The following is a 72,089-nucleotide window of genomic DNA, read 5'->3' on the forward strand; positions in this document are numbered from 1 at the left end:
TTTTGTTTGCATATGAAGAATACGTCAAAAGTAAAATTTTAAAAGTATCAAATCAATACGAAATATTTATTCTTAATAAAATTAAACTAAGGTTAAACCCAAAATATCTAACTGTATTTTCAGGAAAAAAAAAAAAAAGATCACGAAAGATCAAAGGAATAACATTTAGAATATGAGTACTATTAATAGAGGTCAAGTGGCCCCATGTAAGTATGCTCAGTTTGGCTTTTCCTTTGATCATCCCCTTCTTTCGCATAGAAAAAAAAAAAAAAAGAATTTTGCTTCTTTTCATAATGTATTAGCATTGTCTATTAATGGGTTCATTCCAAAAAATATTAGAAATTTAACACTTTTCTAAGAAGTATTGGGTTTAAATAATTTAGAAGGTAAGGTATGAATTTGCCTTTAAAATGCATGCAAATTCAAGGAGTGGGGAACAAAACAGCTGTCATTACATGTACAGATCAAGACTTTAATGGTTAGAATTGCATAATTATTTGCAATAAACTGATGGTGAAATGAATAGAAAGGAATATTTTAATTTCGATTAAGAAAATGAATACAAAAATGGGTTTTCAATCTCCATCATGAGGACTTATAAGGTCAAGCAACGGAGAGGAAACTTGTGAAACTAACGGAAAATCTTACTAGAATTACTTTGCAATTGCAATGGGAACAACAAACGTGGTCTACCTTATTTAAGCAAGGTTTATGGGGTCTTCCTTGTTCGTCCTAGCTATCATTTTATCAATTTAGGTTCCTCTCTTTCGAACTCTTTTCTTGATACGCATCCCAAAATCATGAACAATACCTATTTCCTTTTTCTTTCATTTTTGTTTATGCAATGTTTCATGGCTAGCTTAGCTATGACTGTGAGGAATCTCGCCACCGATCAATTTGCACTTCTCCAGTTTAAAGACCATATCCTTGATCCTTACAATGTCTTAGCAGACAATTGGACAGCCTCCAGCTCTGTTTGTAACTGGCTTGGTGTTTCTTGTGGTGTCAGACATGGAAGGGTCACATCCTTGACTCTCCCAAACATGAATTTTACAGGAACCATCCCTCCACATCTTGGAAATCTCTCATTTCTACTCTATCTCAACTTGAGTAGGAACAATTTCTATGGCAATCTACCCCAAGAAATGGGGCAACTGCATCGTTTGAGGCTCATTCATTTAAGCTTCAACGGCCTTAATGGGGTGATTCCATCATGGCTTGGGAAATTACATAGGATTGAAGAGTTGAGAATGAGAAATAATAATTTTACAGGCACAATTCCTCGAACACTTGTTAACATGTCCAACCTAGAGATCTTGGACTTGGGAAACAATCAACTATCGGGTCAGATTCCATCTTCTATCTTCAAGATTTCCCCTTTGAAAGAGATTTATCTCCCATATAATAATCTTTCTGGTAGTTTGCCAGATGATTTATGTGTCCATCTTCCTAAACTTGAAGTGCTTTACTTGTTCATAAATGAATTATCCGGTTATATTCCATCAAGTATAGGCACATGCAACAAGCTTCAAAAATTAGCATTGTCTTTTAATCAATTCAATGGGTTCATTCCAAGAAATATTGGAAATTTAACACAACTCAAAGCAGTATATTTGGGTTTAAATAACTTAGAAGGTAAGCTTTAATTTGATTTCTTTAGTCTAAACACATTTTCATTTCTTTTTCATTTTTTCAATAGAAAAATTTTTAATTTTCTAAACTAATATACTGAAATAATTAAACAAAAATAGGTAGTCAAGCTAACACTTTGATTGTTTACCTTGTTTGCAGGTGAAATTCCTGAGGAAATTGGTAAACTTCTTAGTTTGGAATTACTATCTATTGAAGGAATTATGGGCCTTACTGGTCAGATTCCAGCTTCCATCTTCAACGTTTCTTCTCTGACCATTATTGCTTTACAAAACAATACTTTATCTGGTAGATTGCCTGATTTTATGTATCATCATCTTCCTAAGCTTGAGGAGCTTTACTTGTATGAGAATCAATTATCTGGTAACATTCCATCAAGTATAGGCAAATGCTGCAATTTGCAGATTTTGAAATTATCTACAAATCAATTCACGGGGCTCATTCCAAAAAGTATTGAAAATTTAACTGTGCTCAAAGAAGTATATCTAGGTGGAAACAGATTGGAAGGTATGCTTTTGCCTTTGATTTTTTTTCTATGTTAAAAGCATTTTATTTATTAAATTTTTTTTATTTTAGTTCATAATCTTTTTAGAATTATTTGGTTCCACATAGATTTTTTCGTTAGAATTTTTTAGTGCCAAAGTTAACCTAATAAGACTCGGTGCTAAAATATTTTTTATTTGTATAATTGCAACGTATCATCAGCCTCTCTTCGCTACCATACACTAGCTAAATTTTCTTTTTTTGAGGTATAAAAATTGAATTAATCTAGCCCAAAATAAATATAGTTCAAGACTAGTGCTATAAAATGTATTTTGAATTTAAACATACTCGAAGAAGTACATATAACTAAAAGTAATTTAGAAAGTATGCTTTTGGCTTTGATTTTTTCCCAAGTCGAAAAACATTCTATTAAATGTGCTTTTCACTTTTGGTTCACATTTTTTGTAATTAGAGTTAGCAAATTTTTAGTGCCAATTTATTGCCAAAGTATATATGATCACAACCTATTTCAAAATTTGAATTAAATAATGTTTATTTTTAAAATTTAGCACTGCATTTGACTGTAAATTTTCGTAATATTTTATTACAAATTAAATACTAAATAAATGTTTTGATTATTTTAAAGTATTTTACATTAATAAAAGTTTAAAAATTAGTTAAAATAAACATAATATAAGTTCAACGTAAATGATGCATTTTTTCTTAAATAAGAATGATTGAAATTAAATCTCGTTGACCTCACTATCTTTGGCTTAAACCCCCTGAAGATAGCCTTCAATAACTTATCTTCTACACTATACATAGATTGTGGAGAGGAGAAGGAAAGGAAAGAAAAGGAAAATAAAGAAAAGTAATAAAAATAGAAAAATATATTTATATATCATATGTTATTTTATTAAAAAAAATACTATAATAAAATTTTTTTACTATTTATTTAAACAATAATATTAAAATTTTATTTATTAATTTTAATTATTCAAATAAAAAATACATGTGCTCTTTTATCTCCTTTAATTTTTTTTTCTTTCCTTTATTAATATTTTTCCAAACGATTAGAGCCCTATCACCTATCCCATTGGCTAGGCAATAAACCCACTCAAAAATCTTACAAGGCCATAATCTCCTAAGATCACAGGTAACCGATTTCTGAGTACCTTTTCACCATTTTGAGTTGTAATTAATTTCCTCACTGTTTTGAGGTATAAAAATTGAATTAATCTAGTCCAATATATATATATATAGTGCTCAAGACTAGTGCTATAAAATGTATTTTAAATTTAAACATACTCAAAGAAGTACATACAGTTGAAAATAATTTAGAAGGTATGCCTTTGGCTTCGATTTTTTCTCAAGTCAAAAAATATTTTATTATTAAATGTGTTTTTCTTTTTTAGGTCACAATTTTAGCAATTAGAGTTAGAAAATTTTTAGTGCCAATTTATTACTATATATTTTTTTATTTGCATATACTCGAGTATGTATAATCACAACCTATTTCAAAATTTGAATTAAATAATGTTTATTTTTAAAAATTTAGCACTGCATTTGACTGTAAAATTTTATGATATTTTATTAAAAATTAAATACTAAATAACTGTTTTGAATATTTTAAAGTATTTTACATTAAAAAAAGTTTAAAAATTATCATGTTATATTTTAAATTATCAGATTTAATTATTATTCTTGCAAAGTACCAAGATCTTTTAAATGAATCTTGAAGTAAAATGTAGGCTTTCAAAAGGCTTGATTTTTGTACTTTTATCTTTTTTTAATATAGGACATTGTTGTCCTAGAATAAAAAAATATATATTATAAGTATTGGAGTTCAAATTTCAGATTTACTGGATGTTTGGTTTTAAAGATATTTCATGAGTCAATTAAATTAAACTCTAAATTCACTTTTTCTTGATGAACTAGTATTTAGGATTATCAATTATGCATATTGTCATATGAGTTGATAATATAATTGAATGAATAATTAAGCTATAATTAACCCATAAAGAGTTAGTTCAATTGGTAAAGAAAGGAGTTTCAATTTTACACTATCCTAAGTTCAATTCTTGTGGGGAACATTTCAAAAATAAAGTCTTGAATGTAACAAATCAACAAGGAAAATGCACCATTATGATGTTTAAAAAAGAAATTAAATCTGAACAAAATTTGAAAATACCTTATACTGTAATTCTAAACAAAAAAATTATTGTTAAAATATGAAATTAATCTTTTATATATGACAAAAATATGTGTTATAATGTACAAGTTCGTAAACTTGATCACTAAACAAAATATAAAAATCACTACCAATTTTTTTTATATAGATGTGTTGGTTACCTAATTAATCTTATTCTTTTTAAAAAGATATCTAATCTTAACTCAAGTTTTTAAAAGCGTAGATTTTAATTTATGAAACCAAAGTCATTTCGGAAGTATGGTTATATGCAATAAATGTTATAGATCCCTATAACTCCTATACAATACTAGTTGATTTTATTTTATCTATTAGGCTTTTAAAATTATCTTTAAAAAAATCCTTAAATTGAAAATTATAATTTTCAAAAAATTTCCTTACTTCAATTGTTTAGTAGCAATTTAAAAATATTTTCTAACATCATGAGCATCCAAGGAGATTACTGTCACCTTTAAAAAGGTTCCATTGTCGGATTTTATTCTCAAAATTTTATTTTTTCAATAAATAAAATCCTTCAAATATATTAGTAGGATTTTATTTCCCAAATAAAATTCTCAAATAGTTTGATAAAGTTTAGTTTCTTTTTTTTTTTTAATTCATGAAATCCTCAAATAATTTTGTAAAATTTTATTTTTCAAATAAAATCCTTTAATAGTTTAGTAAGATTTTTTAAATATATTTTAAAATTTTTCCTTAAATCTATGAAAATTCTTTAATAGTTTGACAATTTTAATAATTTAAATTATATAAATTTAAAAAATGATAATTTTAATCAATAAACAAAATTATTCAAGTTTAACTCTTGCATAAATCAAATATAAGATAGAATGACTAGTTTAACCAATAAATGACATTATTCTAGTTTGCATACGAAGAATACATCAAAAGTAAAATTTTAAACGTATCAAATCAATACAAAATATTTATTCTTAATAAAATTAACCTAAGATTAAACCCAAAATATCTAACTGTATTTTCAAAAAAAAAAAAAAAAAGATCACGAAAGATCAAAGGAATAACTTTAGGATTTGAGTACTATTAATAGAGGTCAAGTGGCCCTGTGTAAGTATCCTCAGTTTGGCTTTTCCTTTGATCATCCCCTTCTTTCGCATAGAAAAAAAAAAAAAAAGAATTTTGCTTCTTTTCATAATTAAGTGTTAGCGTTGTCTATTAGTGGGTTCATTCAAAGAAATATTAGAAATTTAACACTTTTCAAAGAAGCATTGGGTTTAAATAATTTAGAAGGTAAGTTATGAATTTGCCTTTAAAATGGATGCAAATTCAAGGAGTGGGGAACAAAACAGCTGTCATTACATGTACAGATCAATACTTTAATGGTTAGAATTGCATAATTATTTGTAATAAACTGATGATGAAATGAATAGAAAGGAATATTTTAATTTCGATTAAGAAAATGAATACAAAAATGGGTTTTCAATCTCCATCATGAAGACTTATAAGGTCAAGCAACGGAGAGGAAACTTGTGAAACTAACGGAAAATCTTACTAGAATTACTTTCCAATTGCAATGGGAACAACGAACGTGGTCTACCCTATTTAAGCAAGGTTTATGGGGTCTTCCTTGTTCATCCTAGCTATCATTTTATCAATTTAGGTTCCTCTCTTTCGGACTCTTTTCTTGATACGCATCCCACAATCATGAACAATACCTATTTTCCTTTTTCTTTCATTTTTGTTCACGCAATGTTTCATGGCTAGCTTAGCTATGACTGTGAGGAATCTCGCCACCGATCAATTTGCACTTCTCCAGATTAAAGACCATATCCTTGATCCTCACAATGTCTTGGCAGACGATTGGACGGCCTCTAACTCTGTTTGTACCTGGCTTGGTGTTTCTTGTGGTGTCAAACATGGAAGGGTGACATCCTTGACTCTCCCAAAGATGAATCTTACAGGAACAATCCCTCCTCATCTTGGAAATCTCTCATTTCTACTTTCTCTCGATTTGAGCAGCAACAATTTCTATGGCAATCTACCCCAAGAATTGCGGCAATTTCATCGTTTGAGGCTCATTCATTTAAGCTTCAATGGCCTTAATGGGGTGATTCCATCATGGCTTGGGAGATTACATAGAGTTGAACAGTTGCGAATGAGAAATAATAATTTTACAGGCACAATTCCTCAAACACTTGTTAACATGTCCAACCTAGAGATCTTGAACTTGGGAAACAATCAACTATCGGGTCAGATTCCATCTCTATCTTCAAGATTTCCCCTCTGAAAGAGATTTATCTCCCATATAATGATCTTTCTGGTAGTTTGCCAGATGATTTATGTGTCCATCTTCCTAAACTTGAAGTGCTTTACTTGTTCATAAACGAATTATCCGGTTATATTCCATCAAGTATAGGCACATGCAACAAGCTTCAAAAATTATCATTGTCTATTAATCAATTCGATGGGTTCATTCCAAGAAATATTGTAAATTTAACACAACTCAAAGAAGTATATTTGAGTGCAAATAACTTAGAAGGTAAGCTTTAATTTGATTTCTTTAATCTAAACACATTTTCATTTCTTTTTCATTTTTTCCATGCAAAATTTTTAATTTTCTAAACTAATATACTGAAATAATTAAACAAAAATAGGTAGTCGAGCTAGCACTTTGATTATTTACCTTGTTTGCAGGTGAAATTCCTAAGGAAATTGGTAATCTTTATAGTTTAGAGATATTAAGTGCATCAACTATGGGCCTTACTGGTAAGATTCCAGCTTCCATCTTCAACATTTCTTTTCTGACCATTGTTGCTTTACAAAACAATAGTTTATCAGGTAAATTGCCTGATTATATGTATCATCATCTTCCTAAGCTTAAAAGGCTTTGCTTAGCTAAGAATCAATTATCTGGTAATATTCCATCATATAGGCAAATGCTACAATCTGCAAAGTTTAATATTATCTATAAATCAATTCACAGGGCTCATTCCAAAAAGTATTGGGAATTTAACTGTGCTCAAAGAAGTATATCTAGCTGAAAACAAATTGGAAGGTATGCTTATGCCTTTAAGTTTTTTTTCTATGTTAAAAGCATTCTATTTAATTTTTTTTCTTTATTTTAGTTCATCATCTTTTCAGAGTTATTTAGTTCCACATAATTTTTTTCCTTAGAATTTTTTAGTGTCAAATTTAACCAGATAAGACTCAGTGCTAGAATATATTTTATTTATATGATCGCAACCTATCATCATCTTCTCTTCGCTATCATACACTAGCTAAATTTTCTTTTTTTGAGGTATAAAAATTGAATTAATCTAGTCCAAAAAATATATATAGTTCAGGACTAGTGCTATATAATGTATTTTGAATTTAAACATGCTCAAAGAAGTACATGTAGCTGAAAATAGTTTAGAGGTACGCCTTTGGCTTCAATATTTTTTCCAAATCGAAAAACATTCAATTAAATGTCTTTTTTTTTTTTAGTTCACAGCTTTTATAATTAGAGTTAGAAAATTTTTATTGTCAATTTATTACTATATATTTTTTATTTGTATATACTCAAATATATATGTTCACAACCTATTTAAAACTTTGAATTAAATAATGTTTATTATTAAAATTTTAGCATTTGCATTTGACTGTAAAATTTTATGATAATTTATTAAAAATTAAAAATTAAATAAATGTTTTGATTATTTTAAAGTATTTTACATTAATAAAAGTTTAAAAATAAACATAATATAAGTACAACGTAAATAATTGATTTTTTCTTAAATAAGAATGATTGAAAATCTCGTTGACCTTTCTATCTTAAGCTTAAAGCCCCTGAAGATAACCTTGAATAACTTACCTTTCAGTGCCCTATCACTATGCCCATCATCCAGGCAATAAACCCACTGAAAAATCCCACAAGTAACCAACCACCCCAGTAACCAATTTTTCGCAGCAGCTCAATAAATTAAACCACCAAACATCGAATACAACAAAAAGATTTGGATAGAATAGTATCTCGACCAAGACCTTCTCTTCTAATGCTGATCAACCAATCTACTTGCCCTCCCTCCTTGTGTCCTCCATTTTCTTTTATAAATTAGTTTCCTCATCCCGTGTACAGATTATTCGTGTCTTCCAGCTCGTAGGTCTTTAGAATTACCTCGTAGATTTCGAACCGTTTGCAATCTTATCAGATTCTTTGGTTACTGCAGAGATTTGTACCTCCCTTCTATTCTTTTTAACTCTTCTTTTTTCCTTTTGTTCACCCTCCCCATTAATTTCTCCTCTATATCCTCGTAGAATTTCCACTTTTTTCCCTTTCTCTGAATACCGGAGTTCCTTTCCCAGCCCTCAATTCTTCTGTTTCTTCAACTATTAATGGGCTACTTCCTCTTCATCATTAAAGCGGTCACTCTCTTTCACGACTAGGCCCAGGCCCACTTGCTTCACTCTATCCAATGCAGCCTTCCAATGGGCCTAGCTGATCCACTCCTTGCAAGGTTCCAGTTATAATATCCTTAATACTGTCTTCACCTTCGTCTTTTGCACCTGATTCTTCTCTCCTTCTACCATTCATTTGACCATTCAAGCCTATATTGTTGTTTCCTATGCTAGATCCCTGGGAATCGCTTTGACTCACTGACACCTCTCTAATTCCATCTTGTTTTTTCCATGGCCCATATCATTACTTTCTCTCCTTCTAAGCAACATTTCCGAATTCAAGGTGGTCATTGTAGCTTGTCCACTTTCTGCTTGCACGGCCCGTCTTTCCAAAATATTTGGCGGCTCTCTCTAAAGCAGAAAATTTCAATATAAAAAAAATGTAAATGAAGAAACGTAACCCAAAGGCCAAAACTGAGAAACAGTGAATATGGGGAAAAAATAAATTATCGTAGAGTTAATAATTCGTGAATGTTAAAATATTAATAATTTAGATATTCGAATTATGCTTTACTTAAAAATAATGTATCATAATTTATGTAAATATGAAAGTATTAAATTTATTTTTTTTGGTTTTGTTAAATCTTTTTATAATTTTTATTAAAATTTTAAATTGTATTATTTTTATATTTTATATTTATATCATATTATTGTATTATTTTTTAAATTATTAAATTTAATTTATTATTTTTACAAGTACCGAGATCTATTAAGCGAATCTTAAAGTAAAATGCAGCTCTCATTTGTTTTTTTTTTCTACAATATAGGACATTGCAATCCAAGAATAAGAAAAAATATTATGAGAGTTGGGTTCAAATCTCAAACTTACTAAATATTTGGTTTTAAGGATATTACATGAGCTAATTGAACTAAATTTCAAATTCACTTTTTCTTGATGAAATAGTATTTAGGATTATCAATTATGTATATTGTCTTGTGAGTTGATGATATAATTGAAGGAATAATTAAGCTATAATTAACCCACAAAGAGTTAGTTCAATTGGTAAAGAAAGGACTTTCAATTTAACACTATCCTAAGTCCAATTCTTGTTGGGAACATTTCAAAAATAAAGTCTTGAATGCAACAAATCAATAAGGAAAATGCACCATTAAATGGTCTAAAAAAGAAATTAAATCTAAACAAAACTTGAAAATATCTCATATTGTATTTAAAAAAAAATTATGATTAAAATATGAAATTAATCTCTTATATATGACAAAAATATGTATCATAATATACAAGTCCATAAACTTAATCACTAAACACAAATAAAAATGTTCATTAATCTTTTTTATTTAGATATGATTAGTCACCTAATTAATGTTATTTCTTTTAAAGAGATATCCTAAGCTTAACTTAAGTTTTTAAAAAAGTGGATTTTAATCTATGAAATCATAGTAGGTTTCAAAATATGGTTATGTGCAGAAAAAAAATTATAAGTCCTTACAACATCTATCCAAATGATGATACCAATTGAATTCTTGTTATCCATTAATCCTTAAAGTCATCTTTAAAACAAATCCTCAAATTGAAAATTATAGTTTAAGAAATTTTCCTTCAATTGTTTAGTAGTAATTTAGAAATATTTTCTAATATCAAGAGTATTAAAAAAGATTGGTATCACCCCCGAAATGGTTTCGTCGTCGGATTTTATTCTCCAAAATTTATTTTTTAAATCAATAAAATCTTTTAAATATATTGGTAGGATTTTATTTCCTAAATGAGATTCTCAAATAGTTTGGTAATGTTTAATTTCAATTTTTTCTTTAAATTCATGAAATCCTTAAATACTTTTGTAGAATTTTATGTCTCAAATAAGATCCTTTAATAGTTTAGTAAGATTTTTTAAATGTATTTAAATTTTTTAAAATCTATGAAAATCATATGATAGTTTGATAAAATTTTATTTCTCAAAATAAGATTCTCCAATAGTTTGATAGAAATTTTTAAATTTATTAAAATTTTTTTCTTTAAATCCATGAAAATCTTGCAATAGTTTCATAGATTTTCATAAATTTAAGTTTGAAAAAACATTTTTTAAAATTCATAAAATCTTTCAATAATTAAGTAAGATTTCATTTTTCAATAAGATCCTCTAGGGTGATAAGATTTTCTTAAATTTATTTTAAAATTTTTTTAATCAATAAAAATCCTTCAATAATTTAATAGATTTTTGTAAGTTTAATTTTTTTAATCCTTAAAACACAATTTTTTTAATTTTAAACAAATAAAATAAATAGACAAAAAATTATCAAAACTGGTTTCGATTCAATGGCTCACAAAATGGCTTGGCTCGGCTCCACACACAAGTTTAAGTTCAATGGCTTGGGTAAGAGAAATAATAATTTTACAGGCACAATTCCTCAAAAACTTATTAACATGTCCAATGTAGAGATCTTGGGCTTAGGATACAATCAACCATCCGGTCAGATTCCATTTTTCATTTTCAAGATTTCCCCTTTGAAAGAGATTTATCTCCAACATAATAGTTTTTCTGGTAGTATGCCAGATGATTTGTGTGTCCATCTTCCCAAACTTGAAGTGCTTTACTTGTTCATGAATGAATTATCTAGTTATATTCCATCAAGTATAGGCAAATGCAGCAAGCTTCAAAAATTAACATTGTTTGGTAATCAATTCAATGGGTTCATTCCAAAAAATACTGGAAATTTAACACAACTCAAAGAAAAATATTTGAGTGTAAATAACTTAGAAGGTGAGCTTTAATTTGATTTCTTTAGTCTAAACGCATTTTCATTTCTTTTTTTTATTTTTTAAATGCAAAATATTTAATTTTCTAAACCAATATACTGAAATAATTAAACAAAATAGGTGGTCAAGCTGGCACTTTGATTGTTTACCTTGTTTGCAGGTGAAATTCCTGAGGAAATTGGTAATCTTTTTAGTTTAGAGATATTAACTGCAACAGATATGGGCCTTACTGGTCAGATTCCAGCTTCCTTCTTCAACATTTCTTCTCTGACTGCTGTTGATCTACATAATAATAGTTTATCAGGTAGATTGCCTGATGATATGTGTCATCATCTTCCTAAGCTTAATCACCTATTTTTATCCAATTAAAACTTGTTTTCATTTTTTCTGGTTTTTCATTCTGAATTTTTTCAAAAATAACAACACAAAAGATAAAAAATTGAAAACAATAAATAAAGAAAATGTAAAAATAAAAATAAATAAAGATAATAAATAAAATAAATTGTAAAAATAAAAAGATAAAGACAGATAAATAAAATAAAATGTAATAATAAATTAAAAATTAAAAAAAGGAAAATCATATTTTTTATTTTTTAAATTTTTTTAATTTTTGAAATAAAATAAAATAAAATGAAGAACGAGCAAATGAGCCTAATCTGAATCAATCAAAACCAATTCGTATAAAATCCAAAGCAATTGTTGCCCTTTAAGTAAAAATGTTGACTTAAATGGGTTACTTCGAAATTCAATTACAAACCTTGTTGGATCTAAATGAACTTTAAAATTTGAAAGATCCTAGACACACTATGGATTTAATCTCTTTTCATTTATTTTTACAATTTAAATTCTTGTGTTCTTATATGAAATATGAATTTCAATCTCTACTTTGACATCATTCAATTGGTGATGTGTGTTTATTAGCTTGATGTTAGTAATACATTTCACTTCTAAAACAAAGATAATTTTTCTCCTTTAATTTAAAAATAAAATTTATATATTGAATTGGTGGTTGATTTGTTTGCACAAATTTTTCTATGAAAATATACATAAATAGTAAATACATACATTATTTTTCTTTCAACTTTTTTTTTTTCAATTTTGTTTTTATCTTGTCAAATTTACTCTCTTTGACAAAATTGTGGTAAGCACACAGTACTAAAAGATTCAGTTTTTTAACAGGTAACTTACCACCCATGACCAGTTTTCAAAAACTTGAAACACTCATTCTGGGGGAAAATAATCTTAGCGGAAACATTCTCAATTCCATCTCCAATGCTTCCATGCTCAAGAGGCTTTCATTAGGAGATAACTCCTTCTCTGGCCTTATTTCAAATGCTTTTGCCAACTTAAGACGCCTTGAATGGCTCTCAATTGCGAACAATCATTTTACCACAGAACCTGCTACTCACAAGTGGAGCTTTCTCTCTTCTTTGGTAAATTGCAAGAATTTGAGATTTATAGAGGTTTCACAAAATCCATTGAATGGCATTCTTCCAACTTACATTGGGAATCTTTCGAGAACTCTTCAACAACTTTTAGCTTCTGATTGTGAGCTTCGAGGTAATATTCCATTGGAAGTCGCTAACTTAAGCAACATGTTTCTCTTAGACCTTAGCAATAATAAAATAAGTGGATCTATTCCAGCGACAATAGAAGGACTACGAAATGTCCAAAGTTTGACTCTTCAGACTAATGAGTTACAAGGGCCCATCCCTGAAGAAATTTGTGGTTTGGAGAGATTATATACACTGAACTTATCTTTTAATAAGCTCAGTAGACCTATGCCTACTTGTTTGGGTAATTTGACTTCTTTAAGAAATCTTTACTTGGGATCCAACAAATTGAGTTATGCAATACCTTCAACCTTGTGGAGCCTCAAAGATATCTTAAATATAGATTTGTCGTCAAACTACTTTAGCGGCTCACATCCACTTGACATCGGACATTTAAGGGCACTAATGTATTTGAATTTGTCAAAGAATCTACTAATGAGTGATATGGTGTCTACAATTGGGGGCCCTGAAACATTGGTTTCTTTAGATTTATCTAATAACAAGTTTCATGGTCATATTCCTGAATCATTTGGTGGCTTGATTAGTTTGGAATTCTTGGATTTATGCAATAACAATCTCTCTGGAGTTATTCCTAAATCACTGGAAAAGCTTCCGAATCTAAAATATTTTAATGTTTCCTACAATAGATTGGAAGGAGAAATCCCCACTGGCCGATGTTTTCAAAACTTTTCCTATAGATCATTCATGAAAAATTATGCACTTTGTGGTCCATCTAGATTGCTAGTCCCACCTTGCAAGAGTAGCATCCACAGAAATTCCAAGTTGACCATATGGCGTGTTTTAGGGTATGGTTTACTAACAATTGCTACTATTGTAGTAATAATAGTTTTTACTATTATATACAGAAAACGCCAAAGTAGGAGTATAGCTCTACCCGTTAAGGAAGATTTGTTATCTTTGAAAACATGGAGAAGAATTTCATATGCTGAACTTTCACAAGCAACTGATGGATTTAACGAATGCAACTTGCTTGGTTCAGGGAGTTTTGGATCTGTATATAAAGGGAGGCTTTTAGATGGGATGAATGTTGCAATAAAAGTTTTCAACTTGCAGATAGATGGAGCATTTAGGAGTTTCGACACTGAATGTGAAGCTTTGCGTAATATAGTCCATCGCAATCTTGTCAAGGTCATTACTTGCTGTTCCAATGTGAACTTCAAAGCCTTCGTGCTTGATTTCATGCCTAATGGAAGTCTTGAGAATTGGTTACATTCTGAACACTATTTCCTTGATATCTTACAAAGGATCAATATAATGATAGATGTTGCATCAGCTCTAGAATACCTCCATGCTGGACAACGAACTCCTATAATCCATTGCGACCTAAAGCCAAGTAATATTCTACTAGATGAAGACATGGTTGCGCATTTGGGAGATTTTGGCATTGCCAAACTATTGAAAGAAGATGATTTCATGAGACAAACCATGACGCTTGCAACTATTGGATATATGGCACCAGGTGATCTTTTGAATACTTATGGTTTTTTTCTCTCTTTTTTATATATATTTTTTTTGTGTTCAGGATTTTACATGATATGGTTCAACAATCATTTTAAAATTGGTTGATGATTAATAACGGTTTTGATTATGCTTGAAATACAGAATTTGGATCAGTAGGAATTGTTTCTGTAAAATGTGACGTATACAGCTTCGGGATTCTTTTAATGGAAACCTTCACAAAAAAGAAGCCAACAGATGAAATTTTTACTGAAGTAATGACTATGAGGCATTGGATGAAAAGGTCACTGTCTAAAGGAATGATTGATATTGCGGATGCCAATTTATTAAGAAGAGACGATAAATATTTCATTGTTAAAGCAAATTGCATATCATCCATCATGGAATTAGCTTTGAAATGTTCAGCTGAATTACCTGAGGATAGAAACAATACTGTGGATGTTGTGGCTATGCTCAAGAAAATCAAACAGAAGTTTCTAATCAGCATTGAGCATGTTTAATATGGTATGAAACATGTTTTTTTGTTGTTAATTTACTCTTCATTTGGCCTGTAGCATTTAAATAAGAACCAAAACCCAAATATATAACTATAAGACATTGTACCAATCTTTTTCAATCCCGTAATATAAATTTCTTTAAACTGTTAAAATAAATAAAAAAATACACTAAACTAATTTTCTCTCTTTCCTCTCTCAATGGCTCTCATTCACTAGGTTCTCTCTTGTACATTCACTGTTCTTTGCAATTCAAAGTTTCATTGCAAACGAAGACAGAGACTTGGAAGCAAGAACCGTGCAGCAGGCTATCCAGTGAATTCGAATTTATGTTAGCGTTGGGGGAATTTAGTTACTTTCTTATTTGTTGTGTTGATGATGTTTATTTGCTTGTTATGTCTTTTTATGTTAAGATGTTTTTATCTTTTGCTGATGATTTCAGTTATACTTTTGTTTATAGAATGATTTTTCCCTGCTTCTATTTGGTTAAGTAAAATATTTATTTATCCAAAAAAAAGCTTTGAGGTAAGCATTTCAATTTTACTTGTCTGAAAATTTAGTTGTCTTGTTTTTGGCAATTAAATATTTTGAACCATTCAGCTTTAGAAAAAGAGTTAAGCAGCTGCAGCTATCTTATGTAACATAGCCGATAAGCGAAAACACCAAGCTAAGAACAAGGTATGGATTTTTACTTATTTTGATTATTGAGGTTTAAGTAAATTTAATTTGCTTACTCTATGAAAGTTGAAATTTCCTAACATTAAACTTATTTAGGTTCCCTGAATTCCTCATACGTCGCATTCAAAAGTGATTCCTCTAAGAATTGGAGATGTTAAGGGGAAGAGTTGGAGTTTTCAAACTTGGATTCTGGTCAATTTGGAACAACAGAATCTACACAATTACGAGTAAGTGATACTATTATAGCCATTGCTATCATTTAGTTTTTCTTAACTCCATTGGTAATACACCATGCAACCCAATTTCTGAATCAGGTAAATATTTTTAGCTTAATTTTATGAAATTCTGTTCTTTCATATATTCTTGTTGTTGCCCAAAGTTGAATCAACTTCTTTTCTTTCCTTTTCCTTCATTCTCTGGAGATTATTTAAGCTTATTCTCTGTTTGTTCATCTTATTTCCTGCATTTCCCTGCTTTTATGATAGGCATATAATCAGGGTCTGCAAATCATTTAATTTGCAATGTAGTTGGAAATTGGGTGGGTAAAATTGGCTGATTAATATGCATTCTTCGGTAGCAACATCTAGCTTCAAACAAACTACAACCAATTCAAAGTAAAAAAATATAAGAACGTAAATATATCTCTTTCTCTATTTGTCCTTCGTTTTTTAGTGTATTATAATTAGAAATCCAGATTTGACATGCGACTATGACTTCTGGTTACTAAAACCACCAACAACAATAATTAATTTCTCCTTTTAATTGATCATAAATCTGTTGAAGGGGTATGGTAATTGCTTCCAATCATGTTGACCGCGTTTGTTTTGAGAAATCTGGAGAGAATATCATCAATTTTGACACTATCATTTTTACAATTATAAAGTTTTACAAGGAATAAATAATCTCAATTACATGTTTATTGCCTTCTATTTTACACTGATTAGAATCATTTCAGAAAAGAAAACCTTGTATAATCTTATATATCCCAATTTATTTTGTCAGGTCAATGGTTTGGACTTGATGACTTACGAAATGATCTTCTCTCAAATGAAGTGGCCATCAATGACCCTGTTACAGAAAATCAGAAGAATTCTTAGTCTGGTATATGCCAAACTAATATGACGACAGTGGCAAAATTTCTACTTAAAATCAAGGAGAATGTTAAAAGCAATGTGAAATTCTCAGATTTTGCACTCTTTCTCTTGGTTAAATATGTGACATTTGTCTTCCTGTTGGCTATAGAAATAATAAAGTACCCAGCTCCTGAAGATAAGTTAAAGCCATTGCAGCTGTTGTATGTAGCATAGCTGACAAGTCAAAGCCTCTTCAATTTAATATGTTTGAATTTTATTTTAAGATTGGATTTGTGAGATTTTTTTATGATATTTTCTTTTTTTTTTCGAGTCATAGGCATATGTCCCTAGAATAAGGTCCTCCGTTGAACTTAGATAAGAAAATGAATGCAATTCAAGGACTAGGTGTAGATGTCATGGACTTAAGGAAGAGTCTTGAATCCCACATCGAATATAATAGGAGGGTCATTGGGGTATAAAAGGGTTCACACCATCTCTTCCTTATAAGGTGCCTTTTGTAGGACAAAACCGTGAGGCCAAGGGGCCCAGAGCGGACAATACCTCACAAGGGTGTGAACCGTGGCAGGAAGACTGATCTAGGATGCCGGATGAGTGCATGCTCAGGTCCCGGAGCAGTGCGGGTTTGGAGCTTAAGTCTCGACCCGTGACAAGTGGTATCAAAGCTAGCCCTATACCGTTCGATCCACGCCTAGCATCTCGAGGGAGGTAGGCAGGTGGCTAGCCTCCATGACGAGGGCATCACGAGGTTGGGTGGGAGAGAATGTCACGGACCTAAGGGAGAGTCCTGAATCCTACATCGAATATAATAGGAGGGTCACTAGGGTATAAAAGGGTTCAAACCATCTCTTCCTTGTGAGGCGCCTTTTGTAGGACAAAACTGTAAGGCCAGGGGGGCCAGAGCGGATAATACCTTACAAGGGTGTGAACTGTGGCAGAAAGGCTGATCTGGGATGCCGGATGAGTGCATGCCCGGGTCCCGGAGCCGCACGAGTTTGAAGCTTAAGTCTCGACTCGTGACATAGACACCAAATTTGTTTAGATCTCGATTTAAGTTTTGAGCTTTATCGAGCTCACGAGTTAAGGCCCGATTTCTTCTTTAGGTCCAAGCTCATTGTTGTTTTTTCTTTTTTTGTTATTTATTAGATATTAATAATTTGTTAAAAAAATTAGAAAAATACAAAAAAAAGAAAAAAAAAAAAAGAAAAGCATAGTAGAAAGCAAGGGGGTTGATGCCTAGCACCAGGCATCTTGTAGCCCTCTACAGGCTACCCTGCAGTCACCTTCTACAGCCCCTAACCATACTTGCAACCACCCCCACAACCACCACCTACTTCACCCCTTATCCCAAACACCCAGCTTATAAAACGCCCCAATTTCTTCCCATACCGGGCCTGGGCAAGAAAAATGAAAACACCAATCTCGCTAACCCCTAGCACCTTGCATCTTCATGCCCAAGAGGCCCAGAAACCTTCATATTCAATGTCTGTACCTAAAGTCCCAGCACCCGAATCAGCCTTTACGCCTACGCCTAAAGCTCCAGTACCCAAACTAGCCCCAACTTGACCTTACTCCGATTCTCAACCTCCACGGACAAGGGTCTTGGCACCCTTAACCTCACGCAGTACCCATTCCCTTTCTAAACAGACAACCTAAAAAAAGGAAACCAAACAAAAATCCACAAAATGAAAACAACAATCCTCATCATAAGGAAGAACTCAACGCCGAGCTACCTGTAAAAAAAAAAATCATAAATTTCGATTTTCCCAAAAAAAAAAGAAAAAAAAGACCAAAAACTTGAAGCCCCGATTTATGTCGATCGGGGCTATTTCTTGTAAAAAGGAAGGTGGATTTGAGCTCAAAAGATCAAAGGGAATTTTTTTGGTGACATTTGGCATTTTTCGATCACAAGCGACCACCGACAACAGCCACCGACGGCGACCTCAGGTGGGGGTCGATGTGATAGCCTGGCACTGAATTCTGGCTAAGCCAAAGAGTTTTTTGGAGCTAGTGGATTTTTTTTTAAAGTAAAGATGAAATGAACCAAAAAACAGTTCACTTTTATATAGAAAACTATAAGCAAAATGACGCCGTTTTGCTCAACGGAGGATCCGCGCATGGACCCGAATCTGACCTGAGATTCGCACGACCTAACCCGATGACCCATCATTCAGCTAACCTTTAATCGGTTTAGACGAACCGCCATTGAACCCGTTCGGACCGATTTGAACCCTCGAACCCATGAGCTGACTAGATCAATCGTTGACCGATTCGGTTTAGATATTTTTTTATTTTTTTAATATTATTCTTGTAATTTTAAATATTATTATTAATATTTATGCATGTTAAAAAGTTTAAATTTGTTAGAATGAATTTTTATAAATAATTAATCAATAGATAAAAATAAGTAATGAAATATATAGTTAAATTTTATTTTTTTATAATAAATCTTGTATAATAATAACAACAACAACAACAACAACAATAATAATATATAAAATGATTATAAAAATAAAAAAATAAAATTTTGCCTAGATGTTGAAGGGAATATAATAATAATAATTTTGCTAGATATTGAGGAATTATTATAAGAAAAATTCGAAATAAATTAACAATAATAATAATAAAAATAAATTTCCTAAAAAAGAAATATATGAAAAATTTTAATTAATTTTCAAAATTCATAAAAATCAAACTTGTTCTAAAAGTTTGCCTAGATGTTGGAGATTTTTAGAGATGTTTGTGTTTTTTAAAAATTAAAAAATCTAAACCCTAAAACCATAACCCTAAAATTAAAACCGCTAAACCAAAACCTAAAATTAAAACTTAAAACTTCCAAACCCTTGATCCAAAACCCTAAAATCCAAACCCCAAAACCTTCAAAACCTAAACACAAAGTTGGAAATTCCAAAAATCAAAACTATAAACCCTAAAATCTAAAACCCCAAAACCTTAAACCCAAAAATCAAACCCTTTAAACCCAAAAATAAAACCCTAAACTCTTTAAACTCTACAAATAAAACCCTAAACCTTCTAAACCCTAAAATTAAAACTCTAAACCTTTCAAATCCTAAAATTAGAACCATAAACCCTAAAATTAGAACCCTAAACCCTCAAAATCCTAAAATCCATGCCCTAAAACCCTTTAAACCCTAAAACCCTTAGAACTTAAGCCTAAAACCTTAAAATCTAAAATCCTAAACCCTAAAATCCTAAACTCTAAATTTGGCACACAACCTCAAATCGTCACCCAAAGACACCAAACCTTAAAATTTCAACCCAAACTTTATTCGAAATTATTATGAAAACTCTAAGGATATGTGTGAAAATCTCTCATGAAATGATTTATTCTCGAATGCCGCCTAGATGATGGGATATTTAGGAAACTTTATTTCATTAAGTTTTTCATACGAATCCCTAATTCACATTAATAATGGGATTAATAAAAAAAGTATACAAATAAAATGGGATCTCAAGTATAAATAGTTGCACTTAGGCTCTGCTTAGATGTTAGAGAGTCAAAGTGGTCTCATTATATTTAAGAATCCATTTTTTCTAAAAAATTGCATTTCATCATCTTGCATAATATCCATTGGCTTACATGCATCATTATATTATTGTTGACATTTATTTCGCATTTTTCTATCTTTAATTTTTGTTTGTTGTCTAATAATACCATTGTGTCTTTCTCATATAAAATGTTTCACAAAACAAATAGTATATATCTTTTAAAATTGTGATATTATAAAATAAAATAAAAATAACATTCTAAAGAAAATAATTCTTGGTATTCTATGTACATTTTGGAGTGTCATCAATATTTATTTTCTACAAAGAGTGCTATTTTTTATTTTGAGGAATATTATGTTAAATCTTAAACAAAAAAAGTTATTCTAAATTCTGCCTAAATGTTGGAGAATTTTAAGATAATTCATTTAACTAAAAAATTTTCTCAATGTTCCTAAATAAAGAGTTTTAACAAAAATTTATTTTTTAAAAAATAAAGGGGATTAGCATTAAATTTCAAAACAAAACCATTTCATCCAACACCGAAAATAACGCATGATTAAATAATACTAATTTATGGGTGTTATGGGAGTGCTAACCTTTCTCACGCGTAACTGATTCCTAGACCTAACCTGATTTTCATAGACTAAAATTTATCTTTTTAATAAACTTTAAACCCTCTTTTATAGTTTTATTAAAAAGATAAACTTTTGAATGACCAATCACATCTTAGAAAAGATTGGTGACGACTTTTTTCATTTTTTCTCAATTTTAAAATTTTTTACGTTTAACGATCCCAAAACTATTACGACACTGGGGGACAAAACAACATGTTGTATTGTATCGATCAAGATTTTTTCTTTTTTTTTACGATGATTTTTTTCTTTTTTGCTGTTGAGATTTTAATTTTATTAACTCTATATATATGCAATATCAATTAGTATGATATTTTTGAATTTAAAAAAAAAATCCTCATTAAAAAGAATTTAACTATATATATTTGTAATGCAGTTACATCAAATATCAGACCACCAAAATAAAATTTTTGGTTACATCATTGTTCCTTTTGTGCAATCATATCAACTATCTTTCTATTACTAACATTTTATGATATAAATTATGAATTGTAATACAATTATATTACCTAGTTGCACTGCGTTCTCATTCTTGTTATGCCAAAGACAAAAAAAACACCTCTTGATTTATTTTAATTCTTTTTTAATGCATAGAAAATTATTAATGAACATATAATCTCATTGAAGAATCCTATTAATTCCATCACGGTAGATTTTCTTTTTAACTTGTAAATACTTTAAATTTAATATAAATATATTTTTAAAAATTTAAATATTGGCAAATACATATATTAGTTTTGGATCAATATTTTCGAGAGATAAAATTAATTCAATATTTTTTAATAGTTTTTTTAAGATATGTTATAAATAGTTTACGATATAGAACCACAAAAGATTGAAGCAAAAATTATATGTTATATGAATCAAGTTTTTTAAGTCACAATTAAAAATGAAAAATCACTAAAGATTAATTAATGCTAATGATGCAATTTATTTTAATTTAATCACATCAATCAATCAAAATGAAAAGATAATAGCAAACTCAAATCCAATGTGGAAACACATAAATTTATGAATAATTTACTTTAATCATGTTTAACTCACATTTCGTAGTGGATATTCAATGATAAATAAATTTAACTTTAAATTTTTAATAATTTATTAATAAATGAAAATAAGTCTCCAACATCAAATTCAAACAACACATGACGAAATGAAAGGACAAAAGAAAATGTGCATTTAAAGTCATATAAGTGAGTATGAAAGAAGTTGGGAAAAGACATTTAATTTCCCATCAATTCCATTGATAAGGGTAGCCTTTCCAATCCAATTACGAAAAGTCAGTCATCAACAAAAGTAAATTATAAACCCCAATTTAATAAAGTGTTTGCAAAAGAAAGATTTTCTCATCATGGAAGACTAATGTTATCAATGTGAAATGATTACCCTAACGAACAAACTTGCCAATCAGTTCACCCAAAAGTGCTAGATTATTTGTGTCTCCACTTCCTATACTTGAAGTGCTTATCTTGTACATCAAAGTCACATCCTTAATCTTCCATACACGAGTCTTACAGGAACTACCCTACCATCCCTTGGAAATCTCTCATTTTTACTGTATCTCGACTTGAATAACAACAATTTCTATTGCCATCGCTATGAAAAATTCGGGCAATTGCGTCGTTTCAGGCTAACGGCCTTAATGGGGGGATGAATTCCATCATGGCTTTGGAATGAGAAACAATAATTTTACTGACACAATTCCTCGAAACTTCTAAAATGTCTAACCTAGAGATCTTGGACTTAGGATACAATCAACAATCCATCACATTCCATCGTCCATGTTCAAAATTTTCTCTTCTAAAGGTATTTAACTTCCAATCAACCCCATTGACGGGATAGCTTTTCCAAACCAGTTGTGGAAAAATCAATCAATAACTAAAGTTTAAAACCCAAAGATCCGTTTAAGGAAAATTTTAATGTTTTTGTAAAAGAAAGACTTTTGTCTCATCATAGAAAATTAGTGTTATCAATATCAAATGATAACCCTAAAGAACAATTTTCCTAATCACTTCACCGAATTCCTTTGATTTCCATTATGTCCCCATTGCACTAATAATTTGCCTCTAGAGTATTTTTCTTCTTTTAATTTTTGTATAATGCACACTACTAGAACAATAGGTTGTACAAAGCTGAAAATCCATCAGTAATATTTTTACCGATGATAAAATTTTGTAGGTGCTAGCTATATCGATAATGCTATTTTGTTGGTAATGCTTAATATCCGTCAGTAATTACCGACGGATTTATTAGCAATAGTTTTACCTACAAAATTTTTTATTAGTAATTAGTTATGGAATTTTTCAGCGATAAAATTATCGGTAAGTCCATAGATAATGGGTTTTTGTTGGTAAATCCATCGGTAATTAAAAAAATCTGTTAGTAATAATTAAAACTCCTCAGGTAATAGTAAAATTTCATCCTTATAATTGCCTGTAATAACCATGAAAATGGTCACAAAAGAATTTGTTCAATAAGTAATAATAAAATTTCATTGATAATTAAAAAAATCTATCAATAATAATTTCTTTGGTAAATTCTATTAGTAAAAGTATTAATTCATAAATAATTTAAATAAAAAAATTTATAATTATTCAAAAAACTTGTAATTATTTTCAAACCTTATAAATTACAATTTAAACATGTGTAACTAGCTAAATATACTATTATTATTAATTAAAATATCAAATCCAGGTAACATTTGTCAAATGCATAATCCAACATTCATCAAACATCCATCAAATATCCATAATATCATAAAAATATCAACTCATAAAACATCTATAGCATCAATCCATCCAATACCTCATACAAATCTAACAAAAAATCTCACTGTGCTACTGCTACACCTCATAATCTAGAATCTTCAGTGCTATCATCAAATTTAGAATATTGTGATGTTGGAGTTGTTTAGACCCCATCAATAGCATCATCTACTCCATGAATGACCTAAGCTCAGCTCAATCCTCAACTCATCAATTTGTTCTTCTATTTGAGGCGATGAGCCTGAAGAGGCACAGATGGCGAACCATAAACAAAGTTAAGCAATCTTGCTACAGTAGTGGACTAAGTTGAGTGAAGAAGACGCCTTTATCTATTTGCTAATCCAAAGCCATAGACTTGAATGCGTGCAGCTTCAACCCCTTTAATAGCTTCAATCCATGCTTATGGATCAAATTCTAGATGATTAAAACAGTTTTCATCATATTTCTGAGATAATGCAATATCATAGTTTTCCTACAAAAAGTTTAAAACAATAATAATTACTATAGGATTTGTATAGTTCACTAAAATATCACAATTTCAAACAATTCACAACTTAAAACAATTAACAATTTCAAACAATTCACAACTTCAAGCACAATTTTCACATTTTACAAATTTATTGCATTTCGATATACACCAAACTATATACTTTGATACAAGATTTCTGACAATGTCTTTGCTTTCAATTACTTCATTATATACATCATCAACAATCAAAATACACAAATAGAATCACAAATGAAAATATGCAATAATTTTCACCTTTCACAAATGTGATTTCATTTAGATAATATGCAGAAACCTTTCACAAATAAGTAGTTATCGCGATATACTATTAACATATATAATTAATCAATAATCATAATAAAAAACCATCATTACAATGCAAAAAATACAATACTTGATCAACAGTCACAACACACAACCATTATCACAATATACAACTACAAGTACAAAGCGAATTATGCAATAGTTCTCATGGTTTCATAAAGTCTTTGCATCACAAAACACACAAGATATCATTTATTTCAATAAAACAAGGCAGCAATTTCATCATTATTTAGTCATTTGAAAGTCACTTACACTAACAACTCTAGACTTGTTGTCAACGAAGTCACCACGTCCTCCTAAACATCTATGAGTGTGATTGAAAAGTTCTATAAATGTGGGTTCTCGTTGCAACTCAAGTGACTACATTTGTTTAGCTACATTCAATGAAACATGTAACAATACAATTTATATAATTTATTGACATTTTATGATAAAAATAGCTAGTGAAATAAGATAGTACCATTCTTTTTTATGAATAGAAAAAGGAACCGAGCTACCAGTGTTAAACTTTTGTATTATTAAACTTTTTTATTGATTGACCGTATGAGCTATTATTGCTATACTAACAAAAGAAGAATAAATGATAATATAAGGTAATTATTGGTCTAGTTTAGATAATAATCCATCCATGGCACAAATGATCTAGCAAAAATTCATCATACATACTACAAGACAACACATTTACAAAAAAACATTATTGGTTTTAATGATATAATTTTACCTTTGATATTGGCCTTCTTAGTGCAATTCCGTTGATTTTGCAAAGAATTTCTCTGATCGAGACACTTCTACTTATAAAACTTATTCTACTTTCAAAATAGTTGAAATGAAAAAAGTAAGCAAGTTAGTATGACGAAAATGAATAAAAAATCATGTTTATTATAGAATATACATTTACCTAAACCGACTTTCATAACACACACTCATAGAAAGATTATGGAAAATAAAAATAAAATAGAACAATGTAATTTATTTATAGTAAGTTTGATCAATACAATCAAACCATAATATTTCAAAAATTAGTAATATATAAATTTCAATAAACTATTAAATATATAAGCTTTTTCAAAATAAATATGAATCTTAATAATATATAACTTACTTCAAAATGATCATTGTCTATTAGTAATATAAAAATTATAACTTCAAATCAATATAAATAATTTTTGTTTCTATAATTATTATTAAAAACTAGAAAATATTAAATATAAAACATCCATACAAATATATATAAATATTAAAATATATCGAACCCAAATTAACCAACCTTAAATATTTTACATCTAAAAGTTAATAATATGTAATTTATTTATATTAAGTTTGATCAATATAATCAAACCACAATATTTTAATAATTAATAATATATAAATTTCACTAAACTATCAAACATAGAAACTATTTCAAAATAAATATAAATCTTAACAATATATAAATTACTTCAAAAGGAGAAAGCTATTAATAATATATAAATTATAATCTCAAATCAATATAAATAATTTTAATTTCTATAATTATTATTAAAATCTAGAAAATATTAAATATACCATACAAATATATATAGATATTAATACACAACAAACCCAAATTAACCAACCATAAATCTTACATATCTAAAAGTTAATAAATATATAACAAAATCCAACAAATATCAACAAAACTTTCACAAATAAAAAATAAATAACTCAACAAATAAAAAAACCCCTAAAAGGAATACTAAAAATAAATCCAAACAAAAATTAACAATACTCAACATTAATACTCAACAAATTAAAAATTCAATAAAATATATTACCAACAAATTTTAACAAATATATGACCAAAACCTAAACAAATTTTAACAAACATAAAACCAACAAAAATTTCAACAAACATAAAACCAAAACCCAAATAAATTTCATAAAATAATTAACTAATAAAAACTCAACAAATTGGTAACCAAAACCCAAACAAATTTCACCACTTTATAACAAAAAATTAAACCCTAAACTTAACAAATAAACTCAACAAAAAACAAACATAAAATAAATTCATTAAAAAAAAAAAACTCATTGCAGCTAGCTAGGGGACAAGGTGGCGACACCGGTGCCAATGTGAAGGCAAGGAGAGAAAAAGGGGGTGTGGTGGCGGCAAGGAGAGAGAGGGAGAGTGGGAGAGGGGAGGGGAGGGGGAAGGGGATAATTAGAGATTTGGGAATTTGAGGGTAAAGGAGCTGAGGATAGGGGATTTTGAAATTTTTAATTTTAACAACGGTTTTATCCGATGGAATTTTTTGTTAATAATAAAAAAATTTTGATTTTTACTAACAACATTTTCATCAAAAATGTCCAAAATTTTATTTTCAATTTTTTAACAACAAATTTTTTCATCTATACAAACGCGTTGGTACTGTCAAAAAAATTGTTTTGAATTTTTTTTGGTTACGAATTTTTCTATCGGTAATTATTAGTGACAAATTTTTTCATTAGTAAATCTGTTGGCCAGACTTTTAGTGATGGATTATCTATGGATTTTATTCTGTCAGTAAAAGTGTTTTAGAAAATTCATCGCTATTTCATCGATAATTAGCGACGAAAAACTGTCTGTAAAAATTCATCGCTAAAAACAGTTTTTTTGGTAGTGACATAGTATGAATCACTAAAAACCATCCATAGGCTAATTATGCTACTAAAGATGGAGCTTCATTTTCCAACTAATTCCACCAACGTAGATTTTCTTTCTAAATTGTAAACACTTCAGATTTAATATAAATATATTTTAAAATTTTAAATAATGGCAAATATTTATTAGCTTTGTATCAATATTTTTGAGAGATAAAATTGATTATTTTTTTCTAATAGTTTTTTTGAGGATATGTTTTCTTTTAGTTTAAAAGAGAATATTATTAAAAAAAATCACAAAACTATAGCCGAACCACTCAATCAAAATTTCTAGTTGCTCCTAATTTAGCAAGGGGGTCGGCAAAATGATTAGTTTCCCTAAGAACATGCACAAAAGAAATTTTCCTCAAATAAAGAACCAATTAGTTTCCCTAATATCTTTGTATTTCCATGGGCTATCAACAACTTTGTTTAACCATGAGCTGTCCACTTTGGAGTCACTCTATATTCTAATCTCTGGTAAAGGATTTAACTTGGCTTCAACCATAATGGAGAGTGCTTCAAGTACTGCCAGTAGTTCAGCCATGTTTGAATCTTTAATTCAAATATTCTTAGTGAAAATCAATAAACTTAACCTTCACAATCTCGAATGACTCCCCCAATACCAGTAAGCCCGAGCTTTCCAAAAACGTAGTTATCAACATTGATTTTCCACGCCCCATGAGGAGGAGTCCGACATTGATTTTAAGGATAGCAATAGATAGATCTTGACTGTTGGACACATAATTCATCAAACGGGCATCCTTCATGCTTCTTATCCAAATTAGAAATCTCCTTATCAAGTGAGTCAATAGTTGCTCCCATTCCACCTTCTTTTTCAAGGATATGTTATAAATGGCTAAAGGTATGGGATCACGAAATTGATTGAAGGAAAAGTGATATGTATATGTAATATATATATATATATAATGGCATAAATTTTATCAATGGTTACCAAAAGTATATCATAAATTACTAAAATTATATGAAAGGTTACCAAAATTACATTGAGAGATTACCAAAATTTTATAAAAAATTATCGAAATTGTATCAATGGTTAAAAAATTATATAATAAATTATCAAATTACTATTAAATGTTACCAAAATTGTATAAAAAATTATTAAAATTTTATCAAATGTTATAAAACTTTTAACAGAAGTCACTAAAACATATCAAACATTATCAAAATCAAAATTATAAAAAAAATTACTTATACACACCAAAATAAAAATTAAACTATTATTATTATTATTATTATTATTATTTTATAAAAAATCATTTATTGAATTGAATTTTTAGAGATAAAAATTACACATGCTTCACACATGTGTCAAAAACTAATATATATTATAAGTGGATGTCATGAGAAAAAAATCCTAAATCTGCTACTAATAAAAGAAAAAGGTAACATGATGCCAATACTGATAAATGAAAAGTCCTCTTCAAAACTCGAATGAAGAACAAAAAAAAAAAAAAATTAAAACAACAAGAAACCAAGATTTGACTAATATCATTTGATTACTAAAACCACCAACAACAACAATTAATTTCTCCTTGTAATTGATCATAAATCTGTCGGAGCGGTATGGTAATTGCTTTTAATCATGTTGACTGCATTTGTTTTGAGAAATCTGGAAAGACGATCATCAATTATGAGATTATCATTTTTACAATTATAAAGTTTTACTAGGAATAAATAATCTCAATTACATGCTTATTGGCTTCTATTTTACACTGATTAGAATCATTTCAGAAATGAAAACCTTGCATTATCTTATATATCCCAACTTATTCTGTCAGGTTGATGGTTTGGACTTGGTGACTTAATTACAAAATTATCTTCTCTCAAATGAAGTGCCTATCAATGAACCTGTTACTGAAAATCAGAAGAATTCTCAGCCTGGTATATGCCAAACTAATATGACAACAATGAAATAATTTCTACTTAAATTCAAGGAGAATGTTATCAGCAATGTGAAATTCTCAGATTTTGCCCTCTTTCTCTTGATTAAATATGTGGCATTTGTCTTGCTGTTGGCTATAGAAATAATGAAGTACCCAACTCCAGAAGATGAGTTAAAGCCATTCCAGTCGTTGTTTGTAACATAGCTGACAAATCAAAGCCTTTTCAATTTTATATGTTCGAATTTTATCTTAAGATTCGATTTGTGAGATTTTTTTTTATGATGTTTTTCATTGTTTTTTCAAGGCAAAGACATATGTAATCGACAAATCAAGGACTGGGGAGCAAAACAGCATGTCGTTATTGTATAGATCAAGATTTTTGTCTTTTTTTTTTTACTGTGATTTTTTTTTTCTTTTTTGATGTTGAGATTTTAATTTTATTAACTCCGTTATATATATGCAATATGAATTAGTATGATATTTTCGAAATTTTAAAAAAATCCTCATTAAAAAGAATTTAACTATATATAATTGTAATACAGTTACATCATATATCAAACCGCCAAAATATAATTTCTGGTTACATCAATGTTCCTTTTGTGCAATCATATCAACTATCTTTCTATTACTACCATTTTATGATATAGATTATGAATTGTAATACAATTATATTACTTAGTTGCACTACGTTCTCAACCTTGTTATGCCAAAAAAAAAAAAAAAACTCTTGATTTACTTTAATTCTTTTTGAATGCATAGAAAATTATTAACGAACATATACTCTCATTGAAGAATCCAATTAATTCCATCATGGTAGATTTTCTTTATAACTTGTAAATACTTTAAATTTAATATAAATATATTTTAAAAAATTTAAATATTGTCAAATACATATATTAATTTTAGATCAATATTTTCGAGAGATAAAATTAATTCAATATTTTTAATATTTTTTTAAAGATGTATTATAAATAGTTTACTATATAAAACCACAAAAGATTGAAGCAAAAATGATATGCTACATAAATCAAGTTTTTTAGGTCATAGATGAAAATTGAACATTCCAAAAGATTAATTAATACTAATGATGCAATTTATTTTAATTTAATCCCATCATTCAAACAAAATGAAAAGACAATGGCAAACTCATATCCAATGTGGAAACACATGAATTTATGAATAATTTACTTTAATCTTGTTTCACTCGCATTTCGTAGTGGATATTCAATGATGAATAAGTTTAACTTTAAATTTTCAATAATTAATTAATAAATAAAAATAGTCTCCAACTACAACACATGATGAAAATGAAAGAAAAAAAGAAAATGTGCATTTAAAGTCAAATAAGTGGGCATGAAAGAAGTGGGAAAAATACATTTAACAAGGTGTTTGCAAAGACCCGTCTAAAAAAACAAATTAATAAAGTGTTCGAAAGAAAGACTTTCTCATCATGGAAGACTGATGTTATCAATGTCAAATGATTACCTAAAGAACAAACTTGCCAATCAATTCACCTAGAAGTGCCAGATTATTTGTATCTCCATTTTCCTATGCTTGAAGTGCTTGACTTGTACATCAAAGTCACATCCTTGAATCTTCCAAACACATGAGTCTTACAAGAACTACCCTTCCATCCCCAGAAAATCTCTCTCGACTTGAACAACAATTTCTATGACCATCTACATGAAGAATTAGGGCAATTGCGTCATTTCGCTAACGGCCTTAATGGGGGGAGGAATTCCATCATGACTTTGGAAATTACGTAGAGTTCAAAACTTGGGAATGAAAAATAATAATTTTACAGGCATAATTCCTCGAACAGCTCTAAAACGTCCAGTCTGGAGATCTTAGATTCGGGATACAATCAATTATCCGTCAGATTCCATCTTCCATGTATAGAGATTTCTTCTTTGAAAGAGATTTAATTTCCAATCAACCCCATTTACGGGATAGCTTTTCCAAACCATTGCAGAAAAATCAGTCAATAACCAAAGTTTAAACCCCAAAGACCTGCTAAGGAAAATTTAAAGTTTTTGTCTCATTATGGAAGACTAGTTTTATCAATGTCAAATGATAACCCTTTGATTTCCAATATGTCCCCATCGCACTAATAATCTGTTTCTAAAATATTTTTCTCTTTTCATTTTTTTTTATAATGCATAGTATAGATCACTAAAAACCATCCACAGGTTAATTATGCTAGTAAAGGTGGAGCCTCATTTTCTAGTTAACCAAAATTTGATTCTTGTAAAGAGTATGTCAAAAGTAAAATTTTAAACACATCTAATCAGTAAAGAATGCACTTTTAAAATAATTGGAAGAAGAAATTAAACTAAGCAAAACCTGAAATATCTAACCGCATTAGCAGAAAAAATAGATCACCAAAAACCAAAGGAATAATATCTAAGTACTATGTATCGAGGCCTGCATGGAAATGAGTTTTCCTGATATTAAATTTCTCTTACAACAAATTGGCGTGTGAAGTTTTATTTATTTATATTAGTTGGTGGGGACAAAGTGCATGGATTTTCGAAGCGTCAGTTGAAAAGATGAAAACATTAACCCTCATCTGAAATGCTAATTTTATGAAGCTCATTTGGCTTTTCCTTTGATTGCCCCCTTCCTTCTCCTAAAAAAAGAATTTTGCTTCTTTTCCAAATGTTTTTTAAACTTTAATATAAAATATATTTAAAAAATATTTAAATATTAGCCACTAAACAAGTGTTTCACATTGTTTTGTGTTTTGTGTTTTGTGATTGTTTCCACTTTTCTGAATATGGCAATGTGATGAAACACATGAATTTAATTATTTGAAGAATTAGACTCGCAACCATATTTAAGCAAGGTTTATAGGCTCTTCCTTGATCATCATAGCTACCATTTTATCACTTTAGGTTCCTCTCTTTCAAACTCTTTTCTTGATACACATCACATCCCATAATCAAGAACGATACCTACTTCCATTTTTTTATTTTTGTTTGCAACAAAAACTAATATATTTTTATATTAGAGGGATTAAAATATTTTTAAAATTTAATTTTTAAAAAACTAAAAAAATTAAAATATTTTATATTAGAAGGTCTAAATTTCAAATTTCGTGCAAGGGATTAAATATTAAATTTCATGTGAATATAAAGACCATTCACATAATTTAACAAATGATTTTATCTATTCAAGTTGCCACATCAGCATATCAATGTCATGTCAGTGAAGTCAACGCACACGCCATCAAGTAAATGACCACATCAATATTTTTAACGACAAAAAATTAGTGGAGTTATTGATTAAACTAAAATTATCAAATTGAAATGATACAACGATTAAATTTGTATAAATTATAATATGAAGATTAAATTTTAAATTTTCACAAAGTATAAGAACCTCCCCCAAAAAATACACTTTTTTTTATTCCAATTTGGGGTGTGGAGTGTTTGATAAATTGATGTAATGAGCCAGAGGGTAAAATTGTGGGTGAAAAATGGAAGCAGAAAATGGGGTTATAGGAAGGGAAAATGATAGAAAGAAAGGAAAGTGAGGGGAATTTTTTCAGTTTTTCATTTTTCCTTTTCGTATTTTGTATTTTTGATTTTTTGTATTTTTGATTTTTGATTTTTGATTTTTGATTTTTATTAATTTTTAATTAATTAAATCTTAATTTAAAAAATGAAGTTGGGCTTTATTATTAATTTGGATTTTCATTGAACTTTCAAACTCAAATGACTTAAATTTAAATTGACCAAAAATTGAATTAGATGTCTTAATTTATGCAAAATAATCCAATAACAGTCAACCTCAAAACAATGTTCAAATGAAATTAATTAGATAAATTAGTTTAAAATGTTTAAAAAGACTCAAATTGAAGTGTTAAAAGTTGATGTAAACATTTAACAAATTCAAATAGATTAAGATAAATTGAGATATCTTACCTTATTGTTTAGGTTGATGGTATTGGACTTGATAAATTACTAAATGACCTTCTCTCAAATGAACCGGCTATCAATGTACCATGTTACAGAAAATCTAAAGAATTATCAGCCTGGTATATGTGTCACGGGTCGAGACTTAAGCGCTGAACCCGTGCGGCTCCAGGACCCGGGAATTCACCCTTCTGGCATCCCAAATCAGCCTTCCTGCCACGGTTCACACCCTTGTGAGGTATTGTCCGCTCTGGCTCCCTCTGGCCTCACGGTTTTGTCCTACAAAAGGTATCTCATAAGGCAGAAAATGGTGTGAACCCTTTTATACCCCAGTGGCCTTCCTATTATGTTCAATGTGGGATTCAGAACTCTTCCTTAGGTCCGTGACATTCTCCCACACTCAACCTCGTGACGCCCTCGTCACGGAGGCTGGCCACCCTACCTACCTCTCTCGAGGTGCTTGGCGTGGATCGAACGGTTTAGGGTTGGCTCTGATACCACTTGTCATAGGTTGAGACTTAAGCTCCAAACCCACGCAGCTCTGGGACCCGGGAATTCACCCTTCCGGCATCCCAGATCAACCTTCTTGCTACGGTTTACACCTTTGTGAGGTATTGTCCACTCTGACCCCCTCTGGCCTCACGGTTTTATCCTACAAAAGGTGCCTCACAAGGCAGAGATGGTGTGAACCCTTTTATACCCCAGTGACCTTCCTATTATGTTCAATGTGGGATTCATGACTCTTCCTTAGGTCTATGACATATGCACTGACATGAGGACAATGGCAGAATTAAGATAGCGTTTATTAGCAAAATATTATCTATACATTTTCTATTAGCGAAATATTATCTCATTTTCTATTTTTTAAAATTTAAAACTCTACTAGTGAATTAAGATAGCGTTTATTACAAGTTTATAATTGTTACTATTATTATATATACATACCTATCACCTAGTTGCACTAGGTTCCATTCTTGCTTTGCTAAAAAAGTGGGGAGGGGAGAAAGCCGGTGTAAATCCCTTACTAAAAATACATTTAATTTTTAATCAATCCCATTGATTGCAGAAAAGTGAATCGATAATCAAAGTAAATTATAAAACTCCAAGATCCATCTTATGAAAAATTTAATAAAGTATTTGTAAAAGAAATATTTTGGTCTCATCTTAAAAGACTTAGTGTTATCAATGTTATATATGATAACCGTAAAAAGCAAGCTTGCCAATCACTTCACCTAATTCCTTTTATATCCGATATGTTCCTATCACACTAATAATCTGCTTCCTATCACACTAATTCTTAAAAAACAAAACATTAAAAGTAAAATTTTAAATGCATTAAACTAATATGAAAAATTTTAAATGTGTTAAACTAATATGAAAAAATATACTCTTAGAATCATCTAAAAAAATTTAGCATCTAACCATAAATTATTATTCTTACAGGCTGAAATTGTAACTTTTGCATTATCATTATTGATATCATAATAAAAGTTAGGATAGAGAAACACACTTAACAAGAAGGCAGAGAAAAAGAGCTATCAAATTGTGTATTTTGATCGCGTATCAATATCAGATAAGGATAAACTTATGAAGCCTGAAATTGACCAGATTCACTGCTAAAATACACACTTTTGTTTACTGAAATTCCAATCAGAGACTTGGTACCATTAACAGCTCTGGAGGCATCAGTTTCTGCCATATTGCAAATGAGATGAAACCCAACTGTACAAGGAAACAAAATAGAAGCTTATCATTACAAGAATTTGTTTTGGAAACTTTTCATGTGAAAGGATTTATATTAGATGTATTGTTAGTATTTAAATACTATATATCATCAGTGCATCATAAATCATCACATCACTATTTTATTTTAATTTATGCACCTTGTGGTCCATCTAAATTGTTAGTCCCATGTTGCAAGAGTAGTATCACGGAAATTCCAAGATCAGCATATTATGTGTTTTAAGGTACGGCTTACCAACGATTGAATTGTATTGAGGAAAGATTTGAAATGAAGTTTTTTAAGTAAAGTTCATGAAATGTTTTATTAGAAATGATTAAATAAAAACTAAAATCAAAAAGCAAAATTGATAGATTAAAAAGTCTCATTATATAGATCAAATGTACAAAATTTGAAAAAAATTTACTAAAATTTGATATATTTTTTAGATAGATATTTCTAATAAAAATATTGATAGAATTTTTACTGCTAAATAAGTATCAATCAAATTTAAATTATAAGTAATATTTTTAATAATTTTTTACATATTATTAATTTTCAAATTAAACTCTATCAATCTATCAATTTGGATTTTTTATTAAAATTTTTATTAAATCATTTTTAAGAAAGAATTCCACAAATTTCACTAAAAAAGTTCATGTAAGTTTTTTTTATTATGATAGTAATAATAGTCTTATAAAATTTTTTAAAAAATCATGATAAAAATTTGGGATTTATGATTTAACAAAAAAAAAAATCAATGAATGAATAAGAATGTAGCTGGATAAATACAAAATAGAAGTGCATAATTTTGTAATTAGAAATAATAGTATTTTACTTTAGGCATGTTTCACTCCAATTTCATAGTCAAAATTTCGTTATGAATAAATTTAACTTTAAATTTTCAATAATTAATAAACAAATAAATTCTCCAACATCAACTTCAAGCGACAAAAGGTGAAAAGGACAAAAGAAAATTCATTGAAATTCAATTATGTGGTATGAAAGAAGTGGGAAGAAACCCTCTGTAAAATCCCTTACTTAAAGTACATTTAATTTTCAATCAATCCAATTGATGGGGTAGCCTTTCCAAATCAATTGTGGAAAAGTGAGTCTATAATCAAAATAAAGTATAAACCCCAAAGACCCGTCTAAGAAAAAATTTAAAGTGTTTGAAAAAAAAAAAGACTTTGTATCGTCGTTATAAAAGACTAGTGTTATCAATATCATATGATAATTGTCCAATTTTTTTTTAGATAATATTTGGTGCATAGGATAATAAATAGAATAAAATGATAATTATCTTATCTTATATTTGATTTAGGATGATTCAATTCTCTCAAAATGAAAAAGATCATTTTTATTCCAATGAATTAAAGTTACATTTTCTATTATATTCTTAAAAATTACTTCAATAATTTAAATTATATAAACTTTGAAAAAATATAAAATTGACCAATAAATAAAAATATTTTATTTTAATCCTTGCATAAATCAAATATAAAGTAAGATGATATTATTTAATCTAATTCTATTCATAATATCATTTTATCTTATCCTATTCATAATCTTGTATACCAAACATGCTATTAATTTTCAAAATATCCTCATCACACTAATAATATGTTTCTAGATTTTTTTTTTTTAATTTGACTTAGTGTAGATGACTAAAAACCATCCACATAAGTTAATTCCACTACTGAAGATGGAGTCTCATTTTCTTGTTAATATTTTGATTTCATACGAAAAATATGTTAAAAATAAAATTTTAAACACATAAAGTCAATATAAAAAAAGTATACAATCTTATTACTAAAGCCATCAACAACAATAATTCATTTCTCCTTTTAAGTAATCACAAATATGTTTTTAATTAATTTGCAGGTTCCCCGAGACTATCACTCTGATGTAGAAGAAACTGTTAAGGGGTATGATAATTGTTTCTAATATTCTTGAATGCATTTGTTTTCAAAAAATCATGGATTAATCACTGAAACAAGGGATTAACTTTTTTTAAAATTATGAAATGTGAGCTCTATGCTCATAAGTAGAACATCCAAATTAACCACGGTTGAGATGGAAATGGATTAAAGAGTAAAAACTCAATAGTTAAACTAAAATAACGAGGTGGGGCTTGTTGCACGATGTACCATCCAATGGTTGAAATTGAAATGATTTTTTATGAGTCTTAATCCGACGGTTCAGCAGCAAACCAATTCTAACAATAAATAATTAAGTTCCATATATGTTTTGGCACTATTATTAATCTTTACTAATTTGGTCGCCGAATGAAAGTCCATTTAACTTGGTTCATTTCATTTCAAACATTAATTTCCAGGTTTTAAAAATTTTCTTTTTTATATAAAGGAGACTATAAATAAAAAAAAAATTATAAATACTGAGATTTGAATTATAAAATTTTTAAATACTACTTTTTAAAGTTGATTGTATAAAATAATTAAGCAAACTTTAAATTCAAGAATTGAACTCTACAAGTGAAATATTATCTCATTTACTATTTTTCAAAATTTAAAACATTGCGTGTTTTAAGGTATGGTTTACTAACAATTGCAACTATTGTAGTAATAATAGTTTTTACTATTATATACAGAAAACGCCAAAGTAGGAGTATGACTATACCTGTTAAGGAAGATTTGTTATCTTTGAAAACATGGAGAAGAATTTCATATGCTGAACTTTCACAAGCAACTGATGGATTTGGAGAATGCAACTTTCTTGGTTCAGGGAGTTTTGGATCTGTATATAAAGGGAGGCTTTCAGAAGGGATGAATGTTGCAATAAAAGTTTTCAATTTGCAGATAGAGGGAGCATTTAGGAGTTTCGACACTGAATGTGAAGTTATGCGTAATCTAGTCCATGCAATCTTGTCAAGGTCATTACTTGCTGCTCCAATGTGGACTTCAAAGCCTTGGTGTTTGATTTCATGCCTAATGGAAGTCTTGAAAAATGGTTACATTCTGAACACTATTTTCTTGATATCTTACAAAGGATCAATATAATGATAGATGTTGCATCAGCTCTAGAATACCATCATGCTGGACAACCAACTCCTATAATCCATTGTGACCTAAAGCCAAGTAATATTCTACTACATGAAGACATCGTGGCGCATATGGGAGATTTTGGCATTGCCAAACTATTGGAAGAAGATGATTTCATGAGACAAACTGACACTTGCAACTATTGGCTATATGGCACCAGGTGATCTTTAGAATACTTATGGTTATTTTCTCTATTTTTTTTCTTTACAATTTTTTCATATTCAGGATTTTATATGATATAGTTTGATATAGTTAGACAATCATCTTAGAATTAATTAATGATCAATAATAATTTCGATTATGCTTGAAATGCAGAATTTGGATCAGCCGGAATTGTTTTCATAAAATGTGACATCTATAGTTACGGGATTCTTTTAATAGAAACTTTCACAAATAAGAAGCCAACGGATGAAATTTTTTGTGAAACAATGACTATGAGGCATTGGATGAAAAGATCCTTATCTAAAGGAATGATTGATATTGCAGATGCCAATTTATTAAAAAGAGAGGACAAATATTTCATTATTAAAGCAAATTGTATATTATCTATCATGGAGTTAGCTTTGAAATGTTCAGCTGAGTTACCTGAGGATAGAAACAATATGGCGGATGTCGTGGCTATGCTCAAGAAAATCAAACATAAGTTTCTAATCAGCATTGAGCAAGCTTAATATGGTATGAAATGTGTTAGCTTGTCATTATTACTTCACTCTTCATTTTCTATTCAGTTCAGCGATGATTTGGCATGTTTTGTTATTAGATTTAGACAAAATTTATCTCTTCAATCCTGTGCTATAAACCCAAGTGCATAATTATAAGACCCTATACCCATCTCTTCAATCTTGTGCTATAAAATTCTTATAACTGTTAAAATAAATAGAAAATGCATGCAAGAAATTAATTTTCCCTCTTTACTCTCTCAATTGCTCTCAAGCATTGGGTTCTTGCAGCTGCATTCACTGTTCTTTGCAATTCAAAGTTTCATTGCAAACCAAAACCGAGATTCAGATGCAAAAACCAAGCAGCCGACTGTGCAGTCAATTCCAGTTTATATCAGCATTGAGAGATTTAGTTACTTTCTTATTTGTCAGATTGGTGATGTCTATTTACTTGGTTGTGTCTTTTATGTTGTAAGTTGTTTTTATCTTTACTGATGATTAGCTGTACTTCTGCTTGTAGAAAGATTTCCCCTTCTTCCCTCTAGTTAAGTAAAATATTTACATATCAAAATAAGTTTTAAGGTTCATATTTCAATTTCATTTGCCTGAAAATGTTGTTGTATAGTATTTTCGGCAATTAAAATTTCTGAATCATTCAGCTTTAGAAAATGAGTTAAAGCAATTGCAGTGCCAAGCTAAGAACAAGGTATGGATATTTACTTAATTTGATTATTGAAATTTAGTAAATAATTAATTTGCTTACACTATAAATATTGGAATGTCTAACATTTGTTTAGATTCCGTGGATTAAAGGTCCTATTGTTGTTGCCTTCGATATCTTGAGGCTAAATTCTCAGGCCAACCAGTCCCTTATGGACAAGTAATAAGGTTACTGTCGTCAGTAGGTTGTGAAAGGTTAGGGGCAGGATAGGTTAACCAACTGACCAATATATACAAAATTGATTTCTTGCAAGATGTAAAAGACAAGTTCGCAACAGTTATGAATAAGTTTAGACAATACTTAAAATTTCCCAGATTGTATTTGCCTCGTCCTATCAATGATCTAAGCCAAGTGAAATGTTCAGCTCTTATTTTTAGTTGTGATTTGTCAATTCTTCATCCAGGATTCATTGAAGATTCTTGGTTGAAGGCTCAATCTATGTGTTTGTTTCCCTTTCCCTCTGTTTTGGGTAAAGTTGACTAATCTGCTTTTTATGTTCTTCAAGCAAGATTTTATATGAATTCGTACCCCATTAAGTTCGAGTGGAATGTTTTCCTTATCATTTGTATTATGATTCATAACCTATGATTTAATTATTCACATCTTTGTGGTTAATATTTATTATATCATTTAATTGTCCAGATCAACTAGAATCTGTCAATCTGCAAACTGCAAAGACAAATTTGGCATCGGGAATATGGTGGATACTACATCACAAGCTACAAGTTCCTATTTATCCTCACAAATGGGACTGTATGACCAAATTATACATGCTGATCCAAGGAACTTTCAGCAGTTTGCACCATTTGAGTCAAGGGGAACTATCAGAAGCTTCATATCAACGAACAGCAAGAGGTCGTAGAGATAAACTGAATGGGGCTCGGAAAAAAGAAAACAAAAGACATAGTGATGTGAAGTATCCGCTAAACCAAGAGGTAATGAAATAGAAATGTCTAACTTTCTCTCAATTATTTTTACTCGTTTTTCCCAGTGAAGTTTTTATATGAGGTTAATGCTATCTCCAAATGAAAATATGGGAGAACTTAAATGGCTATGACAAATCAAAGCTCTATTATGGTGATCATGAAGCTAATACTGCATGTTTCAACAGGCCTTTTGTAAACCTCTCAATGAAGAAGATCATTCTCACAAACTTAAAGATGTCAATGACAAATTGAGGCTCTATTGTTTATGTGCCATGCTTATCCTTATGTTTTTTTGCAGTCTTTCTAGCTTTAAATCCAATATCTGCCATCACCGCTTGAAGCAAAAGATTTGTAGCATTGAAAACATTTTTGATGGATTCTGTCATTTCCTTTTGCTTGACGTGGTTAATGAGAAAGAAGATAGTTAATAGCAGGGAAAGTTAAAAGGGACTTGTCACAAAGTCATCAAATTCACAGATTGAGAGGCAGATTCTGACAGATAGCATAATCGATTGTAATAGGAAGATTTGATTCTTTAGAAGATAGAGATGCTGCTGGATGTTCTTAATTCTTAGCAACATGTGACATTTAGTTGTAAGTTTTATGCTCTCTACTATTTTTTTCCTCATTAACAGTTCATTTCGACTAATATAATGGGTGCAAAAGGCATTTGTTTCCTAGCTTTTTTCACCTCAAGAAAGTGACTAAACCAATTATCAGAAATTTATACCACACATCCTTAGTAAAAAAATAGGGAAAAAAACATATATGTGGTATATATATGTCTCTAAGTCTCTTTGGTGGCATTACAGGTACATTAAAACTTCAAGGGTCTTTTTTTAATGGTGTACAACAGCTGGGAGATACAGTTTCCCAGTGTCTCTAATTCCTACTGTTGAGAGAATCAGTGATGTATTTGGTGATGTTTCTGCAACAAGTCTAATAAATCCAGGCTGCTGGGACCTACTATCAAAGAGATGGATAATCTACAACTTGAGCAAGTTACTGACAAGAAAATATTTACGTGGTGGAACACAATAACGGATGTACTACGCGTTAATTTCAATGTGAGATTTGCGAAGGAACATTTGAAGAAAATTGCCCGAGCTTACTTTGGTCTGATAGGATGCCTACTGCTCCAGATCATAGATGCAAGGATCTTACAATTAGAGGTTGAGGTGGATGACTGGAAGAGGAACTGTGCTGAGACATATGAAGGACATAATTTTGTGTATAGCTGTTGCTAAGGAGTTCAATAGACAGTCTGTCAGCGCTGGTCTATTTCCATAGTCCTCCTTACTGTACACAAGATGCAGAGGAAATAAACAAACCGTTATTACAAAGTATTGTATACACTTCTCATTACAAAAAATCATTCAGGTATGGAGTAATCGAAAACAACTATATGTAGAAAACCATTCCTAAAAATACTAGAATCCCAACAGTTAGATGATATAAGTTACAATCATCATGCTGGTAAATGGAGTAATTAATCGACTTAGGGTATAATTTGCATTTTTCTTGTGATTGCAAACTGATGAATATTTGCAAATTTTGAGAGAAATGAGAAGAGAAAGAAACCGACTAGGGGTTTGGTAGTTTTGGTTTTAAATAAAAGCAGTAATCTTCAAAATCCAATTGAGAGTATTGTCTTGACCGAAAATTACTTATTTCGAAAAGAAACTCAACCATCACAAGAACTGTTTTAGGCTTGATTTCACCAATACAAAGCTACTTGAAAATATTTATCTTTGTTGTGTTCAATATTGGGATATGAATTTGCTACATATAACATTTTATCAACTTCAAATCTGTTTTGCTAGTTTTCATTTTGGAGGTGGTCAGTCCGAGATCTTTGTGCACGCTTGATTGGTGTAGATTAATTTTGTCTTGTTGAATTTTCATGATAATGCCAATAGAGATTTGACATGTATGGATGTACAGATTTGCGAATTTTTTTTGTTGATACTTGATATTGCGAGGACTTGAACCTTGGACACTGGAGCGATATTGCTTAAAAAGACGTTATAAATTTCAAAAATCAGATGGACAATCAGGTATCTTCATCCCCCCTTAAAGTTCATTATTCTTCTAAGTTCGGGAGAAACAAATTTGATCTCCGTTGTTATACAGGAGCAGGTGATATATTATCTTTGTAACAAGCTAATTCAACTGAACATTTCAGACAAGAATCAACTGATAAAGGCATTCATTCTGTAGGAGATCAATCTGCCAAGTCATTACAGCCGTTTGATAATAATTGCTATGCAAATGAAGCCTGTGCAAAAATGCAAACTGAGCTTGAAGGAGACAAAAATATGCAAGAATTGGAAAACGATGGTACAATGGAAATCACCGATTAGGTATCTGTACGAAGGGACAGTCGTTAGATGAATCTTACAGTGATCTGACCGTAATTGTTGCTCCAAAGAAGTTAGGACTGAGCTGGAAGACGGGCTTAGAATCGGGACAACTTCTCAAGAATGTCCTGTTGCAGAAATTAACTCTGCATCCCAATTTGACGATTGCTGTGGTGACGATGAAGCTGACAGTGTAACAAAAGTGGAGTCCCTGCAGCAATCAGATTGTCTTCGTCTAGATAATCATAACGCTGAAATGGATGACCACGTACAACAAAGTAGTTTGCAGGAACAATTTCCAAAGGTGTCCTGTGAAGAGCCGGATTCGGCATTAGGTTCTAGTGTTAAGACCTATTGTATTTGTAATGAGACACAGGATTCTGTAGAGGAATAGCTGCAGAAAGACCGAGAGTTGGATGTTTAGCAGCAATAAAGAAAATAAATTTGGGAAATCTCTCATGCTTTTTATTTCTCTCTTTTCAGTTTTGGCCACAGTTTTAGCAAAGGTTCAAACTCCAGCTGCTTCATCTAATCCTAGTTTTTCTCTATTAGACTAGGCTTGAATGCCATTGGAAAAGCAGCAGCAAAGAAGTAATATTTTAAAAACTTGAAACACTCTAGGACCCAAGGTAAAAAAAGAAAGAAACTAAGGCAAAAACCCATGATGAATTAAATTCTCTAGGAATCCAAGGTCGAAAAAGAAATAAACTTTGAATCCACGATTTTATCAATTGAGTCTATTTGTAGTTAAAATCTTTAATAGAAAATCACTTATATATTGAAATGACGATTTCTTCAATTGAATCAATCTACGATTAAAATTTTAGTTGAATTAATCTCCTCTTAGAAGCTTGCCATTATTCATCATATATTTTTTGTCATATGATGTATTTGCCATAGTAAATTATGCAAAGACTTATATCGTCTTTCTGCTGAATGGGCTACAAGTCTTTTTCTCAAGGGTGCCCATTCAAATCTATCACTAAAGCTTGTTCCCACGGCGGGCAACAAAATCACAGTTATGCCATCATCTCCCAAATTCTTTCATGCGGGCACTTTACCGTCAGCCACTTGCCCCACCAGATCAACGATCTTGATCTTCTTCGCCCACTTCACCTTCATCATCGTCTCTTTCCTCTTCGCCCTTTCTTCCGGTGGGTCAGGTTAACGTTGTCGAAGCTCCGACCCGAGATCCGTCCTGGTTCTTTGGGACAGAACCAGGTATGGGAATAAACGTGGAGTTGATGGAGATAATGATAATGGGACGAAGAGGCATAAAGTTTTGGGCTTTGTTGGGATCCAAACTGGATTCTGTTCGACGGATCGGAGACAGTCCTTGAGGAAGACTTGGATGCCTTCGGATCGTCAAGGCCTTGAACGGTATATAAAATTTTAGAACAATTAAGCTCTGTTTTTCAAGTTACTCTTATTCACCATAATCAAAGCAAAGTAACATTTTTCTAAGAATTGAATAAACCAAAGGCAACAATTTTAATTTTTAATTTCTTTTCATTTTGTTTTTCAGGTTGGAAGAGGCAACATGATTAGTTTTTAGGTTTATAATTGGTAGAACAAATGATAACTCAAAGATGGCAGAGCTGAAAAAAGAAGTTGCAGAATATGATGATTTCATTTTGTTAGTAAGCTCCCATACAAAATGTTAGTTTATTTCGAGTATTTTAGTTCTCGGTTAGTCCTGTTATTCAATTGAAAGAAGCTCCCTTACTTTAAAATGTCCGCTTCAGGCTAGCATTTTTTAAAGTTGCATACTCTTTGATTCTGAGTTTTATGTCAAAGCTGATGATATATATATATTTGATGCCAGGTGACCTACCTAATTTCTTAACTATTTTATGCACGTGTTGGGTGGGATACTTTACCTTCATGGTGCACTTTTATGTGAATAGTTAACAATGTTGTACTATTGATTTGCAGATCGACTATCACTTCTATTAGCAAAAGAACATTCGCACTCTCAGACTTACCTTGGATGCGTGAAAAAGGGTCCGGTATTTGCTGATCGTAAGCTAAAACGGTTAGTATTTTATATTTACTATTTTAATCTATGGTTTAGATATCTATATTCTACTGCTTTTTGGTTTGATGTTTTGTATCCTATGTACATGCATCTTAATTGCAGTATGCATCATGTTCTGCCTATTTACTCTCCTTTATTGGTAATTATATGTGTAGTGTAGAATATCATAGCTTTCCATTTTGAATTATGTTTGACAAAATTCAGTGTAAGAGCGTATGACAACAAAAAGGTTGGCTTTTGGATATTGATGTACTTGTGGAGTGATCAGATTTGACTAAATTGATGAAGGTATGAGCCATTATCATAACTACTAGGTAAGGAGTACTTTCTTCATGCCTATAGTCCTATATATGCTTTTTTAGCTGATGTTGTTTCAAGTTTGGTTGCTCTTAGAAACAACAGGTATGCTTAATGATTTTAGATCCAATCCTATAATTATCTGCTAAACCATTTCTCTCTATTTTTATTGTTTCTTTTTCTCTCGGCTTTGTTTTGGATCATGATTTTTCACACGCTGACTTTGTAGGTTTTGTTTCCCAAATTTGCCAAATTTTAACACTCTTTTTGAACTCAACATGCTTAGCTTTAAATGTTACTCAAATGTTTGAACTCTTTTGTTGAACTATCAGGTCATGGCCAACCTTGTTCTCCCAAGACAATTTAATATAACTGAAAATTATGTCTGCTGATCAAGCTTTTTATCTTTCCCTCCTCTTTTGTTGTGATTGAGAAGGTTAAGGGCAACATCTTAATCACAATTGTAGATGTTCATAAAGAAAAGAGAGATAATATTAGGAAAGCTTAATCCAATATATATTTTGCAACATGCTTTTTCTCTTTGACAGCTCATTTCCTAACATTAGATGAATGTTACTAATGATGCGTTATCCAATACTTTTTCATATCTCTGATTTCTTATGATGTTTTTCCATTTTGAATGAATTGCAGTTTTCGGATGTTTAGTAATGAGGATGTTACAATTGGTGCATGGATGCTTGTAATGAATGTCAACCATGAGGATAATTGAGCACCTTGTGAGCCAGAGTGTATGCTGACATCTGTTGTTGTCTGGGATATACCCAGATGTTCATGTTTGTGTCCATTTAAAGCTTACAAATTGATGCGCCAATAATCATTCTAAGCCTGCCAATATCTTTTATTTCTATAGACAGTGGAACAAACAAAAAAAAAAAAAAAGAGGGTAGGTGTGTAAGTTGATCTCTTAAAAAAATAAAGCTTGTGTACATGATCCCTCAAGATATGCATGGTGAAATATCAATGGTTTATATTTCCCACAATTTATTAATATGTTTTCCATCGGTCATAATAGGAGAGTATACGATTGGATCCATGGATGTACATGATTGTACCAGATATTGACCCCATAGAAAGTTCCTCAAAATCCACATAAATCTGGTACTAGCTTACGTCATCTCCCCTAAAACATCCCATTTAATATGACAGTTAAGAACAGCACTTGAGAGAAACAAAGGCAGTGTCAACTTGCACTTTGACTATTTACTAGTTCCAATATCAATGGAAATTTTGGAACCTTTAGGTTGCGACTATTGCTTCGAAATCAACAGATATATGTTGTGTTCTAACATTACCCTTGTTATGCAGGGCCACGCAATCCAGAGACAAAGCTATTGGAACTTCATCAGAAAGACACTTGCTCGAACAATCCAACTTTGCCATCAGACGATGATTAGCTTAATTGGCCTAAACACAGAAATTTTAGAACATGAAAGGTGTTTCGGAGAATTGTTTGTTCTGCTAGGTTGATTTTGCTGCCATTGGACGCATCTAAACCTCCCACCTCCAATCATCCCATGCCATTTTTTCTTCGACAATTTTTTGTAACATATGTGAGTTGCCAAGAGATTTTTTGCATTATCATTCTTTTAACCACTGTTAAAGATTAAAACAAAAACTCACTTTACTTGGTTCCATTGTCTATTGTAAAATGTAGTCTGCCACAAATTGTTATCTTGGAATTACCCTTGACATTAAATATTGGTCCTCAAAATTTGCTAGTAGTATGTGTGTTTTGCAAGTTATGCATCTATTTTCTGCCTTCACCATTGTAAATGGCAAATCCAATTACCATCCAAAGATGATACTACATTTCTTGTACCAAGATGATAATTCACAAGACATAGAACATAAAAAAAAAAAAAAGGGTTTAACAAGCTTAAAATTAAATGAATTATGATCATATATCTTAAATAAAGAAACATAAACGGTGATGATAAGTGTGTATTGAAAAGTATTAATAAAGAGATTAGTGGAAGAGATTCGAAATAAAAAATAGAGAGTAAAAACAACAATAAACCATGAAAATTGATTGAACATATAGAAAAAATATGATTAACAAGTCAAAACTTAAGTGATACAAATAAAAATTATATTAAAAGTACATGAAATTTATCAAAACCAAATACAAATGCCAGTAACGTAAAAACGAAAAAGACCATGCTACCATAACGATAACCTAGAAAAGAAAAAGGGCCACCCTATCAGTACGACGAATCAACAAACAACAACAATAGCATATCAAAATTAACTTAGCCATAAAATGACTAGAACTCCTCAGACCAAATGATCGTACCAAAAATTACTAACTCCTTTTTTTGTGCTGCAATAGTGTATCTTGGATCACCGTTGGCAACATTTTCTTCCACTCGAAAAATAATTTTATCACCAGGTTTGAGACCTTTAGCAAGGACATAAGTATGCCAATCCCCTTGGAAAACAGGTTTAGGATTGCGTCCTCTTCTAATATAATACCCGAATCTCTCCCAAACGTTGCCAGAAACATCATGAACAGGAAAGTATATCGTCCACCCCTCTTCATGTTGTGGCAGATACCCAATGAAGTTAGTAGGAATCGCCATTTGCTTCTTAACATCAACCTCGGTCAGGTATTTCTCAAAGGATGGCATAGCTGAAAAATTAAGTATCAGTAGCTGTAATGAACTCAGTGACTTAATTAGCTGAATACAAAGATACTAATACCCCACTCTATTTATAATATCAAAATCTATATATGATCGCCAGAATATCTATGATTTTGCTTTCGTTAGACAAAGTCATTTTCATTGTACAAAGTACAGAGCAAGTAGCGTAACAAAAACAAAAATTCAACTTTTCACATTGATCAATAAATGAAAAAAGTTGTTCAAATGAAAGTTTGCAAAGAGAATATAAGGGTCATGGATCCCACTTCTAAAAATCCAATAAAAGCTTTTGGCCATATGCACGCAAGTATAATTAAAAGATTAATCTCAAATGGCATATTGGAGAGGTGTAGAGATAGAACTCCACATTTTGATTCCACATGTGACCTTGGACAAATATTGAGCTATATATTCACGGTATAAATTTCACATACTTCATCCAAAATTCAAAACATAAAATTTCCAGATTCTCAAATTTTAATCATTAGAATGTTTCTTTAGGACAAGATATATCTTTTGCTTTTTCAATTGGAACACCCAAGACTTGTTTAGGTGATTAGATCCCACTAGCAATCTCGCCCCAACTATTGAACTGTTGAACTTGGACTAAGTCTAAATCATTCACCCACTTCTCTTAGAAGGTGAATTTCTGCAAGTATTTATAAATTTTCTCTCTTTATCTTAGATTTTGAACTCTTTTATACTAAAAAAAATTAACAATTTATTGACAAGTACTAAATTTATGCTTCTCTTAGGGTAATGTTAATAAAAGTTATGAGCACATGAAATTTATTACAACCAAATACAATTGTAATTTATATTAAAAAATTTTAATTTTTTTTATCATCTGAACATGATCAAATGATCAAACAACTAACACAAATATGTCACTCGTCAATATATGATGACGTGAATTGAAAATATATTATCTTTTAACGATTAAATATAAATATTAGTGATAAAAACACTATCTTTTAAAATTAAAATCAAAGTAAAAAAATTTTCAAAATATTAAATGATCAAAAAGATAATTTATTTTATAAATATTAGCTTTAACATAAGGGTCGAGAATGTCCAGTGAATAATTCCCTCATAAACCATCTTTTTTTTTTTTTTGCTTTTTTTATGAAAATAATGTAAGAACACCTTGAAAATAATTTACATGTATAATACACTTTAAAGTTAGGCTTAGTTGCCGACAATCACGTAATTTGTTGATTAAGCCCTAAAGTTTTAGTTTCAATGACTGATTCAATCTCTAACCCCTTCAAAAAAAAAAAAAAAAAACGTAGTCTTATGTTACCCTATCAAAGCATATGTTATTTCACTAAAAGTTTTCAGATAATATTAGAGAATCAATATATGTTTTCTTATTGGAAATTTGGAATGGACAAAGTTTTATGCTTCTTTTGTTGATTTTTTTCTTTTCTCAAGAAATCATTGCAACTGTCTGCCAATCACAAACTAGTATATATACAGTACTTATGCTTTAATCGCCTAAAAAAAGGTATTATACTTTGCAAAGTCCAAACATGCTGCTGCTTTGCTGATTTATCGATCAATTGGCAGAAATGGGCGAACCAGTGAATGAGTCGTCGTTCAATCAAAATCATGACACAAATTCAAAGTTCAACTTCATCGCCAACTGCCAACCAACTTAACTAATATATAAAAGTGTAAACTTCAAAACTATTAATAATAATCGACCTAAATATTCTTATAAATATTTAAATTAATAAATTCATCTTTAAATATATAACGTTCATTAATTTATTTAAATTTAATTTAAATCAACTAAAATTAAAAATAAAATTTATGAGAAATCAAACTACTTAAAATCTTAAAATTTTAATTTTAAGTGTTAACAGTGATTGACTAAAATATTTTTAGTAATTTTTTTTTATAATTTTTAATTTAAATGAATTTTTTATTATTATATTTTTTTTATAATTAGACTAAAAAATTACTAAAAATGATTGAGACAATTAATAGTGATGAATCTAAATACCTTTATAATAACAAATTTATCCTTAAATATATAACTTTTATTAATATATTTAAATTTAATTTAAATAAACTAGAATTAAAATTAAAGTTTATGAGAAATTAAACTAAAAATTTTAAAATTTTAATTTTAAGTGTTAATAGTGATTAAATACGATATCTTTAGTACATTTTTAATAATTTTTAATTTAAATAAATTTTTTATTATTAGACTTTCTTATAATTAGACTAAAAAAATACTAAAAGTGATTCAGTAAACCCTTAATAAAATTTTAATTTCAAAAATATTAAGAGTGATTGATTAAAATACTATTAGTAATTTTTTATAAATTTTAATTTTAAATGATTTTATTTTTAATATTAAACTCTTTTGTTATAATTTTTAATTTAAATGAATTTTTTATTATTAGACCTTTTTTATAATTAGACTAAAAAATTACTAAACGTGATTGAGATTGTTAATAGTGATTGACCTAAAGACCCTTATAATAACAAATTTATCCTTAAATATATAACTTTTATTAATTTATTTAAATTCAATTTAAATCAACAAAAATTTAAAATAAAATTTATGAGAAATTAAACTATTTAAAATTTTAATTTTAAGTGTTAATAGTGATTGAATACAATATCTTTAGTAAATTTTTTATAATTTTTAATTTAAATAAATTTTTTATTATTAGACTTTTTTTTATAATTAGACTAAAAAATATTAAAAGTGATTGACTAAACCCTTAATAAAATTTTAATTTCAAAAATATTAAAAGTGATTGATTAAAATACCATTAGTAATTTTTTATAAATTTTAATTTTAAATGAATTTATTTTTTATTTTAAATTCTTTTTCATAAGTAAAAATGACTTTTCACATCAAATGAAAATACAAATAGGATAACATAAAAGCTTAATGTGTATAAGAATGAAACAATATGAAGTTTGTTTCTTTAGTGGTTATAAAAATAATTGTATATGCACTTTATATTGATAAATAAATTCATTAAAAATAATCATAATTAAATCATTTAAGCATATTTATTTTTTCTATTTTTTGCCTTTCAATTTTTTTTAATATATTAACTACATATGTATGATAATGATTTTATTATTTATATGTTTTATGAGTTAATCATTTGATCACTAATAACATAATTAATTCTTTTTAGTCATTGAAATAATTTTTTAATATATCATTCTTACAATTTACTATGACCTTTATAATTAATTTCTTTTTTATGTACATTTTAAAATTTTATAATTGTTATTCCTATAAACAAAAACTAATATCAAATCTAATACAAATCAGTTACACTCCCTTCACCAACAATTAGCACTATGTAATTCATTAAACACTTTAATTGGACTTTCTACTTATAGAATTAGATAATTTAAGAGATAATGAAGCTACTAGCAGCTCAAGAATAAGTGATGTCAAGTTGTTATAAAAATTGTTCACCTTGATTGAAATAATAATTGATATAATTTTTTAAAAACTTTTATCTTAATATGCTTATATGCAATTAATTTATATCTCAAGAGTATTAAATCTTTTAAATTATATTAAATTGCTCGCCTTTTTTTTTGTCATTTAGGTGGTTGAACGACCTAATGTGAATTATTTTAAGTTAAAAACTATCAAGTGAAGTAAAATTAATTGTTTTTAGTGAATTCTTTTAAGGTGCAATAAAATTCATTGGAACTATCTTTTGAATGTTTTTATAACAAAGTTACATTCATTCATGAAAATTTATTTGTTAATGTTAAAAATGAAACTATTATAAATTGAATAGGTATTACATAACAAGTTTGTTATTTTTAGAATTAAAATTTTCTTAATAACACATGACAAGTACCAAGTTTAAAATTTTAATTTATTTTATTTTTTAAAATTATTTATTTTAATATTTTTATATAATAAAAATTTATGTATAATAAATTTTTTTAAATAAAAGAAAAATTAAACTTTCATTTGATAGAACATACAATTACATTCAAATGAAGGAAGTATCAATGGAAAATTATCCTAAGTAAAAAAATGAGAAGAAAGATTGATTGGTTATGCATAACTCTACCTTTTTCATATGATAAAGAAAGTTAGTGTTATATGATGCTCAATGACAAATATACAAATATGCAAATATATTGGTTTCAAATTTCTTTAGTATTAATATGAGACTTTTTTATTTGGAAAAAAATATTGTATACTCTTTCATTTTCTCCTTTATGTCAATTAAAAAATATTTATTGTTGCATTAAAATTTTTAAAATTACCACATTAGGTAATATTTATTCAAAAAAATTAAAATTTATTGAATTAATTATAACTGTTATATTTAATATAAAAATATTAGTATAAACTATAATTTAACTAAACTTAAAAGTGATTTAAAAGCATTCATTAACAAAATTCATTTGATAAATCTTTATTTGATTTTGTATTTAGTATTTTAATCATTTTGATTTTTAATTTTTCATAATTTCGAGTTGGATTTTAGGTTTAGAATCAGCGACTAATTAAGCTGAGTCAAGTTTTATTATCTATTTCTTATTCATTATGTACTTAATTATTCACTTATGCAACTAAGTAAATTTGATTTAATAATTAGTGCATATTTTTCTTTATTTAAATACTTGAATTCAAATTGTTCTAAATCCAAATAAAACAGTACATTCAATTACTTATAATTGCAATTTCATTTTACAAATATTTTAAAATTAATTAACTAATTCAACCACAAAAACAATAAAAATAAGACTTTGAGGACTAAGAAAAAAAAACTTAAATAAGGAATTTTTAAATTGTGACGGAAGATGAATAAGAAATATTAGATTTTGATTGGGTTATTATTTTAATTCGAATTTTAGTTATGTTCAATCATTTTGGGTTTTAAATAACTACAAAATTGTTGACTTTTAAAATCAATTGAAATCAAGTCAAGTTAGGTTTTTTTCTTTTATAATTATGTGTATTATATTTTTTAAAATTAAAATTTAAAATGAGTACAAATTTTATTTATACTCAATTTGAGTTTTGAATTGTTTCAAGTTTGAATTAATTATTCCATGTTATTTTAGCTATATTTTTATGACATTGATATAAAATTACAAAATAAAATGAAAACGCAACATTATATAAATTTAAGTGCAAAATATAGAGATATTAATAATAATTAAAGAAGAAAATCTTTATTTCCAACTCTTGCAAAGATTAAATGATAAATCTTTTCTTTTTAGGATTTTTAAATTTGTATTGTATAAATGTTAATCTAAATTAACGAGTTTATAATCATTTATGTGTTGATGAAGTTGCAATTATATGAGTTAAGAAGAACAGTTGAAATATTTCATTTGAAAGAAATATCATAGTTTATACAAATTGACATAAAGTTAAACATTATTTAAGTTGTTATGATCATTTACAATTTTCTTTATTTTTTTCAAATGAAGTTGATTAGCATCAAAATATCAAAAAAGTCATTTTGAATTATGGTAATAACAATAAAGCAATAATTAAAAATATATCATCTTTTTGTTTAGTAGAAGAAAATTTTTATGTAGAATGCAAAGGTAATTATTATAAATTTAATATTTTTTAAAACTGTGGTTTGTTTAATTTTTATAAAATTTTTTAGTAAATTTATTCTCATTACTTTTATCACATATATAACAAAAATTTTACCCAAAATTATATGCTTAAAGATAGAAACATAAGACAATTTATTACTTTCATTGGTGACAAAACATTTCAAAATTTTTAATTTTTTATATACAATTGTACTTGGCTAATAGGTATGGAAATATATATACTAATAATTCAATCAAATCATTAATAAAGCTTATCTTAATATGTACTATTTTATCATGAACTAAAAATTTTGAAAAAACTCTTAGAAATATGTAGACACCAAATTTGTTCGAATTTTTAATCGGGTGTCAATTTAATATTAGCCAGATATCGGGTTCTCAGGTCAAGGTTCGATTTTAATTTAATTAGGCCAAGACCTTATTTCTATTCAATTGGGCTGAAGCCCAATTTTGATTCATTAAAGCTTAAGGCCCAATTTCATTCTTTAGGCCCAAGCTTGATTTTTATTTTATTTTTATTTTTATTTTATTAAAAAAATACAAAAAAGGGGAACAAAACATAAAAACAAAACAACAAATAGAAGAAATCCAAGAAACAAAAAAAAAAAGGGTAAGAGGGTACCTGGTGCCGTGCATGGCACCACTAGCACCACTCACCCTTGCCAGGGCCTTGTGCCACTTACCCAAGCATAAGGCTAAGGCCAAGCAAAAGAAATAAAAGCGTAAGGGGATAGTGCATGTACGGCATTCCTCACTGCCAAGCCCTATGCCACCTACCCACTCATAGGGCCACGACTGGAGCTCTATAAATAGAGCTCTGTAGCCAACCCTAAAAAAGAACAGAGGGAAGAACGCTAAAAAAAAAAACACATACAAAAAAATATATTGATAGATTAAAAAAAAAAAGGCTTTTTGTCAAAAAGGAAAATACCAAAAAAAAAAACCAAAGAAACAAAAACCACAGTCCTCGAGGTAAGGGAACCCAACACCAGTATAAAAAAAAAAAAAAAGCAACAAAACAAAAAAACATTTTTTTTGCCGAAACTTTCAACCTTGATCCAGACCATCCATAGTGTTTTCTCAAATAAAGGAGGTCAGATCGGGACTTAAGAGGTCGAGAGGATTTTTTAGGTGAATTTTGGAAGTTTTTCGATCACTGACGATGGCGGCTGGTGACCAATAGTGACTAGGACGATAGCCGGCACCTTTAGGTTTTATCTAAAAAAAAAAGTGAAGAGTTTTTTTTTTTTAAGAAAGGGTTTGAAAAGGGCTAAAAACTTTTTTGTGCCTTTTATATAAACTGAAAAAGCCAAAATGATGTTGTTTCAATAAAGATTAAAATGAAGTTGTTTCGAGACCCAATGATTTGTGCATCAGCCCACAACCTGACCTGGGGTCCACGCACCCAACTCGTTGACCCAACATCCCTTTGACCTCTAATCAATCTAGCTAAACTGACCCAGACCGAACCAGACTGACATTGAACACCACCAAACCGTTGTTGACTGACCCATCTAGAGCGACGTTAATCGAATCGTTGATCGGTCCGGTTTAGGTAAAAAAAAATTTTTTTGAAATTTTTAAAATTTTTTTATTATTTTTGTTATTTTAAATTTTATTATTAATATTTATGCATGTTTAAATGTTTAAATTTACTAGAAAAAATTTTTGTTGTAATAAATAATAAATAATAAATATAGTTAAAAAAATTTATAATTTTGTTAATTTTAAAAATAAACCTTATAAAATAGTAATTAAAAAATAATTAAAAATGTAAAAAAAAAAGAGGAAATTTTTATCCGATGATGAGATTCAAAGGTACTTCAAGTAATGATACTTATGAAATCTCTAGGTGATAAGATTTTTTTTAAATACTACTAGTGTATTAAAGTATTTATAAAAAGTTTTCAATACAATAAAAAATTTTCTTTTTTGTTATAAAATAATAAATAAAAATTCATTAATAACAAAAAAAAAAATAAAGTGATAAAAAATAAGGAAAAAGGAAATTTTATCCGAGGATGGGATTCTAAAAGTATTTCAAGTAATGATGCTATATGAAATCCTTAGGTAAGAAGATTTTTTTAAAATATTACCAGTGTATGGGAATATTTATAAAAAAAATCTTCAATATGATAAAATTTTCTCTTTTCTTCAATAAAACAATAAAAACAAAAATTCAAGAACCAAAGTCAATAAAAATTTCTAAAAAATAAATAAAATGTGCATCAACATATATTCATTCACATTGCATGCATACTTTTATGAAAAGTAAATCTGAACCTCTGAGGATGAAATTCTAATGTATTCTAAGAAGCGATACCTAAGAAATTTTTAGGTTAGAAAGAATTCTTCTAATGTTACCAATATACTAGAACATGTTAAGAATTATTTCAATAAAAGAGTTCTAATTTATTTTTATCGAATAAAATTTGAACAACAAATATGGAATGAAAATTAAAAAAAAAAAAACCAAAACTGCAATAAACAAAAAAAATCAAAGAAATTACTTTTTAAACATCGAAATTAAGACTAATTTTGTCAAGATTAATGAATAACACATAATTAATTAGTACCGTTTTAAATAGCGCTGTGGGGATGTTAATCATTCCTCACGTGTAACCGACTCTCGAACCTAGACTGTTTCGCAGACCCTAAAATTATTTTTTTAATAAATTTTAATAAATTTTGAGATTTTATTAAAAGAATAAATTTTAATAGGTGGCCAATCGCACCTAGCCAAAAAAGATTGGTGGTGACTCTCTTTTTTTTCATTTTCAAATTTGTCGGACAACTCCAAAATTGTTATGATAGCTCGGTGACTCCATTAGAGATGCCATTTGTTTTTGAAAGTTAGGCTAAAATTAACTACGTGTTATCCTCAAATTTTGATTTAATCAGTCTTAATCGGTATTTAAGTTTTAATTTCCTATATTTTTATTTTTTATTTTCAATTAAAAATAGCAAAAAAAATAAAAAAACAAATCGAAAACAAAAAGGAAATTTTCACAAACATTTCTTTTACTATGCTTCTTATGCTTTATTTTTTTTGTATATATTACTTTCGATAAATTAGGATACATTTGCACACACAATGACATGATGCATTTCATACATGAGCTTTATACTCAGGCTTCGTTCCTTATAAGAGGAACTAAATTACTTATGCCCTTGTGAGGTGATAGCCTCTGTAATGGCAAGCAAAATACTTTCACTTAAATTGAATAATTTTCATTCGTAGTCTGTAATGGGTAAGGATCTAGGTGCCTTACTAGTCCAACATAGATGACAGTAAGAAATAATTTGGGAACCTTTTAACGCGTGTCAACCCGAACTAAGCATGTAACAAGCCTAGGAAGCTAACTTTAGGTAATGCCTTGCCCTTCTTCTCGTAAAAAATACCTAAATCCAAAACGTGTAGAAATAAAAGTTGTGTGTAATAAAAAAACAAAACAAAGCAAAACAAAACAAGAAAATATAAAATGAAAATTTTCAAATATCTAATTTAACTTTGTTTTCTTTTTTTTTCATATTAATCATATCATACAGTTCTGCATCAAGGTATTTGCTCTAAGACATCTTTCTCTCAAAAAATTTTCATGGATCCTGTAGAACTACAGATTTGCTCATCTTTAGTCAATGTCTCATGTGAGCTATATAATGAAGTATATGTTTAGTCAAAAGAAGCCTAGCAAAAGAATGGTAATTGTTTGCTTACCGGTTATGTGTCTAAGTTACCCAAAAAGGTACATTTGGATTTCACACAAAATAATTTAAAATACTTAGTAGTTATCTGGGGTCAGTTAAGTGAAAAAAAAAAAAAGCTTTTACAAAAAGTATGGGTAGATCACATCCCTCATTTTGATAATGATTAATAAACAATTGATTAGGGGAGCTATATAGTTTTAAGATCCATTCTATGATGCTTCACTTTTAATAAAGAAGATTTGGTGCCAAATATTGAGGAGTATTCGATTTTGCTTGGGATAGAACTATAGTGTCTAAATAAAGTGTTTATCCAAAAGCTGAAATCAGGTTATTGCAAAAAGTTAGCAAGCTTATAAGGGGTAAAAATCATAGATTACTTCGCAAAGCCTAAAGGTGAATATCTCAGTATCCGCTAGGACTTTTCCCAAAATTTTATTTGAAGACATTTAAATGATGATCAATGCATGGCTGTGTTTGCTTTAGCATTATATAAAATGGTAATCTTCATGAAGACTTTTGGTTATATTGAGATAACTGTGGTGGATTTTTTTGAGCAAATTAAAACCCAAGCAATTAATCCTGCACCAGCAGTCTTAGCAAAAATCATCCAATCATTGAATTTCTGTCAACGAAATGGAAAGAGATGGTTCATAGGATGTGCACCGCTATTGTATGTATGGGTCAAAAGTCATTTCAAGTGTAAGAAAAGTGCATTCTCAAAATCGTATCTTTGAAACAAAGCACCAATTGAAGAGTTCTATGGAAGTTAATGACTGACATTGTATACCAAAGAAGAATGGGTTTTATTCCTATGAAAACTTACCAGACATGAAATTGAATGGATGGTGCCTTAGATGCCTTATGTGCCTATGTTTTATCATGGAGAAAATGAGTTATGGATACCGTTGTTAAGGCTATGGGGTGTTGTGAGTTATACTCTATTGATGGTACTTAGCAATTTGTTACAAATCAGTTTATTCCTGCCATTCATAGCCTGGTCCAAGTAGAATTCATTTATAAGGAACCGAATCACCAAGAATTTCAGAGTAATTAATCCAGGCATGAAAAAAAATGAAAAGAATGAGATTAGGGCTTCTCATTGACAAAGTTACCCTTGATTATCAAATTTGAAAAGTGAAGTGACTCAAAGACATAGTACTCCCTTTTAATGATAGCTCACATCAATCGACTAATCTTTTGATAAAAAAGCAATTATCAGAAGTTGAGCTTGTCATGAAAGAATTAGAAACTAAAAAAAAAAGAAACAAAAGGGGAAATTTTGAGACTGCACAAGAAGATGAGATAGTTAAAATATGAATCAGAAGTACAATAAAATAGATTGAAAAAATTCATAAAAGAACGGGATGTCACTCATAATGATTTGAAAGATCTACATAAAAAAAACAAGAGATTATGAGTCCAATTCAAAATAAAAAAAGTCACCAAGTCTTACCTTAGTCAGCAACATGAAATGAATAAGCTCTGAGAGGAAATAAACCAATGAAAGGGCAAAGCTCAAGAAAAGCTAGAGAAGGCCACTAGAATTTCTCAAGAATACCAAAATTGGAAGGGGTTATATACTACAACTTCAACAAGATTGGCGGAATGTCAAAAACAAAAAGAAAGGTTAAAGGTTATGCTTGCAAAAGAGAGAAAAAAGCATCTTGAAATACTAAACAAAAAAGAATCACTTCACCAAATGATCCAAGGGTTAGAGCTGCAACTACAAGACCACAAGAACTATATTTCAGCAATAATAGATAAGTGGTAACGAAGTGAAAAAGATTAGATCTTCACATGTGATTCGAAAAAAAATACCTACATGAGATGGAGAGCAAAAAACTTACGGAGACAATAGTACATAGGCACCTAACTAATCAAATTTACAATGCAGTAAAAAAAGCATGAGAGATGATTGAAAAGGTAGAGGTGTTAAGATAAAAAGTCAATCCTGTAAGAGAATATGGACAGATCCTAGTGAACTTTTTAGATGTGGTGAATGACCATTATGAGCAAGTCAAACGCTTTTATGGATATAATTCTAAGATGATAAATCTCATGTAATAAAAGTTGTATGAAATTAATAAAAATTTCTAGTGTTGAAATTTGTCCAAGAGCATATACCTCTTACTTGCATTCATGCATCATGTGCATTACTTTTATTTACATTAAAAAAAATCATAAAATGAAAAATGAAAAAATAAAATTTTCAACACTCTGATTTTTGAAGATTTACGGTAATAAAGGTTCAAGAATAGCTTGCTTAGAAAAAATTTTGACTCAACCTACTTGTCATTCATATAACACCAGGGCTTAAACCAGAATTATGGAACAAGAACAAGCTAGTTGATTGGAGAGAATGGAGAAAGTTCAAGAAGAACTAAGAGGGGATATTAGTAAGATAATAGACATGCTCAAGAATCTTGACAAAAAAAAAAACAGTGAAAAAAAATCTCAGCCTTTAAGAGCAATCATCAAATATAATGGATCTTATATACCTTTTAGGGTTTGAGCCACATCTAACTCAACCTTTTCAAGCAATCAGAATTCAAATTCCTACTCCTAGAAGATATGCCTATCTTTATCCAGGAATGACATCCACACCTGCTCTAGGATAATTCTAAAATTTTACTAATCCTATCATGATAAAAAAAATCATCTGAGCTAATCTTAATTTTAGACTTAGATGATCTTAAGGAGAGAGAAAAGTCAAGGATGAAGACATATGAGAAAGTAAAAGATAACAGTGCTTAGTAGAAGATGAAATTATTTAAAAAAATATTATGGCCATAGAAGGAATAAATTTTTATGGTTCCATGGACGCAGTCGAGCTTTGTTTGGTTTCAATTATAGTCATTCCACCTAAATTCAAGATCCCTTAATTTGAAAAATATGATGACACAAAGTGTCCAATGACCAATATCACTATGTATTGTCAAAAGATGACAACACATACTCATGATGAAAAGCTACTAATGCATGTATTTTAGGAAAGTCTTACAGGTTCGGTAGTCAGATGGTATGTTCAAAGATAGAATTCATATTCATTCCTAGAAAAATCTCACAAAAGCATTTTTTACACAATATTGACATGTCATAGATCTAGCTCCAGATCATCTATTTCTGCAGAGCATGGAAAAGAAGGCAACATAAACTTTTAAAGAGTATACATAGAGATGGAGAGATGTGACTGCACAAGATTAACCTCCCTTCACTAAGAAAGAGATAACTATCTTGTTTGTAAACACTCTGAAAGCACCATACTATAAGAGACTGATAGGCAATGCAACCAAAAACTTTACAAATATCATGATATTCAGTGAAATTATTAAAAATACCATAAAAAAATGGAAAGCTTGATGCAGGAGAGACAAGCAGAGCAAAAAAAATGTGAAGCTCTTGAAAAAAAAAATGAAGCCCAAGTAGTGAACTATATGGGGTAATAGTTCTAAGGTTTCACTCCATACCCCATACTAGTGTACCAAACCTATTACTCTCCCATAAACAATGTTACATCCATCTTTCATCCTTATCAGCCATACCAGTTATTATAATAACTAGCTTATCCATATCAATTTCAGCCATCTTTTCAAATACCTATTTATTTTTACAACTATCTTTCTGCACTTACCGAATAAAATGAAGACCCAGTCCAAGTAGTGCTCTGAGAGCTCTAAGAAATACAAAAAAAAAACCTACTTTTGACTATATTCCCATGACATACATAGATTTATACCCTTAGCTTGTTAAGAAACATTTACTAGCTTTGTTATTGTTAAACCATTGAAACCTCTATTTCTCAAATGGTATAACCCTAATGAAAATTATGATTATTATTATGGAAACCTAAGCCATTCTATTGAGAATTATACTACTCTAAAGTATAAAGTGTAAGGGTTAATCAATGAAGGGGTGTTAAACTTTGATACCAACCAATGAAAGACTCCAAACGTTAATAGAAACCCTCTATCGAACCATACTAGACTATCAATAAATACTTTAATTGGTGGACAAGCAAGCTACATGAAGAGAAGGATAAAAGAAGTCAAAACTCTGATAACTAAGGTGTTTGAAGCCTTAGTCAAAACTAATTTATTGAAATCAATAGAGCCTCAAAATTACTTCAGAGTGGTTAATTCAATCAAGAAATACGACTATCATAAACATGCTTTAGGGCACTCTATTGAGAGTTACGACCAATTTCATCAAGAGGTATAGAAGCTAATGAAAATAAGTTAGATAGAGTTTTACGAAAAAAAAAATTTGATGAAAGTTAAAGTGTTAACCATTAATTCAAAGAATAAGTCTGTGCATAGATTGGTAACTATTTACTATGATAAAAAGCTAACCCCAAGGCTTGAAAAGCCCATTTCTGGACCAGTAGTGACAATTAAAGTTCATGACTCTTTTTCACCCCAGAATGATAAAGCAGTACCATAGAAGTACGATTGTGATATTGTAATTGATCTAGATACTACAAACATAATAGGCATAGGAGGTATGACCCGAAGTGGGAGGTGTTATACTCTAAAAGCTCTAGAAAAAGGTAGAAAAGAAAAAGCAAAGGTGGAAAAGGAAAAAAAAGTTAGAATAATCATGTTATAGCCTCAGATAAAGAATGTCAAAAGCCAGTCTCTGAAAGTGAAGCTTGAAAATTTTTAAAACTAATAAAACATAACGAGTATAACATGGTAGAATAATTGAACAATAAGCCAGTTAAAATTTGGCTATTATCATTATTGTTTAGCTCAAAGTCGCATCATAATGCTTTACTAAAATGTTAAATCAAGCATGTGTCCCATAATATCTTTATTGAATATGTGAAATATCTTCTTGGTAATCTGACAATCTCAAACCATATTTCTTTCAATGATGAAGAGATTTCTCTTGAGGGTTAAAAAAGTACCTAGGTTCTCTACATTACTGTCAAATGTAAAAGTTATATAATGGCTAAGATTTTGATAGATAATGGCTCATCTATTAATGCTATGCCTATGACTACTCAAGTGAAACTACCTATTGATGGATCTTACATGAAGCCTAGTCATATGGTAGTTTGAGTTTTTGATGAAACCTGAAGAGAGGTGCTGAGAGATATAAAAATGCCATTACAGATTAGCCCGTGCACTTTCAACATGAAATTCCAAGTTATGGATATCTCTCCCTCATATAGTTGCTTATTATGTAGACTGTGGATTCATATGACAGGTGTCATTCCATTCTCATTGTATCAAAAAGTCAAATCCATTGTTGAAAGAAAGTTGACTTGTGTGGCAGAAAAAAAAATTTACTGGTAACCTAACCGATGAATACTCTTTATATGGAATCGACAGGTGAAGCACTAAAATACTTTTATAGATCTTTTAAGATTGCCAATACAACATATATGACTGAAAGATCTAAATTATATTTATCGCACCTATTTACGACTACTAAAATGGTCATCAAATAACTTATTAGGAGGAGATGATAATCAAAAGTTGGACTTAGGAAGAATTTACAAGGAATCAAAAAGCCACCAGTAATATATGAAAAGAAAGATAGGTTTGACTTGGGTTATAAATCGACAAAAGGGGACAGAATGAAAATGGTGAATGAGAAAAAAGAAAAAAATGGCTAATTTCAGGGGATATGAGCCAGAGTCAGAGCCCATGGTCATTTTGTACCTTTATGATTCATTCTGTTTGGGTGGATGTATCTATCCAGATTTACTTGAAACTCTGAGTGCAAAACTGGTGGAAGAGTTTTTAGAGCTAACCATTCAAGTGGTGGATAATGGAGAAAAAAAGAGTTACGATGAAGAGCTATTTGTGCACCCTTGTTTATCAAATTTCTAGCTAGATAATCAGAAAGTCATAGAGTTGTCTGTTGTCATTAAAACTTCTAAAAAGTAATGTATTGTGAAAGTTTGAATCCCTAATTGCATCTTATGAGCATTAGGTGATCTTTATGGTATATTTACATTTGTCATTTTAATAAAAGACTCAGAAGAGGCATTCGTATATCTTCTATTCGCTTTCACTTCCATTCATTCAAATCATTTCTTTTCCATTCTGCCTTAATCACATTCTTGCCATTCTATTTTTGTGTGCCAATATTTTCTTTATCTTACTCTTTGCAAGGTCTCAAATAATGAACATAAAGATAATCATGTCAATAATCTCATATTTGATTTTGAAAACTTAATTCATGTTGACAAACTTGATAATGAAAAAGATTCAGATAATTACACACTACTTCCTAATTTGTTAAAATTAATAGAATATGAAGATAAGCCAATTGAACCCATCAAAAAATTATCGAATTAGTGAATTTGGGGGACGATGAAAATAGAAGAGAGGTTAAAATTGGTACATCCTTTTTACCAGCTGAAAGGTAAAAGCTAAAAAAATTGCTTTAAGAATATATATATGTGTTCACGTGGTCTTACTAAGATATGCCAAGACTCAACACTGATATTGTAAAGCACAAGTTGCCTTTGAAACCAAAATGCAAGCCAATACAATAAAAGCTAAGGCACATGAAGCTAAAAATACTCCTAAAAATTAAAAAGAAAGTGAAAAAGCAATTTGATGCTAAATTTTTAAAGGTGGCAAAATATCCTGAATGGGTAACCAACATAGTGCCAATTTTCAAAAAAGATGAAAAAGTGAGAATGTGTGTCGATTATCAAGACCTAAATAAAGCGAGTCCTAAATATAACTTTTCTCTGCCCCATATTGATACCTTAGTAGATAATACTGTTAGAAATTTCACATTTTCCTTTAATGGATGGCTTTTCAAGCTACAACTAGATTAAAATGGCCCGAGATGACATGAAAAAAACTATATTTGTGAACATATTGGGGATGTTTTGCTACAAAGTCATGTTTTTTAGGTTAAAAAATATCGGTGCTACTTATCAAAGAGTAATGGTAACTCTCTTTCATGACATAATGCATAAAGAGATAAAAGTGTACATGAATGCTATGATTGCAAAATCTTATGAAGGAGAGTCTCATGTAGTTAATCTTAAAAAGTTGTTTGATAGGTTAAGAAGATTCTAACTAAAATTAAATTCTGCTAAATGTACATTCGATGCTAAATTAAGAAAATTATTAGGCTTTTGTGGTCAATGAAAAAGGAATTGAAGTGGACTCAGATAAGATACAAGCCATCTTGAACTTATCTCCTCCTCATACCCCCAAAGAAGTGTGAGGCTTTTATAGGAAGATTGAATTATATTACTCGCTTCATCTTTTAACTCACCTACAAGTGTGATCTCATTTTTAAGCTTCTTAAAAAACATGATCCAGGAGATTGGAATGATGAATGCCATAATGCTTTTGACAAAATCAAAGAATACTTATCAAATCCACCTATGTTAGTACCGCCAGTTTTGAAAAAACCTTTGATTTTATACTTAACAGTACATGAAAAATTAATGAGATGTGTGTTGGATCAAAGAGATGAAAATAATAGGAAAGAATGAGCAATTTACTACTTAAGTAAGCAGTTCACGAATTATGAGTCCAAGTATTCACTATTGGAGAAGCTATGTTATGCATTAGCCTGGATAGCTTGAAGGTTCAAACAATACATGCTTTATCACACTACTTGGCAGATAGCAAAGTCAAGTCCTATTAAATATATCTTCAAAAAGCTTTCATTAATAGAAAGAATAACACGGTGGCAAGTTACACTTTAGAATATAATATTATTTATGTGACTCATAAGGCTATAAAGGGAAGTGCAGTAGCTGAGTTCCTTACCAATCAAGCAACCAAAAATTATGAACCAATGAACCTAGATTTTTTTGATGAAAATATGATGGCATTGAAGAAAATGAACCTATTAAGGAGTCCTAGAGAATGTATTTTGATGGAACCATTAATGATTTAGGCCATGGTATTAGGGTAATTTTAATATCTCTTAATAAGCATAATTATCCCATCACAGCCAGGATGGATTTTAATTGCACAAACAATGTGGTTGAATACAAGGTTTATGTTATGAGTCTGCAAGTAGCTATTGAAAATAAGATTAAAGTTTTGGATGTATTTGGAGATTCAACTTTGATCATCTATTAATTATAAGGTAAATGAGAAACAAGAGATTTCAAGTTGATCCAATACCATCAATATACCTCTGAATTGGTCAAACAATTTGAATAAGTTTAGTTTGAGCATCTGCCTAGAGAGGAGAACCAAATTGTTAATACACTAGCTACTCTAGTTGCAATGATCAAAATAGATGCAAATACCAAAATTCAACCCATCAAGCTGAATGTGAAAGATGTGCTACCACATTGCTCAAGTGTTAAAAAAGAAATTGATGGGAAGCCATGGTATCATGACCTTATGCAATACATTAAAAGTCAGCAATACTTGAAACATGCAACAAAAAATGATAAAAAGACTATCAAAAGGTTGGCTATAAGTTTATTCCTAGATAAGGATGTCCTTTATAAAAAAGGTCGAGATCAAGTGCTCTTAAGACGTAAAAATGTAGCTGAAGCAAAGAGGATTATTGAAAAAGTGCATGACGGGGTTTGTAAGGCACATACAAATAGTCATATGATGGCTAGACAAATTATGAGGGCTGGTTATTATTGGTTGATAATGAAGAGTGACTGTATCAATTATGCTAAAAGATGTCATAAGTGTTAAATCTATACTAACAAGATCTATGCTTCTCCATCAGCATTACACGTTTTGGTTTCTCCATGAACATTATTTATGTGGGCCATCGATGTCATCAGTCTTATCATTCCAAAAGCTTTGAATGGGCATAGATTCATCTTTGTGATGATTGATTATTTCATGAAGTGGATAGAAGCTATATCATATACTAGTATGTCCTGATCTGTGGTATGTAAGTTCATGAAAAAAAAGATAATACGCAGATATGGGCTTCCAAAGATGATTATTTCTGATAATGCCAAAAACTAGTATGTCCTGATCTGTGGTATGTAAGTTCATGAAAAAAAAGATAATATACAGATATGGGCTTCCAAAGATGATTATTTTTGATAATGCCAAAAACTTAAATAGTTAAATGATAAATGAAATGTGCACTCAGTTCAAGATCCATTATTGTAATTCGATACCATATCGTCCGAATATGAATGGGGCAGTGGAGGCTACAAATAAGAATATCAAAAGAATCTTAAAGAAAATGATCAATACTTACAAAAATTGGTATAAAAAGTTACCTTTTACCTTGCATGTTTATAGAATATCAGTCCGAACATTTACTGGGGCCATCCTGTTCCTTTTAGTTTATGGAATGGAAGTTGTGCTGCCAATCAAAGTGAAAATTTCCTCATTGAGAGTTTTGATGGAAGTAAAGTTAGAAGAAGCAGAATGGGTTCGAAATCACTATGAGCAATTGAACATCATTAAAGAGAAAAGACTTACAGTACTTTGCCATGGTCAATTATATTAGAGGAGGATGATAAGAGCACATGATAAGAAAATTCACCCTCATCGCTTTCAAAAATGAAACTTAGTGTTAAAAAGGATCTTTCCAAGTCAACATGATAATTAAGGAAAATGGACTCCAAATTGAAAAGATCCACATGTGGTAAAAAAGGCCTTTTTTGGTGGGGCATTAATTTTGACAGAAATGACGATAGTGATTTACCTACTCTAATAAATTCAGATATTGTAGAGAAATTTTTGTTTAAAAAAAAGAACAAAAAAAATAAAGAAAAGAAAAAGTAAGAAAAAGAATGATATATCTAAGCTGAAACTTGAAAAAGACTAGTTGAATGTGAAAGAAAAGCATCATCAAGAAAAAACTTTACAACACAGAGGCAAATGTAGTTTGACAAACTCTAAAGAATCAAAGAGATCACCTGATTCAATTTTTGAAAAAGAATCTGGGAATATTTTGTTCATGACTATCTTATGGTCATTATTTGGGTACCTTTGTTTCGACCCAAGTACTTTTGTGACCATACACTTATTATAAGTCTAATGAAATATGCTTTATTTCCTTTGAAAATAATGCCTATCCATTCTTTTACCTTATTTGATATCTTTGTTCACCTTACAAATGAATAGGAAAAATGTATGATTGCATTTTGTTTGTCTTGAACTTAAAATGACAAAAAAATAAACATGAAAGATCTCAATATTACTTTCTAAAAGTTGACAAAAGCAAATGAAAAAGGATGAGAAAAGCATGTTGCAATCTTCTGAAAAAGAAAAATATTATTGAGAAAGAATACAATAGTTAGACGTTAAGAATAGATTGGTCATATTAAGAATTTTGATAAAAGAAGCAAAAAGGCAAGAAATTTCAAAGAGCCTTTCTACCATAATTAGAAATGAATAATTTCGATTGCATCACATGGATTGTATCTAGAGCATTCAGTACATATATCCATGAATGGTTATAACAAAGATAAGGATTTTTCATTCCTTAATGCAAAAAACAAAATTTTAGTCTTCGGATAAAGATAATGATAAAAAAAAACTTCAAAAAAAAAAGAGAGAAATTTATTTTTTCAAAGATGATATTTTGGGTTCAAGAAAAGATAAGAATTTTTAAACTTGTTAAGCATCTACCTAGAGATGCCTTTTCTAAAAGAGGAATTTTTAAAGTTGTTAAGTTTATACAAAAAGAAGCCTTTTCCAAGAGAAGAATTTTTAAAGTTATTAAGCTTTTACCTAGAGAAGCCTTTTTTAATATGAGAATTTTTAAAGTTGTTGAACCTCTACAAAGAGGAACCTTTTCTAAGATGAGAATTTTTAAAGTTGTTAAACCTCTACAAAAAAAGCAATTTCCAAGATAAGAATTTTTAAAATTGTTAAACCTCTACCTAGAAAAGCCTTTTTCAATATAAGAATTTTTAAAGTTGTTGAGCCTCTACCAAGATAAGCCTTTTTCAAGATAAGAATTTTTAAAGTTGTTGAACCTCTACAAAGATGAGCCTTTTTTAGATGCAAATTTTAAAGTTGTTAAACTTTTATCAAAAAGAGCCTTTTTTCAAATTTTAAATTTTCAAAAGTTGTCAAGCCTCGAGTAAGAAAAGCATTTTGATTTGATGAGAAAAGCCTTCTGATAAGTTTACATCCAAAAAAAAATCTCTTTGGATTTTGAATAAAATTATTATCTTTCTCTTTGTCATATTCCTAATCTTCAGTAATGCACAAAAGGGGGTAATTATAGACACCAAATTTATCCAGATTTTTAATTAGGTCTTGATTTAATATTTACCATATATCAGGTTCTTAGGTCGAGGTTTGATTTTGATTTAATTAGGCCAAGACCTGATTTTCGTTTAATCGGGCTGAAGCCCAATTTTGATTCATTTAGGCTCGAGGCCCAATTTCATTCTTTAGGCCCAAGCCTGCTCTTTATTTTATTTTATTAAACAAAATACAAAAAGAAGGGAACAAAATAAAAAAAAATGAAACAACAAAGAGAAGAAATCTAAGAAACAAAAAAAAAACAAAGAGGTAGAAGGGTGCCTGGTGCAGTGCACGGAACCACTGCCACCACCCAACCCTACCAGGGCCTTGTGCCACTTACCCAAGCATAGGGCCAAGGCCAAGCAAAAGAAACAAAAAGGCAAGTGGGCTGGTGTTTAGGGTGTATACACATCACTCCTTTTTGCCAAGCCCTGTGTCACTTACCTAGGCATAGGGCCATGACTGGAGCTCTATAATTAGAGTTCTGTGACCAACCTCAAAAAAGAATAAAGGGGAAAAACCCTGTAAAAAAACACACACAAAAAAATATATTGACATATTAAACAAAAGGGCTTTCTGTTAAAAAGGAAAATACAAAAAAAAACCAAAGAAACAAAAACCACAGTCCTCAAAATAGGGGAACCCAGTGCGAACATAAAAAAAAAGAAGCAACAGAACAAAAAAAAATTTTGGCCTAAACTTTCAGCTCTGATCCAGACCATCTATGGTGTTTTCTCAAAGAAAATAGGTTAGATCGAGACTTAAGAGGCTTAGTGGATTTCGTGGGTGAATTTTGGAATTTTTTATCATTGACAATGACAACCAGCAACCAGTGACAATGGTAGCAATGGCTAGCACCCTTGGGTTTTGTCTGAAAAAACAAAGAAAAGAGTTTTTTTTTTTTTTTTTTCAGAAAGGGGATGAAATGAGCTAAAAAAATTTTTGAGCCTTTTATATAAACTACCAAAAATCAAAACAATGTTGTTTCAATAAAAACCAAAATAATGTCATTTTGAGACTTAAGGATTCGCACGTCAAACTACGACCTATCTCGGGGTTTGCGTACCTGACCCATCGACCTGACATCCCTCTGATCTCTGACTGGTCTAGCTAAACCATCCTAGATCAAACTATACTGGCATTAAACCAGACCAGATTGTTGCTGATTGGTCCACCCAAACCAACATTGACTAAACCGTTGACCAATTTAGTTCAAGTAAAAAAATTTTTTTTGAAATGTATAAATTTTTTTATTATTTTTGTTATTTAAAATTTTATTATTAATACATATGCTTGTTAAAATATTTAAATTTACTAGAATAATTTTTTTTGTAATAAATAATTAATCAATAAATAAAAATAATAATAATAAATATATAGTTAAAGTTTTTGATAATTTTGTTAATTTTAAAAATAAACCTTATAAAATAATAATTAAAGAAATAATAAAAATGTAAAAAAAAGAAAATTTTTATCCGACAATGAGATTCAAATGTACTCCGAGTAGTGATACTTACGAAATCTCTAGGTGAGAATATTTTTTTAAATACTACCAATGTATTAGAATATTTATAAAAAGTTTTCAATATAATAAAAATTTTCCTTTTTGGTTATAAAATAGTAAATAACAATTAACTAACAATAAAAAAATAAAGTGATAAAAAATAAGAAAAAAAAATTTTATCCAAGGATGAGATTCTAAAAGTATTTCGAGTAGTGATGTTCTATGAAATCCCTATGTGAGAAGATTTTTTAAAAATATTACCCGTGTATTGAAATATTTATAAAAATCTTCAATATGATAAAATTTTCTCTTTTCTTCAATAAAACAAAAAAAAAATGATAATTCAATAACCAAAGTCAATAAAATTTTTAAACAATAAATAAAAAATGTGCATCAACATATTATCATTCACATTGCATGCATATTTTTTTGAAAAGTAAATTCGAACCTCCGAAAATGAGATTCTAAGGTATTCCAAAAAATAATACTTAAGAAATCTCTAGGTAAGAAAGAGTTCTTCTAATGTTACCAACATACAAGAATATTTTAAGAATTATTTCAATAAAAAGATTTTAATTTATTTTTCTCGAATAAAATTTGAACAATAAATATGGAATGAAAAAAAAAATCCAAAATTGCAATAAACAAAAAAAATCAAGGAAATTACTTTTTAAACATCAAAAATAAAACTATTTTTATCAGGATTAATGGATAACACGTAATTAATTGGTACCATTTTAAACGGGCACTGTGGGGGTGTTAATCCTTCCTCATGCATAACTAACTCTCAGACCCAGACTATTTCATAGACCCTAAAATTATCTTTTTAAGAAATTTTAATTAATTTTGAGATTTTATTAAAAAGATAAATTTTAATAGGTGGCCAATCGCACCTAACGAAAAAATATTAGTAGCGACTCTTTTTTATTTTTTTAATTTTTATTTCCAAATTCGTCAGACGATTTCACAACCGTTACGATAAAATGTATACTTAATGTATATTATATTTATTTATTTAATTTAATTTTAGTACTTACATTAGTATTATTATTTTAATTTATTACTATGTGTTAAACTATTGATAAAAAATTAAAAGTATTTACTCATTTTTTTCAAGTAATTTACACTTAAACTTTTTCTTCTTTCTTTTTTTACCTTACAAATTGCATCATCTAGCATATATTGTGATTATTTTATTTTTTGATATATATAAATCAGTGACAACATAGTAGTGGATAATTAATAACTTAGTAATCAATCATTGAAAACTTAAATGTAATCGATATAAGTTAATAGTCATCATCGATAACTTAGTAGTAAATTAGTAATAACTTAATAATAAATGAATGATAATTTAGTAGTTAATAGTTGATAACTTTTTAGTGAATCAGTAATAATACAATAATAAATGCATAATACTTTAATAGTAAATTAATTATAATATAATTATAAATGCATAACATTATAGTACCAAATCAAGAATAACTAAACCAAAAATAAGTGACAACTTAATAGTTAACTATTTATAACTTAGTAATAAATTAATGATAACTTTAATAGTAAATTAGTGATAATTTAATAGTAAATTAGTTTTAGTTTAATAATAATTAATTAATAGTAGTTATTCATTGAAAACTTAAAAGTAAATCATTACAACTTAATAGTAAATCATCGATAATATAATAGCTAATCAATGATAACTTAATAGTAAATCATGCATAATTTAATATAAAACAGTAGTAACTTGGTAGTGAATCATAAATAATTTAATGATAAATCAATAATAATTTTGTGATAAATAATTAAAAATATACTAAATCAATGATAATAATATAATAAATATATAAAAATATAGTAGTAAATCCCTAATAACATAATAGCAAATTACTAGTAACTTAGTTATAAATAAGTGATAATTTAGTAATAAATTAGTTAATTACTAATAACTTTTTAGTAAATCATCAATAAATTAGTAGTAAATCAGTTGTAAATTTATAATAAATTATTAATAACTTAATGGTAAATCACCAACAATGATTAGTAAATTACTCATAACTTAATAGCAAATCCTTTATAAATTAGTAGTAAATCATTCACATATTAGTAGTACATTATTTATAACTTAGTGGTAAACAACTACTAATTTAATTATCAATCATTGATAACTTTATTATATTTAAAGTTGCTAGAGATTGAACCCTAGGTACTAGTAAAAATGATGTCAAAACTTTTATTTTAGGGATTAGGATAAATCTACCATGAACATATTCAATAAAAAATTAGTGAAAAAGTTATAAATTTGAACAAAATAATAATGTTTTGTATAAAGAGAAAATTATGACATATATCATTAGTGAATTTTTAAATTTCAAGTTACATAGTTGTAAATACACAACAATGTAATACTAACCAACAATAGGTTAATAAAAAATAAGTGACAACTTATTAGTTAATAATTGATAACTTAATAAAAAATCAATGATAATTTAATAGTAAATCAGTTTCAATTAATAGTAATTAATTGATAAATTTAGTAGAGAATCATAAATAACTTAATAGTAAATCAATGATAATTTAATAATTAATTATTGAAAACTTAAAAGTAAATCAATATAACTTAGTAATAGCTAATCATTAATAACTTAATAATTAATCACTAATAACTTGATAGTAAATCATGGATAATTTAATATAAAACAATGATAACTTGATAATGAATCATG

The 72,089-nt window shown here is 29.2% G+C and overlaps 1 protein-coding gene and 2 pseudogenes across 1 annotated transcript; all 3 read left to right on the forward strand.

Annotated features, from left to right (window-relative positions):
• Nucleotides 1–678: 678 nt before the first annotated feature.
• Nucleotides 679–15,651, forward strand: LOC111276676 (uncharacterized). The gene is made up of 7 exons (XM_089760314.1): nt 679–1,635; nt 1,792–1,938; nt 6,992–7,012; nt 7,230–7,352; nt 12,627–14,480; nt 14,624–14,983; nt 15,193–15,651. The coding sequence occupies exons 1-6, from the start codon at nt 801–803 to the stop codon at nt 14,977–14,979; spliced, it is 3,336 nt and encodes a 1,111-aa protein (XP_089616440.1). The 5' UTR covers nt 679–800; the 3' UTR covers nt 14,980–14,983; nt 15,193–15,651.
• A 1,674-nt stretch (nt 15,652–17,325) lies between these two features.
• On the forward strand, nt 17,326–38,809 carry LOC111287053 (receptor kinase-like protein Xa21 pseudogene; annotated as a pseudogene).
• A 4,569-nt stretch (nt 38,810–43,378) lies between these two features.
• LOC111289132 (putative beta-1,3-galactosyltransferase 14) lies at nt 43,379–46,669 on the forward strand (annotated as a pseudogene).
• The last annotated feature ends 25,420 nt before the right edge of the window (nt 46,670–72,089 follow it).

This window comes from Durio zibethinus, chromosome 4, assembly GCF_047325235.1.
Source record: "Durio zibethinus cultivar Kanyao isolate XHJ-2024 chromosome 4, ASM4732523v1, whole genome shotgun sequence".
NCBI lineage: Eukaryota > Viridiplantae > Streptophyta > Magnoliopsida > Malvales > Malvaceae > Durio > Durio zibethinus.

Bases quoted from the DNA above. Each gene is read 5' to 3' on its own strand.
- LOC111276676 (XM_089760314.1), top strand. From the start codon at position 801: ATGAACAATACCTATTTCCTTTTTCTTTCATTTTTGTTTATGCAATGT. The intron at 1,939-6,991 runs GTAGATTGCCTG...CCTTGTTTGCAG, and splicing joins ACAAAACAATACTTTATCTG to GTGAAATTCCTAAGGAAATT. The intron at 7,013-7,229 runs GTAATCTTTATA...TCCATCATATAG, and splicing joins TGAAATTCCTAAGGAAATTG to GCAAATGCTACAATCTGCAA.